Source organism: Nicotiana tabacum, chromosome 16 (genome assembly GCF_000715075.1).
Source record: "Nicotiana tabacum cultivar K326 chromosome 16, ASM71507v2, whole genome shotgun sequence".
Lineage (NCBI taxonomy): Eukaryota > Viridiplantae > Streptophyta > Magnoliopsida > Solanales > Solanaceae > Nicotiana > Nicotiana tabacum.
In genome coordinates this window covers 53,294,118-53,366,037 of record NC_134095.1, presented here as the reverse complement: position 1 = coordinate 53,366,037, position 71,920 = coordinate 53,294,118, and the positions used below count along the sequence as shown (strand labels likewise).

Sequence of the window (71,920 nt, the reverse complement as noted above, 5' to 3'; positions counted from 1 at the left end):
TCCTACTTGTTTTGGACAGATGCGTAGTAGTACATGTTGGTAGATATGACAAATCATGTTCTCATTTTGTTGTTTCTTATGGTTCCTCTTTTTTACTTGATCTTGTCAGCATGGCTGTGTGAGTTATCAACTTTAGCCATTTGTTCCAAATATACCCTGGTAGTAACACAACGAATTGCTATAAGCAGCACTCCAATCTCATTGAGGAGTTTTTGTCACTATTGCATTTGTTTTTTTAAAATATATTCACTGTAGACCCACTATTGATGATATGACCAACTTGACTGTGAGTCTATTATTTCGAAGAAGTAGTACCAAACAATAAAAATGTGTTGTTGAATGGTTTTGATCAAATTTTGGTTTTCTGGATATGTTCCGTAAGGAGCGGTAGGGCATCCCATATATATTCTTCCTTTTCTTTTTATGAGTGGCATAACATGTGACCTCTCTTCAGAGGAGTGCTTTTTGTGATTAAATGTATTATTCTAGAGGGCTGTTTATAATTATGATACATCATATCTGTTCTTTGGGATATTTTATGGACAAATTTGGGTAACCTACAAACATTCTTGTGGACCTTTTTCTGCAGATGCAAAGCAGGCTTTGAATGAACATTTGGAGCGGGAATGCCGAAGTTATAAACTTCAAGCCGCAATTTTTCATGAAGCTATGCTAAGCTCTTCATCTGTTGAAATTGGTAGGTCATGGTGTACCTGTACTTGAAAACTATTATAGACAATAACCTGCAGCACATTGCTAAGCTAATAGAAATTTCTTTTTTCTTGGTAAGTAAAATAAGCTGACTCTCGTTACGATCTCAAAACATAAGCTGATTGAGTTTTTCCATGTTAGACAACAATATATCAAGTGACCGTACTAAGAAGAAAGAAGCTTCCCACACTCCTCTACTATCTCGACCAACTGAGCGTGAGTTCTTCTTCCTCTGGTCTTTCCGGTCATTTGATAGAACTTGTTTAAATTTGGGAATTTTGACTGCTATAAACATCAATATCAACTTGCTCTTTAAAATGAACAATGCTTAACTAATAATTTGTGCCTCTGAACGAACTTTGTCCTAGTTTAGGGTCTTAAACTCTAATTGTTGACTTCTTGATTAAGAGTTGCGAGGGCGATTTAGTTAACCTTCGTCCGTGGTTATTTAAGCAGAAATGTTGAATAGTGTCCCTGGTTTTTACAAATGCTTTCTTGTTTCACTGATAGCATGCAATGCTAGCGGAAGGGATATGAAGCCTTCTCTAACTCTTCGTTCCGCTCCTTGAGAACAAGGACTCTAATTCATTAAAAACCATGAAAAGAGAAAGCTCTTTTTTTAAGGAAAAAGGAAAGAGTCTGTACACTGATGTCATCTGAACCATTTCCTAGAGGTTTTTGCTCAAAGTTTGTTTTCTTCTCATTTTAACAAATGTGAAGTGAAAGAGGCAGTTTTGATGAGAATCTTTATATCAACATGCTGGTTTGTTCGTTGCTGATGTGACACGGAGAGCCGCTGATAATAGACAACTAATGTCCTATGTAATGGGGTGGTGAGTGTTATAGGTGTGGAAACTATACAAAGTAGCCTCTTCTACTCTTTTATCCTTTGGAGAAGATATTTACATAAGACAAAGATCGTATTATAAAATCACAATAGAAAAAAGGATCAGAACAATTTTTCTACCTACGTGTTGCTCTTCACTGTTCATGTGCAGTTTCCTTTTGTGACTAACATATTCTTTTGACTTGTCAATTCCATGGATCATAAGTTTGTGTCAGCCTACTCCTTGTACCTACTTTTTTGTGTGCTTCATATCCAGATAGATGCATGGATACACAGCCAAATACGAACAAACTTATTTGTGTACACGTATTGATGATAAATCGTACATTTGATATCCACTAACATTAGAACACTTTCCTTCCAGCATCATACGAAGAGCGGCGTAAAAAGCTGGATGCAGGAGCTAGAACACGTAGATAGGAAGTGAATTTTGGGAGATGAAATAAATGAGGGTGTCGATGGTGTTTATTTCTTGTAATATTATCTTGTTGTAACCTTAATATGCTTTCGCAATTAGCCTGCCGTGTAAATGGGATTGTACTTCTATTGCCCTTCACCGTAAATCACCAATTCGTTTTGCTCCTGTTCTATTTACAACTTGCTACAAGCGTCAATGTTTTCTTATGAAATTGTTTGAAAAGATCTATAATTTCTTTAAATTCATATGACCTTAACAAATAAGATAACTCAGTGGAAACAAAAAAATTTATATTAGCATACCAACTAAGTTAGTATTATTAACTAGTTGGTATGCTAATATAAATTTCTATATGTTCCTTAATTCCTTCTAGATTTCAAGAAATAAAATGTAATTTTCAGAAAGAGTAGGACACTGGTGACTTGGGAAATGATTTTGTATATATTTCATTATGGCATTAGTTTTATTGTCATTATCTTTTGTAAATCTTGTTTTTACCTTCTAAAAACTTCGTCAAGGTATTTTTGCCGCCGGAGCATCTTGAACCTCGTCACGCTTTGAGTTTATAAGAAAATTCCTATGTCCTGTTGAATTATAGATAAAATTTTCATTTGTTAAACGACAAATCCAAATCCTACTTAGGTCAGAGGCAGATCCAAGATTTGATGTAAAAATAGCATGATATAGCCAGTTTTCGGACTGGTCATTCAAAACTGGCCAGTGTTTATCAAGTCAAACAAAAATAGCCACTATTTTGCTTCAACAGAGACCGATCCAGCATAATATACTGGAGTTCGATGCACTTGTGTATGAACTCCAGCATATTATGCTGGACCGGTATACTTTGCTGGCTCCAGTATAATATACTGGAGACTGGAGCACCGGTGCTCCAAACTCCAGTATATTATGCTGGATCGGTATACTTGCTGGAACTCCAGTATATTATGCTGGAGTTCTAGTGTACTTATGCTGGAACTCCATCATATTATGCTGAAGTTCCAGCATACTTATCCTGGAACTCCAGTATAATATGCTGGAGGTCAAGTATACTTATGCTGAAACTCCAGCATAATATACAGGCGCATTTTTCGAGTTTTGAACAAGGTTTTCGTTCAAATTTATCTTTACATGAAAAGTGGTTAAATTTCGATTACTTTTGAAACTGGGCTATTTTTGAACGACCAGTTGTAAATCTAGCTATTTTTGAATTTCTCCTGAATTTGATGGCTACGGGTGCCACTATATTTAATGCAAATCTACCACTAGTGAAGGAAATTGAATTAGAATATATATTTAGCCGGTTCGTCCTTTCTTGAATTAATTCAATTGGGGTCTATTTTAAATTATTTTTTCGTTCCACAAGATTTTGGGTGCATAATTAAATACACAATAACCTAATTGAACATGTTTGCTCCTTTATTTGAAATCAATGGAGAACTAACAATAGATGATAAAAAAGAAATATGATTAAAGTCATATTCAAATAAGAATTTTGAGGTCTAGAAAAAGAAAACGAAAGTAAATATAATTAAAGGTATAACAAAAATGGGGGTTGTACAGAGAGAGGAAATACAAAGAAGAAAATAAAAGATTAAGAAAAAGAAAAGTGGAAAAAATGGAAAAAGAAAAGTAGCCCAAGAGGAAAAACAAAGTTGTGCTCCTGACATGGCACCTGCAATTATTTAATTACTCGGGGTGCCACACCTTATATATATATTGGTCAAAATCTGACCACCTCGACCAGGTTGACCACGACCCTATTTTTGCAACCGGACAGTAGAAGTCAATAGAGTCAACTCCATTTCTCCTCTAAGACATCCGACACATTGAAGAGAGCAATGTCTAGCCACGACCAGAAAGCTCCACTGACCCAGACACGCCAAGTCATAGCAGGAGTAAGAGGGTTTCGCCTATATATATAAGCCCAGGTAAGCTTACGAAAGGGGGGCGGAAGAAGACTTTCTCACAGAAGAAAGAGAAGGAAAAAGCTCCATTCTTGTATCCCGAAAGGGAAAAACAATTGTAATCCTTCTTCCCCATCTACGGATGAAATAGGCAGTGTATAATCTTAATAAGATCAATGACATTCCTTTCGTCTTATGTTCAATCATTATTACTCAATCTTTCGATCTGGTATCAATTAAGTTTGACTACGATTTACCCCTTCATCATTGATTGATTTATTCAAAAGGTTTTAATATCTTTTGTCGTCTGTGGGGATTTCCTAGTGAAAACTCCTAATTTTTTCCAGATCGAAGCAAAGAAACACGAGAAGAGAACCCAACTCACGCGAGACATGGAAACACCGTGTTGAGGGAAGGGAAACCAAATGGATTCACGAGGTCTGGAATTCCCTGCCCTATCGGCTCCGAATATCCCAAACAAGGCGAAAGGTGCTACAATCCAGCTTCCCCCCTCCCCTCAAAACCGCCAGACAGAAGCAAGGAACATCTCATCCTCATCTCCTACACTTCGTCAAAACAGGTACATAAAATACACGCGAGCGAACGTATGCAGGGGTATCTAGATTGAGGAGCCAAAAATTATTTCGTCACAGCCGAAACACTCCCGGCCGGCAGTATATCCAAGCCGAAAAGCCGAAGTCAGGCGGGAAACTATAACATGCGTGTAACATGAGCCCGTGCAAAATATTGGCACCTCGTGTCTACAACGTTGAACCATCTGATGCGAACGATGCTAACCAAATTGGGACTTCCGCGAAAAGTACCCGACTCCGAAGAAAAAGAAAGGTTCGACCTCACTCGAACCACGGTGGGTTGTTATTTCGATAAGTTCGAAATAGAACCCTTTAAGGCCAAGGGCCTTCGCCATCATAGAAAAGAAAGGTTCGACTTCCCTCGAACCACAACGGGTTGTTATTTCGATAAGTTCGAAATAACACCCTTTAAGGCCAAGGGCCTTCGCCATCAAAGATAAAAAGAAAGGTTCGACCTCGCTCGAACTACGACGAGCTATTATTTTGATAAGTTCGAAATAACACCCTTTAACGCCAAGGGCCTTCGCCATCAAAGGGGAAAAGAGATGTTCGACCTTGCTCGAACCACGACAGGTTGTTATTTCGATAAGTTCGAAATAAGACCCTTTAAGGCCAAGGTCATTCACCATCAAAGAGGAAAAGAGAGGCCTGACCTTGCTCGAACCACGACGGGCTGTTATTTCGATAAGTTCGAAATAACACCCTTTAAGGCCAAGGGCCTTCGCCAAGAAAGAAAAAGAGAGGTTCGACCTCACTCGAACCACGACGGGTTGTTATTTTGATAAGTTCGAAATAACACCCTTTAAGGCCAAGGGCCTTCACTGTCAAAGAAAAAGAAGGGTTCGACCTCGCTCGAACCACGACGGGGTGTTATTTCGACAAGTTCAAAATAACACCCTTTAAGGTCAAAAGCCTTCGCCATCAAAGAAAAAGAATGGTTCAACCTCGCTCGAACCACGATGGGCTGTCATTTTGATAAGTTCAAAATAGCACCGTGAAACACCAAGGGCCTTCGCCAACAAAAAGAAGGGTTCAACCTCGATCGAACGACGACAGGCTGTTATTTCGACAAGTTCGAAATAACACCCTTTAAGGCCAAGGGCCTTCGCTAACAAAGAAAAGAGGGGTTCGACCTCGATCGAATGGCGACGGGCTGTTATTTCGATAAGTTTGAAATAGCACCCTTTAAGGCCAAGGGCCTTCGCCAAGAGAAGAGGTTCGACCTCGATCAAACCATGACGGGATGTTATTTCGATAAGTTCGAAATAACACCCTTTAAGGCCAAGGGCCTTCGCCAGCAAAGAAAAAGAGAGGTTCGACCTCACTCGAACCACAACGGATTGTTATTTCGATAAGTTCGAAATAACACCCTTTAAGGCCAAGGGCCTTCGCCGTCAAAGAAAAAGAAGGGTTCAACCTTGCTCGAACCACGACGGCTTGTTATTTCGACAAGTTCGAAATAATACCCTTTAAGGCTAAGGACTTTCGCCATCAAAGAAAAAGAAGGGTTCGACCTCGCTCTAACCACGACGGATTGTTATTTCGATAAGTTCGAAATAGCACCCTTTAAGGCCAATGGCCTTTGCCATTAGAGAAAAGAAAGGTTTACCTTCCTCGAACCACGAAGGGCTGTTATTTCGATATGTTCAAAATAACACCCATTACGGCCAAAGGCCTTCGCTATCAGAGAAAAGAAAGGTTCGACCTCGCTCGAACCACGACAGGCTGTTATTTCAATAAGTTCGAAATAACACCCTTTAAGACCAAGGGCCTTCGTCATCAGAGAAAAGAATGGTTTGACCTCACTCGAACTACGACGGGCTGCTATTTCAACAAGTGCGAAATAACACCCTTTAAGGCCAAGGGCCTTCGCTATCAAAGAAAAAGAAGGGTTCGACCTCGCTCGAACCACGACGGGCTGTTATTTTGATAAGTTCGAAGTAACACTCTTTTAGGCCAAGAGCCTTCACCGAAAAGGCGAAGAACGCAACCACCAGAGGAAAAGGAAAAATCGGGACTCGTTAGGCGAGCCCCCCATCTTGCGCCAAGGTCACAAACAATTAAAACAAAAATTGAAGTACAAGGAAAATAGCGAAGAAGAAAATTTTTTATTTATGCAAAGTCACAAGTGCGGCTACCGCCGCTTACATATGGCCCAGGCCAACAAATAAAAAAAACGGAACGAACAGACGCCAACCAACAAATGAAACAAAAATAAAAATGAAGTACAAATATTCTTTATACGGCGTCACTACCACCGTCATCATCACCATCTCCACAAGGTTCATCATCATCACCATCTGTGCCCCAATTAGCTTTGGGTGTCGCCGCGTCGTATCCACAGTTGATGCGAGTCTCACGAGCTTTCGCTCGCGCTTCCTCATAAGCAGCCTTAGTCACAGTGCCTACTTCCAACAAACTCTTATATATGTCCCGCTGGGCTTCGGCATAAACCCATAGCTCATGCGTTTGGCGGGGAACAACAGCAGAAGACAATTCAACCTAAGCCTTTAGTCACTCATTATCCACCTCTAGGGCCACGACTCGATCTCTCAGAACCGAAGCCTCCTGATCAATCGTGCTGATCCGTTCCTCGAGCCTCGCCTCCATAAGAGTAGTTGTTGCCCTCTCCGATTCTTGCTCAGACTGGAGCACGCGGATGGTATCCTCTAGGGCCGCCGCCCTTGCTAAAGCCTCAGACCAGGCCCTCTCAATATTCTCCAGGCCAACAACCTTACTCTCCATCGTGGTCAGCTTCCCTCTCCACTCTGCACTCATCGCCTCGACTCAGACTAAGTTTTGGTCCATCTCCGACTACATAGACCTCAACTTGCCCTACAAATACTCACACTCTGCAACAACCCCCTTACCCAATTCGAGCTCCTCATCCTTGATGCAGAGTTGCTCCTCAAGCTTGCTCTTACTACGGATCGTCTGCAGTAATTCCTGGTCCTTTCTCTCTAACTCCTCGCCTAGGGCCCGATTACGGGGATCCTTTATCAGTCGCTCGTGCAACTCGCGACATCTGTTGTGATAGCGACAATATTTCTCCAGCATCTGGAAGAAAATCCTCGACCGAGTATTGGCCCTATGAATGCTTTCCACCTCCACCATATACATATGAAAAATAGAAAGGCAATTAAACAAATGCTTTTGAACAAAGGGAAAGTTTAAAACAAGAGCCAAATGTATCATACCCTCAATCCCATAATGGCCACCTCGTCCCTCAACTCGGCTTTAGGGATATTCCGCAGGGACTCATTCTCAGCTTCCGAACATAGCAGGCTAAATTGAGGAACCAAGTTATCCCCTTGCTCCAAAAGGTTAACGTCGGAAGGGATCTGTAGAACATGAGTCGATCCCCCTGTGTGAACCACCGAATGAGTAAGGCCCTCCTCGAACATCCTGACGTCATCAGGATCCAAGTCTGACTCGGATTCATACTCGTCAATCACCACGCCTTTTCCCCTTTCTGCTACCGAAGAAGGAACGCGACCCGCTGTAGACGAAGAGGGCACATCTGAGGTCGCAATAGCGGCACCAGAGGTTTGGTTCTCTGCCCGACAGGGCGTTGATCATTAATAACAACGGGGACTTCTAGATGAGTCGTTACGGCAACCGGAGTTTCTGAGCACTGACCGCCGGAGCCAACTTCAACAACTTGCTCTGCCTCTACGGGAGATGCCGCAACAACGCCTTCCCCCGGGCCCGTCGGGGGAGAATCATCCAGGTTAATCACTATCGGAGGTGTCATATCAAACTCTACCTTTCGTCTCTTCGACGACCCTTCCTCCTCCCCAGTCGATGGTGATTCATTCGTAGGGCGGACGACACTGGACGGGACCTGTGAGCACGTGATTTTTGCTTCACGAAAACTACTCCAAAAGAAATCAAAAAATAAAACAAAATTTTCTTGGTGTACAATTTTTAGGATTTGCGTGGCATTTTTGGATAATATTGTTTTTGTCTGTGAATGTTTATCCTGTTATAATTAATTGAAATAATAAAAAATATGTGGCATGTGCACTTAGGATTTTTATTTCTTACAATTAGGAATTAATTAAACCATAATTTGGTTTTAAAAGAAGGAAAATCACAAAAAATATGTAATTGTTGTAATTTTGTCATTTAAATGTGCCATTGTGTGATTTTATTTTTAATTAAATGTTTTAACTTGTGTGTTGTTTGTTGTTAAGGGTTAATTAATATTTTTGTAGATCAATTTTGTTTTACAATTTATTTCTAGAGTTGTTGTTAATTGTTAATTAAAAGAAGGAAAAGAAAAGAGTTAAAATAATTAGCTGAGTCAGACTGGGCCAGGCCAAAATCAGGCCCAAAATGCAATGCAATGACCCAGTCCATTATGCCTGATCTCTCAGATAGCCTAAACGACGCCGTTTAGGCGTCTTCAATCTGAGCCGATGATCGAACAGATCAAACGGTCCAGTGCAACCCTGGATTGGTTTGAAATGACACCGTTTCAAGTGTTTAATCCGAGCCATCCATTTTCTTTGATCCAACGGCCTCAAGGCCTCCCCATGACCCGATCCACTTCACCCCGGGCCAACCCATTCCCCAACTTAAATCGAAAGACACCGTTCAGCTAAGTGAGTTGATCCAGGCCGTTGATCGTGCTTGATCCAATGGCCAAGATCAATCCCCCCTCCACTATATAAGCCTAATACCTACCCCAACCCCCCAAACCAAACACCCCCCTCCTTTTCTTCCCTGTTCATCGTCTCTCAACTCAGAGACGAACTAGGGCTAACTCTAGCCGCCACCTTACCCCGTCGCCTGAAACCCGGCGGCATCAATGCCGCCGGCCACCACCTTAACACCGTAAGACCATCTGACCACCCCCGTTCCAAATATGTTACTCGTTTGGTTCAAATCTTCCCCCATCTTCTCGAATCTTCATTTGAAGATTCGAGCCAAATGGAAACCTACACCAACCAACCCCAAATTCATACCAGGCAACCCCAAGACCTCCCTCATACCATAAATAACTTTGGTCCCGTTCGAATCTGGCTAGAAATACTCGAACCCCAAATCGAAACAAACAGAACCCTAGAAAAACCAAAACTGGTTTCTATCCGAATTTTTAAGAGGTTTTGAGTGTTTAACTGACCATAGTCTAAGTGTTCTCAGTTGAGAACACTCGATTAAGGTCCGTTTGACCTCAAAAGAATTTCAAATTCGAGTCGATTCAAGTCCGTCTGTTCTTTGTTCTATCTAAGGTATTTTTCCTTTATTCTATTTTTCTGATGTTTTAAGTGTCTTTTTATGTGTTTAGTATGGTTATATTAATTTTTCAGTTTTGTCAATTGTTATTTCCTTCTCCATCAGACCTTTTTATTTGGTCGATTTTGTTTCTATTCTTTGTTGTGAATAGTTATAGGCTGTGTAATCGATTCGAATAAGTTCGTCGATTAGTTGTTTTAAACCTCTGTTCTTGTCAATGCCGATTGAAATTGCCTGATTATCTATTTTCAGATTGATTGTTATCAATTGTTGTAGGTAATTGGTTAATTAGTTCTCGTCGATTAATTCTTTCTTGTTTGTAAACCAATAAGCTCGTCAAATGGTTGTTGCGTATGGACACTTAGCTTCAGGGCATTGTCAATAGGCTGACAATGAACCTGCATTCATGTTACCTGCATTCATGTGCATTTTGATTCAATTGTCAATTTCATTTTAACTGATTCTGTTGAGTTCTATGTGGTGATTTAAATTCAGTTCATTTGTTTCAAATGGAATTCAACCTTAGCTTCAATTTAGCTGTCAATAAGTTTGGTTATAGCTGTTAGTCAGGTTTAGTTTCAAATCTTTGTTAGCTGGAACAGATTTCAGAATTAAAGGTTTTAATACAGTTGAATAATTGTATTAGGGGCAGTAATATTAAGGGGTTTCAGGGGTAATTTGGGAATGAAACAGTTATGATAATATTTTAATGTTAGTGTTTTGTTAGTGGGATATTAGTATCTTTAAATTAATACACTAATGGCGAACAAAAGGGAATGGGGGGCTGAAAATAAGGAAAAGCTTTCCTTAGTGGGATTTAAAATGGAATAATTCAGATTTTTAGTGAAAAAGGGGGGCAAGGCAGTAAGGGGAAAGGAGGGCAGGTCTGTATAAGAGGGTAGAAGGAGGTCTGTAGGGGGGGACTGAATTCTGAAAGTTTGAAAAAATTGAAAAAAGAATAGCTATTTTCATTATTTGTCTGGTTTAGGATCTGAAATTAGGAAAAACTTTCTTCCTTTTACTTCTGCTCTATACTTGGGGAAGTATATAGTTGCTGGCTATTTGTGGCTACACTGCTGGTTGCCATTTTTGTTTGCTACTACTGCTGTTGCTGACTCTCTTCTTCTTCCTCTTCTTCTTCTTCTTCTTCTTCTTCTTGTGTTGATAATACCAGGTGCATGCTTCGAACTCCTTTGATGTAGTTCCTTGAGGTTCACAAAAAATGGAAATATTCATAGATTTGTGTTCATTAGTAGGCTGTCTGTTGTTTATAATTGGATGAATTGTTAGTCGATTATACCTAGTCAAGATTGGCTATGTGTTTTGTATTATGTGAACAATGGAGACATATGAATTGTAATTAACAGCTAACTAAACTGCTATGTTCATGTTGACATGCTTTTAATTTACAAATTTGAACTGCTAGGCTCATGTTGATATGCTATTAGTTTATAACTTTGAGCTACTAGGTTGTCAGTGTGCCTTACCTAAACATGATTTGAGCTAGAGTTTGTGGTTATAACTGCTGCATCAGTATTTTAGGAGTAAGCTTACTTAAAGGATGATTTTGTGATTGTTGGCACTAGAACGTATTCAGCCATTGGTTAGCGTATTTGTTTGTTGGTAGGCTTAAGGTAGAAATCAATTGTTATAAAGTTTTATTGGCCTTCTGGATTAGTTGGAAGTTTGATTCCTATTATGGCTCCACCTTGGTGACTGATTGAAATATGTTTGTGATTTATTGTTTACTGCTAATTGACAAAGGGTACACTCTATTATTTTTATTTTATGTCTATACCATATTCTTTCCAGGAGTCCGGGCAACAAAATTCATTAAAAGGAAATATAACAACCCATTTCTTCATGCTTGAATACTAGTTTGTTATTGTTATAAAAAAGGGCTTATGTCTAAAGTGACGAAAACAGAGGCGAACGAACTTGAGATTTTGAATGACGTCATATAATATTTGTTTGGTTGTGCTGATATTGGTTCTGAATTATTCTGTTAATGAGCCATTTCGATAATTGTTTAAGCCATAAGGCCATTATGAAATAAGGAAAGTATAGCCTTGCAACTCATTTGAGCCAGCTGCCAGCCCAATGCCATTTCAGCTGAACACTTAGCTTCAATTTAACACAAACCCAATAGTTATTAAGTTAGTATGAACATTAGCCTAAAAATAATTAGAATTCCTTTAAGCTCACCTTAATTAATCAGACTCTTTCAATTGGTTTGAGATGTTCCATATTAGCCAGGCCAACAATTATGGCCCTCCCTTAATTAACTTTAATCCTTTAGAAATCAAGGTGTATCATCTAGTGAATTTTCCATGGCTGCGCAAAGTTAAAAACGCGTAGTGGCTTTTTAGGGCGATGTTTTAATAAAGTTATTTTCATAAACTTGGGTGCACATTTATGTGATCCAAATCTCAACGGAGTCGAAATGTGTCGCTAATCACGGGTACATTGATTGTGACGTGGTTCGAGATGCATGTCCATGATGTTGTAAATTCCTTTAAAATAAATAATGAATGAGACGAGCCTCGACAAACAAGAATACACAAACTGTGGGGCCCTCAACGGACAGTTATTTCGAATGCTTAGATTTCGAGACAGGCCGCATAGCGAACTTTACGGTTTTTCTCAAAATAACAACGCGTTAGTATCTTTAGGCGTGTATTTAATAATGTTATCTTCCTAAACTCGGGTGCACATTTATGTGACCCAAATCCAAATCTCAACGAAGTTGGAACGCATCAAAAATTGCGGGTACATTTATGTGGCGCAATTCGAGATGCATTCTCACGGCGTTGCAATTCTTTGAATAAATAATAACAAAAGCGGTAAACAGATAAAATTTGCACATAGCTTCATAATTGTATAAAATCAGATAATCAAGCCGAATATGACAGTTGAGCGACCGTGCTAGAACCACGAAACTCGGGAATGCCTAACACCTTCTCCCGGGTTAACAGAATTCATTATCCGAATTTCTGGTGCGTAGACTATTAAACAGGGTCAATATTTTCCTCGATTCGGGATTCAACCGGTGACTTGGGACACCATAAATCTCCCAAGTGGCGACTCTGAATCTTTAAATAAAGTCCCGTTTCGATTGTCCTTTAATTGGAAAAACTCCCTCTGCGCCCATTTGTGGCGGCGCGGGTAAAAAGGATGTGTGAAAGCTCTGGCGACTCTGCTGGGGAAGGAACCCAGAATCTCAGGTTCAGGGTTCAGAATTCGAGCTTAGATAAATTGTTGTATTTGGCTTTATTCATTATCTGATTTTATGATATGTTTTGTCCTAATGTGCTAAATGTTGCTTTTACCGCTTTGATATTATCTGAACTGTATATATAAACTGCTACGAAATCCCTTTCTTCTCTCTCTTGAGGAGTGCACGCTGGTCGTGACTTCTTTCTATTAGTGTCACATCCCAAAATAGAATGAGGATTCAGAGGAGTTGCAAAATCGGATGATCTTTTGGTTACCGGTACGCAATTCCCATCCTTGGCTCGAGTTGTACGCTCGGGTAAGCCAGGTCTAGAACAAACACCCAGGATAAATCTAATATAACAAAACCTCATTCTGGATCCCTAGTAGGAACCCTTATTTGCATCATGTGCACTTGGCTTAGGGGACTCAACACAGGGGTTAGGTCCGTCTAGGACAAGTAGCCTGAAATGAAAAGACCATCCTGCTGCATCCTGTTTGTTTTACGCATTTATTTGCCGTGGACTTGCATGCTGACCAGCTTCTGACAATACTGGAATATCGAGAAGAAAAAAGGAAAAAAAGAGAAAAAAGGGGAAAAAATGAAAAATGAAAAAATGTTTTTTTAGTGTAATTTATTTAAACAAGTTTCGTTGTCAGAATTAGTTTATTGTCGTGGCCCGACCTACGCCGGTTTGATTCTCAAAGGATGTGAGATACGTAGGCAACCCTCATCGGGTCCAACCTCCTCTTTTGCAAAAATAGCCAAAAAACAAATGTCAAAATTTTAATCTTTCGTCATAAATAAATCGGGTGATTCCATTCTAGTAAAAATAGCCGAATGTCTCTAAAAAGACGCCGGAAGGCTGTTTTTGCGAAAATAGCCACTTTTGGTTATTTTCAAGGTTTTGTCCGGTTGGATAAACACAGCCTTTAAATCTTCTTCGAAGTACTGAAAGGCCGTATTGACAAGACCGGAGTTTTATTTAAATGTGTGTCAATTTTTGTTTATTCTTTCTTTGAGTCCAATGAGTGTTAATCACCCCAAACAAATATACAGAATGAGCCCGGGTCCAAGTTTGCCGGTAACAGTTAGGAGCAAGATCCCTTTAGAGTTGCGCTTGTGGTGGGAGGATTTGGAAAAGTCAGAGCGAGACAATATCAAACTACATCTGGGAGGTCTCACCAGTTTGTTGAACATCAGACCCAGATGTGACATCATAAAGGCTTTGGTTACATTTTGGGACCCGGCCCACAACGTATTCCACTTCTCGGATTTTGAACTCACCCCAACCTTAGAAGAGGTAGCAGGTTATATGGACATTACTGAGGGGCTAAGGCACAAATATCTGATTGCTCCAAGAGCCGTCAATTCGCACAAGTTCATGGATCTGCTGAAGATAAGCAAGGGAGTCCCGTACTCTAAATTGGATAGGGGGTTTTCTCAGTTCATATACCAGAGGTATGGGCATATAGGAGGGTTCGACGATCTGGAAAGCGGGGTTTGCAGCAGAGGGAATCGGGCAAAATGGGATGAACATAGGCGGTTCGCCTTCATGGTAGCATTCTTGAGCATTGTGGTATTTCCTCGGAAAGACAGAAATATTGATTTGAAGGTGGTTGGAGTCGTCAAGGTCCTAATTACCAACAACAAAAGCACGCTTGCCCCTATGATAGTGTCTGAGATATACCGAGCTCTCACAGCCTGTAAAGCCGGGGCAGATTTTTTCGAAGGATGCAATTTGTTATTGCAGATGTGGATGATCGAGCACTTGTGTCGTCATCCTCAGTATATGAGCTATAGATCTACAAACGAAGGTTGCATTGAAGGATATAACACGAGGGTTTCAGGGCTCAAATTTCCAGAAGGGTCTAAAGACTGGGTATCTTGCCTTCGCGCCATCACTGCAGCACAAATAGGGTGGACATTGGGTTGGCTTCCTGTTGAAGAAATTGTGTACATGCCCGCCACGGGTCATTACTTCCTCTTAATGGGACTCCGAGGCATTCAACCTTATGCGCCTTACCGGGTGATGAGACAGCTAGGGAGGTGTCAGGTGGTACACCCAGATGAAGATCTCAGTGTTTATGCAATTGAGGTTAGCATCAACAGCCAATTTCATGAAGAAGCCATTCGTTCTATATGGAATGAATGCCAGTATTTAACGGTAAACACTTGAGTGCGCGACCTATCCAGAGGTGAGACTATATCTCCTGGTACAGGAAGAGAGATGTTGTAAGAGATGAGCCAGAATGGCCAACCAAAAAACCTCACATTCAAGAGTTCGTTGAGGCGTCACAAGAACCGTGGGACTGGTTGGCCAAAGAGCGCGAATACCGGGCCGAAATAGGCAAGCTGAAACAACAGATTAAGGATCTGAAATTTGAGAACAAGGTGCAAGTTGCTGCCGATGAGGGAGATAAGAACAAATTAGCTCGGGAAAGCAAGATCCTCAAAGCTCAAATCCGGGAAATGAAAATAGCTTCCAGAAACCCGAAGAGAAGCCGGGCTGATGAAAAGCTCATAAACGGTCTGAAGAAGAAAGTCCTCGAGTATCAAGAAGACCTGGAAAAATCTAAAGCTGGTCTAGCGAGAATCCAGGTGAAATGGACAAAGAAGGCAGAACAGCGGGCACGGTCTACGCAACAAATGAAGAGGGACTACGAAAGGAGCATCGCTCTATTGAGAGAAACAATATCCACTCTCGAAGAACGGATCTTCAGACAAGCCCGAGATGCCAGAGCAGATAGGAAGCACTGCTATGATCTAATGGCCCGAATGGAGAAACAGATGAATGAGTTTCAGCATCAACTCCTTTACAACGCGCAAACGTTGGGGACGCGGAATCAACAAATAAAGCGATTGCTTATGGAAAGGGACAGAATCAGGGGAAGAATCAACGATATCGGGCACTACATCACCATAAAGTGCCTAGCTTGTGAGGATATGTCACGTACCACCTTATTTGCTTCAATAATGATTTATGTCCACCAAATTATGGAATATTTGAAAGATCTGCAAAGGGGCCTTACACCAAAACCCGCGGCGAGGCCAAACGACGCCCCGCGGGCGCCAAAATTCAAAAGTCTGAAACAGTCATAGTTTGAGTCTGTATTTTCCTTGTCTTCAGAGTCTGTTGTCCGTCGAAGTTTGTATTTCCCTTTTAGGCATAACAGTCTGTAGTCTATATTAAGTTTGTCAATTTCCTTTCAAAAATGTTTTGTCCTGTTATAAAATGTTTTGCTAAGTAAAGGTTGGAAAATCCAAAAATGGTGTCTTTATTTTCCGCACTTGTGGAAGAACTACGCCCGGTCTGATTCATGCGGGGACATGATATGTAGGCAATCCACATAAGATTCGACCATCACTAAAAAGAAAAAAGAAAAGGCATTGGTGGATAAAAGAAAGGAAAAAGGACATAAAAAAGAGGGTAAGCCGGGATGACGCATGCAATCAAAGCAAAAACATGTTAGAAATAGTTAAACTGCCTAGGAACATTGCATTCCCCCAACATGAAATTGCAATATGTGTTAAACTCTAACGCTAACAAGTTTGTTTTTTATCGAGAGAATGATTTCAAAATAGTTAGTTCGTTCTGGCAGATTACCATTACCACACAAGATCTAAAGGGCCCATTCTGAAAAGCATGTCTGGTTCGGACAAAAGTGTTGAGGAGGAAAAGACAGAGATGCAAATGATGAAGGAGGAAGTAGACAGGTTGAGACAAGAGATAGCTGGGATGCACTTAGCCTGGGCTAAGGGACAAACATCACCAATACTTCCCCCTACTCCTACCCTCTCACCGGCTCGGACTCCGGAACACCCTTCCACTGGTCCATCAACGAGCTTCCCCAATGCCCAATACTATCAGGGGGAAACTTCCTATAATCCCCAAGCTCCACCACCCAAACAAAATCCTTCACCACCAATTGTTCCTGTTTTTGTGGCACCTCCCCCCGCCACATTGCAAAAATCATCCGATGAACCAGTGTTTCAGGTTCACGACAACCAATACTATTCTCCCGAACTCACCTTCAAAGCACCCGAGCCATACACTTATGCCCCTCACGTTCAGCTCCCGGCGAAAACTGAGAGGTCGGCTAAGAATCCGGAGCAGGACGAAGTGCTTCGTAAAGTGAAAATCCTGGAGCAGTCCTTCAGGAATATGCATAGATTGGGCAGCCAAGTTAGCGTGGCCTACAAAGATCTGTGTCTCTTCCCCGATGTTCAATTGCCTGCAGGTTTTATGATGCCTAAGTTTGATCTATATGAGGGACATGGTGATCCCATGGCACATCTACGAGGTTTCTGTAGTAAGATGAGAGGGGCAGGAGGAAAGGATGAGCTGCTGATAGCTTATTTTGGTCAAAGTTTAAGCGGGTCCGCACTAGAATGGTACACGAGGCAGGATCCTAACAGGTGGTATACCTGGGACGATCTAGCACAAGCATTTGCAGGTCACTTCCAGTATAACCTTGAGATCGTCCCTGACCGTCTCACCCTGTTGAAACTTGATAAAAATCCTGGAGAGAGTTCAGGGAATTTGGATTCCGTTGGAGAGAACAAGCAGCAAGAGTCGATCCACCAATGAGGGAAGGTGAAATGGTGGACTACTTCTTACAAACTTTGGAGCCAACTTACTTTGGTCACCTGGTGACGTCAGTTGGTAAATCTTTCAACAAAGTAGTAAAAATGGGTGGTATGGTTGAAAAGGGACTCAGGTCCAACAAGATAATGAGTTATTCGGCAATCAAGGCCACAACTCAGGCTATCCAAAGTGGCACGGGAGGTGCGCTCGGGAAAAATAAGAGAGAGGAGGTCACAACAGTTGAAGCAGGTACTTGATGCAGATCAAGAGGTCCTTCCCCTCGCTACCAACCCAGACACCATCACCCAAATTACCCACACACTCCATACAACCCTCCACATCCCTATTATCCACCATAAGAAACATATTTCTCCGTCCATCATGCCCAAACTTACACCCAGCCTCCGGCTCGCCCACAATGGCGTGCGCCGTTTCCCCAGAATACATATCCACCTCCACAAAACACATACCCACCTACACAAAACACATATCCACCACCAAGAGCCTACAGGAATCCTATGGGGCCAGGCTTCCGTGGGAATCAGAATTTCAGGAACGAAAGGGTGCAGAGGTCGAGAACATTCACTCTGTTGGGAGAAACCTATACTACTCTGTTCCACAAATTGAGGCAGTTAGTCCTATTGAGTCCTGTTGAGCCCAAATTGCCAAATCCCCTGCCCAAAAATTTAGATCACTCGATAAGCTGTGAATATTGTTTAGGGGCTCCCGGGCATGATACTGAGAAGTGTTGGAAGTTGAAGACTGCCGTACAAGATCTTATTGACACAAATAGGATCAAGGTTCAGGCACCAGAGGCACCCAACATCAATGATAACCCGTTGCTGGTGCACCACGAGGCCCACATGATCGAACTAGCGCACGAAGGAGGGGAGCCCAAGAAACCCTCACAAACGGTAATGATGATTCGTGTCAGTCCAAACGAAAAGCTGACCAGTGGAAAGGCAGCGGTGCAGTTGCGAAGGGTAGATGACAAGCCAGTTGTGGTAATAGGGAAAGGTACGTCTGTTGTTGCAAAGAAGTCGGAGCCGGTCAAGGTAGTGCTGCAGGAAGTACCAAGCGCACCAGTGTTAGTTGTGAAGGCGGCCCACGTAGAACCAGTTGTTATCAGGCCAGTAATGCAGTTGCCGATAACAAGTGAGAAAGTTGTGCCATGAAGCTACAGTCAAGTGACGGTGATACATAAGGGGAAGGAGGTTGTGGAACAAGTATGCGAGGCCCAGGGATTAACTCGTTCGGGAAGGTGTTTTGCTCCCGCAGAATTGAGAAGGGTCAATCCAATAACAATAAAAAAGCCAGTGACGGAGGAAGAAGCAGAGGAGTTTTTGAAGAAGATGAAGGCGCAAGACTACTCCATTATGGAGCAGTTGAGGAAGACCCCGGCACAGATCTCATTGTTATCCTTGTTGATCCATTCAGATGAGCATCGCCAGGTATTGATGAAAATCCTGAACGAAGCCCACGTTCCGGATAAGATCTCTGTGAACCATCTGGAGAAAATAGCAAACAAAATTTTTGAGGTCAACAAGGTCACTTTTTCAGACGATGAGTTGCCCGTGGATGGTACAGAACATAATAGGGCCCTCTATTTGACAGTGAAGTGTGAAGACTCGGTAGTCACCCGAGTACTGATTGATAATGGCCTAGTGCCAATATCTGTCCTTTGGCCACATTGAACAAACTGAAGGTCGATGGTGACCAGATTCACAAGAACATCATCTGTGTTCGAGGGTTTGATGGTGGTGGTACAGACACAGTGGGTGACATCATACTTGAGTTAACAATTGGTCTAGTCGAGTTCACCATGGAGTTTCAAGTGTTAGACGTGGCGGTGTCATATAATCTTCTGTTGGGACGACCCTGGATCCACGCCGCCAAAGCAGTGCCTTCTACACTTCATCAGGTGGTCAAATTCGAATGGGATCGACAAGATATTGTGGTACACGGGGATGATGGTACAGGCACCGTTAGTAATGCCATTCTGCCTTTCATAGAAACCGACGATGACAAGGGCCCATGGGTTTACCAGGTTTTTGATGCAGTCTCAGTAGACAAAATTCCCGAGGGCGAGGGCCTTCCATTTCCCAAAATAGCAGCTGCAACCTTCATGATAGCCTCGGAAGTGTTAAACAGCGGGTTTGTACCAGGAAAAGGTTTGGGGATTGATCTGCAGGGAATTGTCCAGCCAATTTCTTTGCCCAAGAACTTGGATACTTTTGGGTTAGGATAAAGCGGGCTCGCAAGTTGAAAAAAAGAGGTTGGGTCCTTCCCAAGCCAATTCCACGCCTGTCCAGATCTTTTGTCAGGCCGAGCATCAAAAAGCAATTGATGTCCAAAGTTCTCGGACCACTGATTGGGCCGGATGGAGATTTGAATGAAGGCTTTGAAAGGTTGTTCGTTGATGTCAACATAATAGAAGCTGGAGAAGGTTCCAGTAAGGCAGACATACAGTTTGTGGGGCCTAGGGCCAATATCAACAATTGGATGGCTACTCCCCTTCCTGCTCGGAGGGAGTCTTGGTAGTGGGCTCTGATTTTTCTTTCTTGTCTTTGGATTATTTTAGGGTTGTAATCCAGATTTATTTTTATTGTGTTCATCAAAGTGTGAAACCTCGTTATCCCATAATTCAATAAAATAAAAAAGTTTCTTCTTCATTCCTTATTTTATTTTAATTATTGGTCTTCTTCTTTTCTTTTTCTGTACAGTTCTCTTCATACTGCTCTTAATGACATGGCGTGCATAAGGAATTCTCAGCCCAGTCTTAAAAATCAATCTGATTCTGAAATGATAGTTCAAGAAGTAGATTGCGATTATGAATCAGAGTATGATGATGAGGATGAAGCATTCGAAGAAATTAGTAAGGAGTTAATTTACATCGAAGAGAAACCCAAACCTAATCTGAATGAAACAGAAGCCGTCAATTTAGGGGACACAAACAATATCCGAGAGACTAAAATAAGTGTCCACCTCGAGCCAAAAATTCGGGAAGAGTTAATCAAAACACTCATTGAGTACAAAGATATTTTTGCGTGGTCATATGACGATATGCCAGGGTTAAGCACTGATTTAGTGGTCCACAAATTTCCCACTGATCCAGCGTTCCCCCCCCCCCCCGTCAAGAAAAAGTTGAGGAAATTCAAAACTCATATGAGTGTGAAGATTAAAGAAGAGGTTACCAAACAGTTGGATGCAAAGGTTATCCGGGTCACCCGATATCCTATTTGGTTGGCTAATGTCGTGCCTGTGCCGAAGAAGGATGGCAAGATCAGAGTATGCGTCGATTACTGCAATCTCAACAAAGCAAGTCCGAAGGATAACTTCCCACTGCCCAATATCCATATTTTGATCGATAATTACGCCAAGCGTGAGATCGGATCTTTTGTGGATTGCTATGTCGGGTATCATCAGGTTCTAATTGATGAAGAAGATACAGAAAAGACGGCATTCATCACACCCTGGGGAACTTATTGCTACCGGGTAATTCCATTTGGTTTAAAGAATGCTGGGGCAACCTATATGAGGGCAATGACTACTGTGTTTCACGATATGATACACAAGGAGATTGAGGTATATGTAGATGATGTGATCATAAAATCAAAGCATCAATCCGACCACGTCAGGGATTTGAGGAAATTCTTCCAGAAGCTTCGCAGGTACAACTTCAAGCTCAACCCCACCAAGTGTGCATTTGGTGTTCCATCCGGAAAACTGTTGGGATTCATAGTCAGTCGGCGAGGCATCGAGTTGGACCCATCAAAGATCAAAGCCATACAAGAATTACCCCCTCCCAGGAACAAGACTGAAGTGATGAGTCTGTTAGGAAGGCTGAACTACATCAGCAGGTTTATTGCTCAGCTCACGACAACTTGTGAGCCTATTTTCAAGTTGTTGAGGAAGGACGCTGCGATCAAGTGGACTGATGAGTGTCAAGAAGCATTTGACAAGATAAAAGGTTACTTGACAAACCCACCTGCCTTTGATTCTTTACTTGACAGTCTTGGAAAATTCATTTAGATATGTACTGGGGCAGCATGATGTCACCGGCAGGAAGGAGCAGGCCATCTAATATCTTAGCAAGAAGTTCACAGCTTATGAGGTTAAGTACACTCACCTGGAAAGGACATGTTGCGCCTTAACTTGGGTGGCACAGAAGTTGAACATTATTTGTCATCCTACACTACTTACCTCATTTCACGCTTGGATCCGTTGAAGTATATCTTTCAAAAGCCTATGCGGACAGACAGACTGGAAAAATGGCAGATTTTGCTCACAGAGTTTGACATAATCTATGTGACTCGGACTGCGATGAAAGCCCAGGCATTGGCTGATCATTTGGCCGAGAACCCGATCGATGAAGAGTATGAGCCACTGAGGACTAATTTTCCCGATGAAGAGGTGATGCACATTGATGAACTAGAACAAGCCGAAAAACCAAGTTGGAAGCTCTTCTTTGATGGAGCCGCGAATGCTAAAGGAGTTGGAATAGGAGTGGTACTTATTTCTGAAACAGGACACTATTATCCTGTTACGACTCAGCTACGTTTCTATTGTACCAATAACATGGCTGAATATGAGGCATGAATTTTGGGTTTAAGGTTAGCTGCAGACATGGATGTCCAGGACGTCTTGGTCTTGGGAGACTCGGACCTCCTGGTGCATCAGATTTAGGGTGAATGGGAAACACGGAATTTGAAGCTCATACCATATCGACAATGTTTGCACGATCTGAGCAAGCGATTTCGATCAGTGGAGTTCAGACACATCCCAAGAGTTCACAATGAGGTTGTCGATGCTTTGGCCACTTTAGCATCGATGTTGCACCACCCAGACAAAATTCATGTTGACCCATTGCATATCCAGGTTCGTGATCAGCATGCTTATTGCAACATGATAGAGGAAGAAATGGATGGCGATCCATGGTTCTATGATGTCAAGGAATACCTCAGGATGGGGATATACTCGGAGCAGGCCACCGGAGATCAAAAGAGAACCATTCGGCGATTGGCCAATGGATTTTTCCTCAGTGGAGGAGTGTTGTACAAAAGAACCCCAGATTTGGGATTGCTGAGATGTATAGATACTAGTCAAGCCACGACAGTTATGACACAGGTACATGTTGGAGTTTGTGGGCCACATATGAGCGGATATGTATTGGCAAAGAAGATTCTTCGAGCAGGGTACTATTGGCTCACTATGGAGCATGATTGTATCAATTTCATGCAAAAATGCCATTAGTGTCAGATACACGGAGATTTGATTCATTCTCCGCCGACAGAATTGAACACAATGTCAGCACCATGGCCATTTGTTGCCTGGGGCATGGATGTCATTGGACCTATTGAGCCGGCAGCTACCAACGGTCATAGGTTCATTCTGGTGACCATCGACTATTTCACTAAGTGGGTTGAAGCTAAAACTTTCAAGTCGGTAACCAAGAAGGCAGTGGTAGATTTTGTTCACTCCCATATCATCTGTAGATTCGGAATCCCAAAGGTGATCATCACGGATAATGGTGCTAATCTTAACAGCAATTTGATGAAAGAGGTATGTCAGCAGTTTAAGATTACACACCGTAATTCCACACCATATCGTCCCAAGGCGAATGGAGCAGTTGAGGCAGCCAACAAGAACATCAAGAAGATACTGAGGAAGATGGTAGAAGGATCCAGACAATGGCATGAAAAATTACCATTTGCATTGTTAGGTTATCTCACTACTGCTCGTACTTCAGTAGGGGCAACTCCTTATTTGTTGGTATATGGAACTGAAGCAGTAATACCGGCGGAAGTTGAAATTTCATCCCTTCGGATTGTCACTAAAGCTGAGATTGATGATGGCGAGTGGGTCAAAACCCGTTTGGAGCAGTTGAACTTGATTGATGAAAAGAGATTGGCAGCCGTGTGTCATGGCCAGTTATATCAAAAGAGAATGGCAAGAGCGTACAACAAAAAGGTGTGTCCCCGGAAGTTTGAAGTGGGCCAGCAAGTGCTGAAACGCATCCTCCCACATCAGGCTGAGGCAAAGGGCAAGTTCGCCCCGAATTGGCAAGGGCCATTCGTTGTAACCAGAGTGTTGTCCAATGGCGCTTTATGTTTAACAGATATCGAAGGGAAATGCTTCGACATGGCTATCAATTCTGATGCAGTTAAGAGATATTATGAATAATTTCTTTTAATTGTAATTGTCGTTTGTTTGTACTTGGCATTTATCGGAGAATGAAATGACGGAGGCAATTCTTTCTTCTATCCAAACACTTTAACCTTTGCTTCCCCTTTTGAGCCTTATTTATTCTTTTATACCCCTCTTTTGGAATCAGTAATGAAAATGAAAGAAAAAGAGAAGAAAAAATAACGATAATAAAGACAAAAGAAAAGTCACAAGAAAAACAAAGGAAGTGGGAACTACGTTCGACCTGATTCCTCAAAGAGGATACGTAGGCGCCTCACGGCTCGGTCATAGCATAACAAAAAAATAAAAATATCCAAGCAAGAAACTGGGGTAGAAGTTGTGTTTGTAATTTTGCGGAGGAAGTTTGATTCCAAGAGGTGTAATGTTTTACCCATCAAAATTATTTTGAACCTTTTGATACCCCTTTTCTTTTAGCCATATACAAAAACCCATATTGATATCCAAAAAAGACCTCCCGATCAGCCTCCGAGAAGTGCCCAGGCTGGCAAATTGAAGTCAGGAATAACACTCTGATCCCCAGCAGAGAGGAGGATCATAAATTGGAAATGAATTAATAGCCGGAAGAATCCCCAGCAGAGAGAGTCGTATCAACAACACTCCAATCCCCAGCTGAAAAATTAAAATAAAATGAGAGAGTCTTATCGGTGAAAACCTTCACAGGCACCATAAGGCGACGGGAGTTGAGAGAAATAAAATGAGAGAGTCTTATCGGTGAAAACCTTCACATGCACCATAAGGCAACGGGAGTTGAGAGAAATGAGAGAGTCTTATTAGTGAAAATCCCTCAAAGGGCACTATGAGGCGACAAGATAAGATTGGCGGAAAGGATCCGTCGAGGCATCAAGCAATGCAAAAGTGTCGATTTGGCAAAAAGAGTTGGGCGCCTACATATCCCCCAGCGAAATGAGGCCACCAGAAAGATTGATTGATACAAATAGACTGGGTTGATTAATCCGGAATACACGACATGATCGTTGGGATCGGTTATTTCATTAAGATAAGTCCTTTTCATTTTTCTTCTCCCCAACATTCATTCAGAAAGACTTCTTCTTTTTCTATCTTTTGAAATCATCACTTTTTCATTTCTTGGTTTAAAGACTTTACCTCCTCAGCAGTTTGTTTTGAAAAGGATTTTCAGAGCTTACTACCAGTTGCCAAAATGGTGCAAAGCAAAATGCGAATAGGACAGACCAAAGATAAGGCGACAAAGCGAAAAGAAGTTTGTCGCAAGACCAAATGATGAATGGGTCTAAATCTGTGGAGAAAAACAAAAAGCAACCGTTAAAAGGTTATGAGGATCCCCAGAAGATTTGCGAGATGCAGGAACAACTCCGACAGATTATCGACCAAGTTCCGCGATGGTCGGACAGCACAGAGCAGGGAAGGAGGAGAAAAGAAAAACCATCCCCAGCAGGAATATCATCCCCAGCGAATAATATCATCCCCAGCAAGTTTTGTAATAAAACGTAAAGCATTGAAAGGGAAAAGGAAAAACCATCCCCAGCAGGAGTGGCACGACCACTCACCACGTTTTAAACTAACAAATTTTTCTTTGATTTAAAGCAGGGAAATGAAATGTTATCGACAGCGGGAAGACATGGCCACAAAGAAGATTATCAAACTGGGGCAGAAAATTTTCTCTCATTGCGAAAATTTTCTTTAAATCAGATACCCACTTGGGAAAGATGGAAGATAACACAAGTTTTGAAGGAAGTGGAATCCCCAGCAGTTCACGGGAGAAGACAATACAAGTTTTAAAGAAAGCAATCTTGGAAAAAGCAAGATAACCCAAGTTTTAAGGGTAGTGGTCTTTGAATCAGTATCATCCCCACCATTGTTAAAAGGAGGAAAGTAACTAGTCTTAAAGAAGGAAGATAATTCCCCAGCAGTATTATCCCCGGCAGGTTTCAGAGAAGTGATAACACCAGTTTAAGGGAAGTAATTGCTGAAGAAGTCAGGAGCCCGCCTGGAGAATGGAGGTTGTTAAATTTAAGTCGGAGTCAGGAGCCCGCCTGTAGAACAGAGGTTGTTTATTTTAAAAGTTGAAGGAGTCAGGAGCCCTCCTGGAGAATGGAGGTTGTTAAATTTTAAGTTGGAGTCAGGAGCCCGCCTGGAGAATGGAGGTTGTTAAATTTTAAGTTGGAGTCAGGAGCCCGCCTGTAGAACGGAGGTTGTTTAATTTAAAAGTTGAAGGAGTCAGGAGCCCGCCTGTAGAACGGAGGTTGTTATATTTTAAGTTGGAGAAGTCAGGAGCCCGCCTGTAGAATGGAGGTTGATAAATTTTAAGTTGGAGTCAGGAGCCCGCTTGGAGAATGGAGGTTGTTAAATTTTAAGTTGGAGGCAGGAGCCCACCTGTAGAATGAAGGTTGTTATATTTTAAGTTGGAGAAGTCAGGAGCCCGCCTGTAGAATGGAGGTTGTTAAATTTTAAGTTGGAGTCAGGAGCCTGCCTGTAGAACGGAGGTTGTTTATTTTAAAAGTTGAAGGAGTCAGGAGCCCGCCTGGAGAATGGAGGTTGTTAAATTTTAAGTTGGAGTCAGGAGCCCGCCTGGAGAATGGAGGTTGTTAAATTTTAAGTTGGAGTCAGGAGCCCGCCTGTAGAACGGAGGTTGTTTATTTTAAAAGTTGAAGGAGTCAGGAGCCCGCCTGGAGAATGGAGGTTGTTAAATTTTAAGTTGGAGTCAGGAGCCCGCCTATAAAATGGAGGTTGTAAAATTTTAAGTTGAAGAAGTCAGGAGCCCGCCTGTAGAACGGAGGTTGTTATATTTTTAAATTGTTGAAGAAGTCAGGAGCCCGCCTGTAGAATGGAGGTTGTTATATTTTTGAATTACTGTTGAAGTCAGGAGCCCGCCTGGAGAATGGAGGTTGTGTCATCTTTCAAAAGTCAAGTTGGAGTCAGGAGCCCGCCTGCAGAACAGAGGAATACACTTCAAGATCAAATCAGAAGTCAGTAATGCGGAGGGTTACAACAAAAATCCCCAGCATAACAAGCTTTAATGTAGGAAGCACTGTCCCCAGCAGACAGAACGAAATGATAAAACTTGTGTTCAGAAAAGGAAAAGGCCAGTGTCATCCCCAGCAGTTTTCGGAAGAAAAGCACCAGAGGAAACACAAGCCGATAAGAAAGCAAGGCAACCAGAGCGAGTGGAAGATAGATAAGATTTTGTAATTCCTAGTTTATTCTAGCCTCTTGTTTTCTTTTGAGCACAGTGTAACAAGGAGATCGGTAAGCAGTAGTAACAACATGCAGCAGTAGTAACAACAAAATTGCAGTCCCATGGTAGTCCCAGCTACCAAAACTTCCCGAACTACATTAACCTGATTCCCTTTTAGCCAGAGATATGTAGGAAACCTTTGAAGCAAAGGTTCGGTTAAACCTTTTCAAAAAAATGCTTCACACGGAGTATTCCAACGGGCAAAAATTGCTCGTATCCGCTCACTTTATCTTTGCACGAAAACTCTTTGTGTTTTCGGACAAAGAGGGGCAGCTGTGAGCACGTGATTTTTGCTTCACGAAAACTACTCCAAAAGAAATCAAAAAATAAAATAAAATTTTCTTGGTGTACAATTTTTAGGATTTGCGTGGCATTTTTGGATAATTATTTGTGTTTTTGTCTGTGAATGTTTATCCTGTTATAATTAATTAAAATAATAAAAAATATGTGGCATGTGCACTTAGGATTTTTATTTCTTACAATTAGGAATTAATTAAACCATAATTTGATTTTAAAAGAAGGAAAATCACAAAAAATATGTAATTGTTGTAATTTTGTCATTTAAATGTGCCATTGTGTGATTTTATTTTTAATTAAATGTTTTAACTTGTGTGTTGTTTGTTGTTAAGGGTTAATTAATATTTTTGTAGATCAATTTTGTTTTACAATTTATTTCTAGAGTTGTTGTTAATTGTTAATTAAAAGAAGGAAAAGAAAAGAGTTAAAATAATTGGCTGAGTCGGACTGGGTCAGGCCAAAATCAGGCCCAAAATGCAATGCAATGACCCAGTCCATTATGCTTGATCTCTCAGATAGCCTAAACGACGCCGTTTAGGCGTCTTCAATCCGAGTCGCTGATCGAACAGATCAAACAGTCCAGTGCAGCCCTGGCTTGGTCTGAAACGACACCGTTTCAAGTGTTTAATCCGAGCCATCCATTTTCTTTGATCCAACGGCCTCAAGGCCTCCCCACGACCCGATCCACTTCACCCCGGGCCAACCCATTCCCCAACTTAAATCGAACGACATCATTCAGTTAAGTGAGTTTATCCAGGCCGTTGATCGTGCTTGATCCAACGGCCAAGATCAATCCCCCCTCCACTATATAAGCCTAATACCTACCCCAGCCCCCCAAACCAAACACCCCCCCTATTCTTCACTGTTCATCGTCTCAACTCAGAGACGAACTAGGGCTAACCCTAGCCGCCACCTTACCCCGTCGCCTGAAACCCGGCGGCATCAACGTCGTCGACCACCACCTTAACACCATAAGACCATCTGACCACCCCCATTCCAAATATGTTACTCGTTTGGTTCGAATCTTCCCCCATCTTCTCGAATCTTCATTTGAAGATTCGAGCCAAACGGAAACCTATACCAACCAACCCCAAATTCATACCAGGAAACCCCCAGACCTCCCTCATACCATAAATAACTTTGGTCCCGTTCGAATCTGGCTAGAAACACTCGAAGCCCAAATCGAAAGAAACAGAACCCTAGAAAAACCAAAACTGGTTTCTACCCGAATTTTTAAGAGGTTTTGAGTGTTTAACTGACCTTAGTCGAAGTGTTCTCAGTTGAGAACACTCGATTAAGGTCCGTTTGACCTCAAAAGAAGTTCAAATTCGAGTCGATCAAGTCCGTCTGTTCTTTGTTCTATCTAAGGTATTTTTCCTTTTTTCTTTTATTCTATTTTTCTGATATTTTAAGTGTCTGTTTATGTGTTTAGTATGGTTTTATTAATTTTTCAGTTTTGTCAATTGTTATTTCCTTCTCCATCAGACCTCTTTATTTGGTCGATTTTGTTTATGTTCTTTGTTGTGTATAGTTATAGGCTGTGTAATCGATTCGAATAAGTTCGTTGATTAGTTGTTTTAAACCTCTGTTCTTGTCAATGCCGATTGAAATTGCCTGATTATCTATTTTTAGATTGATTGTTATCAATTGTTGTAGGTAATCGGTTAATTAGTTCTCCTCGATTAATTCTTTCTTGTTTGTAAACCAATAAGCTCGTCAAATGGTTGTTGCGTATGGACACTTAGCTTCTGGGCATTGTCAATAGGCTGACAATGAACCTGCATTCATGTTACCTGCATTCATGTTACCTGCATTCATGTGCATTTTGATTCAATTGTCAATTTCATTTTAACTGATTCTGTTGAGTTCTGTGTGGTGATTTAAATTCAGTTCATTTGTTTCAAATGGAATTCAACCTTAGCTTCAATTTAGCTATCAATAAGTTTGGTTTTAGCTGTTAGTCAGGTTTAGTTTCAAATCTTTGTTAGTTGGAACAGATTTCAGAATTAAAGGTTTTAATACAGTTGAATAATTGTATTAGGGGCAGTAATATTAAGGGGTTTCAGGGGTAATTTGGGAATGAAACAGTTAGGATAATATTTTAATGTTAGTGTTTTGTTAGTGGGATATTAGTATCTTTAAATTAATACACTAATGGGGAACAAAAGAGAATGGGGGGCTGAAAATAAGGAAAAGTTTTCCTTAGTGGGATTTAAAGTGGAATAATTCAGATTTTTAGTGAAAAGGGGGGCAAGGCAGTAAGGGGAAAGGAGGGCAGGTCTGTATAAGAGGGTAGAAGGAGGTCTGTAGGAGGGGGACTGAATTCTGAAAGTTGGAAAAAATTGAAAAAAGAATAGCTATTTTCATTATTTGTCTGGTTTAGGATCTGAAATTAGGAAAAACTTTCTTCCTTTTACTTCTGCTCTATACTTGGGGAAGTATATAGTTGTTGGCTATTTGTGGCTACACTGCTTGTTGCCATTTCTGTTTGCTACTACTGCTGCTGCTGCTGACTCTCTTCTTCTTCTTCTTGTATTGACAATACCAGGTGCATGCTTCGAACTCCTTTGATGTAGTTCTTTGAGGTTCACAAAAAATGGAAATATTCATAGATTTGTGTTCATTAGTAGGCTGTCTGTTGTTTATAATTGGATGAATTGTTAGTTGGTTATACCTAGTCAAGATTGGCTATGTGTTTTGTATTATGTGAACAATGGAGACATACGGATTGTAATTAAGAGCTAACTAAACTGCTATGTTCATGTTGACATGCTTTTAATTTACAAATTTGAACTGCTAGGCTCATGTTGATATGCTATTAGTTTATAACTTTGAGCTACTAGGTTGTCAGTGTGCCTTACCTAAACATGATTTGAGCTAGAGTTTGTGGTTATAACTGTTGCACCAGTATTTTAGGAGTAAGCTTACTTAAAGGATGATTTTGTGATTGTTGGCACTAGAACGTATTCAGCCATTGGTTAGCGTATTTGTTTGTTGGTAGGCTTAAGGTAGAACTCAATTGTTATAAAGTTTTATTGGCCTTCTGGATTAGTTGGAAGTTTGATTCCTATTATGGCTCCACCTTGGTGACTGATTGAAATATGTTTGTGATTTATTGTTTACTGCTAATTGACAAAGGGTACACTCTATTATTTTTTTTATGTCTATACCATGTTCTTTCCAGGAGTCCGGGCAACAAAATTCATTAAAAGGAAATATAACAACTCATTTCTTCATGCTTGAATACTAGTTTGTTATTGTTATAAAAAAGGGCTTATGTCTAAAGCGACGAAAACAGAGGCGAACGAACTTGAGATTTTGAATGACGTCATATAATATTTGTTTGGTTGTGCTGATATTGGTTCTGAATTATTCTGTTAATGGACCATTTCGATAATTGTTTAAGCCATAAGGCCATTATGAAATAAGGAATGTATAGCCTTGCAACTCATTTGGGCCAGCTGCCAGCCCAATGCCATTTCAGCTGAACGCTTAGCTTCAATTTAACACAAACCCAATACTTATTAAGTTAGTATGAACATTAGCCTAAAAATAATTAGGATTCCTTTAAGCTCACCTTAATTAATCAGACTCTTTCAATTGGTTTGAGATGTGCCATATTAGCCAGGCCAACAATTATGGCTCTCCCTTAATTAACTTTAATCCTTTAGAAATCAAGGTGTATCATCTAGTGAATTTTCCATGGCTGCGCAAAGTTAAAAACGTGTAGTGGCTTTTTAGGGCGATGTTTTAATAAAGTTATTTTCATAAACTTGGGTGCACATTTATGTGACCCAAATCCAAATCTCAACGGAGTCGAAATGTGTTGCTAATCACGGGTACATTGATTGTGATGTGGTTCGAAATGCATGTCCATGACGTTGTAAATTCCTTTAAATAAAATATTGAATGAGACGAGCCTCGACAAACAAGAATACACAAACTGCGGGGCCCTCAACGAACAGTTATTTCGAATGCTTAGATTTCGAGACAGGCCGCATAGCAAACTTTACGATTTTTCTCAAAATAACAACGCGTTAGTATCTTTAGGCACGTATTTAATAATGTTATCTTCCTAAACTCGGGTGCACATTTATGTGACCCAAATCCAAATCTCAACGAAGTTGGAACGCATCGAAAATTGCGGGTACATTTATGTGGCGCAATTCGAGATGCATTCTCACGACGTTGCAATTCTTTGAATAAATAATAACAAAAACGGTAAACAGTTAAAATTTGCACATAGGTTCATAATTGTATAAAATCAGATAATCAAGCCGAATATGACAGTTGAGCGACCGTGCTAGAATCACGGAACTCGGGAATGCCTAACACCTTCTCCCGGGTTAACAAAATTCTTTATCCGGATTTTTGGTGCGCAGACTGTTAAACAGGGTCAATATTTTCCTCGATTCGGGATTCAACCGGTGACTTGGGACACCATAAATCTCTCAAGTGGCGACTCTGAATCTTTAAATAAAGTCCCGTTTCGATTGTCCTTTAATTGGAAAAACTCTCTCTGCGCCCCTTTGTAGTGGCGCAGGTAAAAAGGAGGTGTGACATGACCTCGTCCTGAGAGGCAGCCCTTGCTGGAGTAACCAAGGCCGCAGATTCGACCGAAGCAGCCCCCGACGAAGGGCGTGCAGCAGGTACCACGACAAGATGAGCGGATGCGGCCGGCTGGCGAAAGGCTAGTTGAGGGGCCCTGACTCTCTGCACCCTCCCTGACAACGACAAACAATGTATAAGAGGTGAAACAAAAAACGATGAAGAAAGGAAACAGTAAATAAGAACGTCACCTCACCTGCAAGAGGCATACGTCCAAACCTCTCATGAAAAGTCGACCAGGTACGAACCCCCACTGTGTGGGGAAGAATGGCCTCCACCCATTCACGAATCCCTTCAACAGGCGGCGGGGGCAATTTCTTAGCTACAATTCTCAGCAACATAACAATAAAGCAGTTTAGTATCCACAAAACAATAATCAAACACTCTATTAGTCAAAGACGCAAACTTACGTGCAAAATTCCATCTCTCGAGGAATCCCGTCGGGTCCGCCACAATATGCTCGGTCCGCATGTAGAAGAAATTTTCATAGAAACGACGATTGGTTCTATCATCCATCTTCACCACCAGACCTTTGATCCCCGAGGACGCGCGTGAATCATCGTACCTCGAATTAATTGAGGAGCAAAAAGGCTAAGTATATGGTCCAGAGTGACCTCACGACCGGCAAGCTCCGCATATTTGAGTAGCATGAGAAACAACTTGTATAAATAAGGAGAAAGCTAAGCAGGGCACATCTCATAGTAGCGGCAGAAGTCCACCACCAGCATGGGAAGGGGCAGGGTGTACCCTACAATGAAGGGTTAGGCGTAGAACACACAAAATACGGGACGGTCGAATTGAACTCTGTAGTTCCTCTCCGCCGGCCGTATCTCGACAAAACTAGGGATTCCCCACCGTTCCCTCAATCAATTCCCATCTCCCTTATAACAGAGGCAATGTCTTCCGGATCCGTTCCACCACCGATACTAAAGTCGGTCTCGTCCTTCCCTAGGCGAGGCAGAATTTATCTACCGAGGGAATCTCTTCATCCTCTACCGCATCCACTTCCCCGATGGCCTGAATGGGACTCTCGGTTATCGGATCAGCGGCAGGAATATTATCACGGGAAGAATCGCCGGCCATTTTTAGCAAAAAACTTTCCGAAAGAAGTGATACGAAGAAACGATTAAGGGTTGCAGTGAGCAAGAAAGTAAGCAAGAACTTGAAGTATCAAAAAAAGCGATATCTGGAGAACTCTCTCAAACAAATGATGAAGCGTATGAAGCAAATGACAAAGTTTCCCTATTTATAAGAGACACAAATTCCCCGACCACGAAACCCAAGAGTCGCCATTTGAATCCGATGGGATACGAAACTTTTCAGTTCCTCAGAAACATGTGTTATAATGATGGCGTGCACGAAGTAACGCTTCATTTGCCAATCGGCGTTTCGATTCTGAAACCATCGTAACGGTACATGAGTACCGAAAAAGCACCCCTACACCACCAAAAATGCGCAGAGCGCGACTAAGGAATAGAATGAGGGGTCAGATTCCTCTCGACCACGTTGCAAACGTGTTTCGTCCGTCGAGCCCGACAAAGGACGACCCCGTCGAACGGAGGGACTAACTGTATTGGTCAAAATCTGACCACCTCGACCAGGTTGACCACGACCCCATAATTTGCAACCGGGCAGTAGAAGTCAATAGAGTTAACTTCATTTCTCCTCTAAGACATCTGACACATTGAAGAGAGTAATGCCTAGCCACGACCAGAAATCTCCACTGACCCAGACACGCCAAGTCACGGCAGGATTAAAAGGGTTTCGACTATATATATAAGCTCAGGTAAGCTTACGAAAGGGGGGGTGGAAGAAGACTTTCTCATAGAAGAAAGAGTAGGAAAAAGCTCCATTCTTGTATCCCGAAAGGGAAAAACAATTGTAATCTTTCTTCCCCATCTACGGATGAAATAGGCAGTGTATAATCTTAATAAGATCAATGACATTCCTTTCGTCTATGTTCAATCATTATTACTCAATCTTTCGAACTGGTATCAATTAAGTTTGACTACGATTTACCCCTTCATCATTGATTGATTTGTTCAAAAAGGTTTTAATATCTTTTGAGTCAAACAATATATATGTCGTTTTTCATCAAGATAGTATTGTATACTTTGAAAAAAAAAAATCGAGCGTATAGTATTGTATTCCTGAAATTTTTATTCGAGCGTGCAAGTGGCATATCACCCTTTCTGCTCTATATAGATCCAGGGCCGGCTCTAATGCACAAGCCACTGAGGCAAGTGCTTTAGGCCTCCAATTTTTGAGGGCCTCATTTTTTAATAATAGTTACTAATTGAAGGACTTTTTCTTGCCGATGTAAATAGATTATACATTAACTATACATAATTATACATATATTTATATATAAATTTTATATATGTCCGCCAGCTAGTTTTAGTTTAAGAGATTAGGTTGGTGACTATTTGAGTTAATTCTTCTTTTTTTTTATTTATTTAAAAAAATATTGAATTAAGATAGAAATTATAAAAGAAGACCTCATATTAATATTTGACTTTAGGCCACAAAATATATCGAGCTGCCCCTATATAGATCCGCCCTAACTGTGGTCAAAATACTGTAGCTTGCTTTCTCCATCATAAGAAAACAATTCATCTTCTAGTTTGTCTACTCTTTCCTTTAATTAATCAGGAAATAAAGTTTAAAAATTAAACAAGATTTCATATAAATTTTAAGGTGGTGCTCCTTATAGAATGTAGAACTAGGTTATGTCATACTGGATAGTTTTCCAACTAAAAAATTAAAAGTAAAAAAGGGATGAAAAATCATTTCAGCCTATTTGTATGAAAGTTCAAATTGAAATGGCACTAAGAGCCGCTTTTAGTACTTCTATTTAAAACATATTGATTTCTGTCAACCTCAAAACTTGAGATTTTTTAGTTTAAGTTAGACTTTGCCAAAGACCAACGAATTTAAGCTTGTTGCGTTGAAATTTCTAATATAATGGTTTGAAATTTAATTTTAAGGCGGATAAAATATAGAAACTTACTAAATTTCAGGTATTTCTTGAATAGTAATCCTAAAAAGGGCTATTTGTGCAATTCGTCCAAATTTTGGCCGGCGAAGTAGAAAAACACAATAAACGGAGACCCGAAACACATTTCGAATAACCGCTGTTTCTCCGGCGACCTGCGTTCGAACATTCTCCGGCGAACTTGAGTTGTTAGTTTCCTTGTCGCACTCTCTTTTCGGTAGATATAAACCCTAATCCCTTTTCGAAATCGATTTTTAAGCTGAAATACTAATTGTGAACTGTGCTGCAATGCACTGTGTAATTATTCTCTCTGAATTTCTCATTATTTTCTGAAAACCTCTCCTATAGCATTTTCAGCACTTGTTATAATGTTGTGAGCTTGCAAATGTGTTCCTCTATTCTTATGGACTACCAATTTCAATTTCCAATCATCTCAAATCAATTAATATTAAATACCTTAAAAATTCTACTCAGTTCATATATCTAAGGTTTGTTTGTCAGAGAAACTTGTTATATTAATATCCATAAAATCCAACTTCCATCACTACAGTTTTTGAGTTAAAGGTTAGTATGCAAGGAAACTTCGATTTTGTTTGGTTATGTTAGAAATTAGTGGGTTCTATATAGCTGTCCGCTACTTGTTTCTGACCGAGGTTTAGTTGCTGTTGTACTAGCAGTTAGTTAGAAAACTAGATTATTACTAAGCCAAAATATCTTAAATTAAATTAAGAATGAGTTGCAGTAGTTAAAAACATAGTTCTTTGCACGCTTCTCTGTGGATTATTTTTTTTGGTCGCACATGTTTCAAATGTATGTAAGGTCAAATGGATGAGTTTAATGTTGAAATCGTTGCACTAGCTGCGATCACTGCTACTTTGAAGTTTGAACATGATTCTTTATTTATTAATTGGATAGAATCATGCAATTGGAGTAGTTTCTGGTTTCTGTTGTATACTTTAGTGGCAAATGTAGGTTTGTGGCTATCACACTCTATTCCTTATTTATTGGTATTTCTGGGTTTGCCTGTGCAGATTGTGGTATAGAGTGGTCTATTTTGATCGGTATATTTCCAGGATACGATGTCATAATTCTTTTATTCGTGATTTTCTGGATGGTGTTCCTTCATGGCATGCCCCTTGAGAAAAGCTATTGCAGTTTGCTCCATTTTCAGGAAAAGCTACTCTTCCTTTGTTGATGTGGCTTCAAATGCCTGTAGATTGACCTGCAACAGAAGGTGTACTGTCTTCTCGAGAACAAAGTCCTCGATTTCATATGAAAACTCTAAACCTAGAGGTGAGCTGTTTCCTCGGCAGTTCTGTTCAAGTAGAGAGCCAGAGACGTTATCTTGGGGTGTGTCATCTGACATTGTTTTGCTGGGAAAGCTTGAAAGTGCATTGAAGAATCACAACTTGGAGGAGGCTTGGGAAACCTATAAGGATTTTAAACGTCTTTATGGTTTTCCTGACCCCTCTCTTGTAGGTAGGCTGCTCACTGAGTTGTCGTACTCATCTGATTCTAGGTGGCTCCGAAAGGCATACAATATGGTAGATTCTATTTTGAAAGAGAAAAGGGAGTTACTACGTACAGAGTTAATGACCAAGCTCTGCCTATCGTTGGCTAGAGCTCAAATGCCCATTCGAGCATCATCAATTCTCAGGCTGATGTTGGATAAAAGAATTCTCCCACCAATTGACATGCTAGGGATGATAATATTTCACATGGTGAAGACCGAGGGTGGAATGATTCTGTCATCGAATATTTTGATCGAGATTTATGGTAGCTCTCAACAATTAACCACAAAGAAGTCAGCTTACTTAGAGATTAATAAGAATGATACACTTGTTTTTAATCTTGTTCTTGATGCTTGTGCAAGATTTGGATCATCCAGTAAAGGCCATCAGATTATTGAGTTAATGGCTCAAGTTGGAGTGGCAGCTGATGCTCATACTATTTCAGTTATTTCTTTGATTCATGAGATGAATGGTATGCGAGACGAATTGAAGAAATTTAAGGAGCATATAGATCAGGTTTCAGCAACATTGGTCCCCCACTATCGGCAATTCTATGAAAATCTCCTGAGTTTGCATTTCAAGTTTAATGATATAGATGCTGCTTCTGATCTTGTACTGGATATTTATAGATTTCAAGAGTCTCATCACATGCATGGAGATGAGGCACAACCACCTAAACCGTGCCTTGTTTCTATCGGCTCCGATAATCTAAGGATGGGATTCAAACTACGAATTTTTCCTCATTCATTATCAAGGGAGTCTGTTTTCAATGTGGGACATAATCAGGCGTTTGTTATGTATAAGAATGGGAAACTTATCCTTAGCAACAAAGCGTTGGCCAGGCTTATCGTACGGTACAAGAGGGATGGGAGAATTAATGAGCTGTCAAAGCTTCTCTGCAATATCCAGAGGAAAGGCTTATTTGAATCCAGCAGAATGTGCTCTGATGTGGTTGCTGCTTGCATTTGCATGGAGTGGCTCGAAACTGCTCATGATATTTTGGATGATTTGGATTCTGAAGGAAGTCGGCTAGGCACTAGTTCATACATGTCTCTGTTGACTGCATATCGCAGTAAAAATAAGCTAAGGGAGGCAGAGGCACTACTAAAGCAATTAAGAAAATCAGGTGTTGTCATAAATGCATCTGATCCGTTGTTAACTCCTGCATCTATGTGTAAACTGGAAGATAAAAACATCGCAAAGTTGAAAGAATTAGGCTCCATGGCTAAAGGGGAGTTGGCTTACCATATTGTTGAAGAAATGAGGGGAGAAGAAAACGAGGCTTCTTTTATGATGCATGAATTAAATTCTTCTATCTACTTCTTTATGAAGGCTCACATGGTCGAAGACGCCATAAGGGCTTACCGAAAAATGCAGGCAATGAAGATCCATCCTACAGAGTCAACTTTCATGAATCTACTTAATGGGTATTCTTCTTTAGGTATGTATCGTGAAATTACAATCTTATGGGGAGATATTAAAAGGATCATGGACAGTCGTAATAAGCTGAATACCAGGGATTTATACGAGTTCTTGCTGTTGAATTTTCTTCGAGGTGGTTATTTTCAAAGGATGATGGAGGTTATTGATTTTATGAAGGAGAATGGTATGTATTTGGACAAGTGGATGTATAGACGTGAGTTCTTGAAGTATCACAAGGGTCTTTACCGAAGGATGAAAGTATCTGATGCTACAAATGACGTACAAATTCAGAGGATTGAGCATGTGAGGCACTTTAGGAAGTGGGTTGGCCTGGATTAAATTGTTTTAGGTATCAAATAATATTCTTCTTGCACATTGGGGAACAAAAAAGAGCCGAGAAGATATTGAGTTATCATTTGCCAAATTTTGGCAGGCTTCTCTCCATTTCGTCTACCTGAGAAGTGATGTACCCTACCCCATGAGGTCAGAGTTGCATTGTAAATTATGTATTTCAGTTAAAGTCAAATTGCTTCCAGGAAAAGACATCTTCTTTTTCACTTGTACCATTGGCTATTGTATCTAATAGGTCAATGCTCTTTAGCATGTGGCGGATTGTTGAATTTGTGACTTCTGTAATTCAGTTTTGCTTTGTTAGGAATATCAAATTATGAACTTGTGAATATAGAAAGGTTTAGATTCCCTCTAATTGTATAATTAGAAGTAGGAGTTACTTTCTTTTCTTTTTCAGGACTACTTGATGCTTGAACAAATAATCAAGCAATTCATATCCAAATCCTTTATTTGCTTTAACCACTTAACCCCGCAGATAAGATCTCAAGGATAGGGAAACTGTGTTGTGGTTGGCACTCCAGATACAATTTCTGCTCCTTGTCAGTCTTGACCAACTCTTTGAGTCGGAACTGATATTCTAACATGCTCGACAATTGAAGATTATTCGTTGCTCCAGTGTCTAATCCAAGCTTAGCATATTCAAAACCTGCAAAAATGTAAATATATGTTCTATAAAGATAACAAAAAATTTTACCCAAGAGTATGGCTTAGTGGTCAATGAAGTGGGTACTTCATAAGAACCTTGAGGTTCAAATTCCAGCGAGGCAAAAAACATTAGGTGATTTTTTCATTGTTATGAAGTTCGTATGCCTTTTTTGTATCCCAAAGAATGAAAGTGTAATAAATAGCAAAGAATTATTCCGTCCGTTGATAAAATCATTTGATAGCTAATTAAAATAATTAGCTTATATAACTGAACTTTTAGAGCAATAATATCTATAAGCATTACCGTTAAAAAGCTTATTTTCTTCGATTCCACCTTATCAAAACCTTCTGATATAATTCAATCTTGCCAAAACCTTTCAGCTTCTTTTGGACTCGACCAAATTACTAGGAGATGAAGTTGGTGGGACACAACAATATTTCATAATTTTTGTTTTCTTCTATAGGAAAAGTTAAAAAGAAATAGTAACTTTATCTTCTTTTCATTTCTTGTAAGCGTCAAAGTTAGCATCCTTTTATCTTTAGCCAATTCTATGTAATATGGAGTAGGAATGTGAAATTATTCTTCATATTATCTTATGCAGTGATCTTATTCGAGAGAACAAATCGTGGCCATCTCCTTTACTTTTTTCCTTCTAATTAAGAATCGATTTCATGGATTGTCCACACTCACTACTTAGTGTTGTTGGAAAATTTCAGCATATTAAATTTATTCTTTTATTTTATTACCCAAACCTAAATTGCTTCACTATTCTAATATTATTTATACTGCCATTACAAAATATTTGTACTGATCAGTACGTATCCAAAAATTAATTGATCTTAAAATAGCTGTTTCATATTAAGATTTCTCTGCCAGAGGCACCAATTTTATTGTCCCGGGAAAGCATATAAGATAGGGTGGGATAAAAATTATTCCTAATGCTACTGAACCACTTCTGCCCTCATCCTAATAGACAGACAACAGATCTCGTAGTCCTCACCTACAAAATGCTACAATTTCTCGTATGAGAAAGTTGCTAGTTTTTCAGAATAGTGCAAGCTTCATTCTATGCGTACCTGTCACAAAATATTGTTGGACTTGTATTTTCTTATCCAACCAATTGTAAGCAGAACACACTATTTCTCTTTTCACGTGCTCATGAGATTTCACTGTTTTGAAAGAGAGGATAAAGAATTAAGACAAAAACAGGATACGCTGTGCTATGACCAAACTCATCAAAATTTAGTGTCCCCTACATCTAGCTCATTGTTTCCCACTATCACCTTCAGGCTTCAGCTGGAGTCAAGCTCCCAGTAGGGGTGACAAATGGACGATTTGGGTTGAATTTGGGCAAGTTGGGTTGAATGGGTTAGGTCAATAAATGGGTCATTGCCCAACCCAGTTCAAAGTGTATTTGGGTTAAGATGGGTTGGATCAAGATGCGCTAAACAATAGGTCATAACCCAACCCGCCCAACTTGACCCATGTTTTAGAATCATACTCATCTTGCATAAAAAAAAAATCTTTTACCTTAAAATATGTAAGTTGACAAATATTTTATGGGTGGGGGTGAGGGTTGGGGTGGGTGGATGGTATAGAAAAACGAAAAAATATAAAACAGAAAATAAAAAATTGAAGTTATAAAGAAAAGGTAAAAAAAATAAAAGGGGTTTTGCGCGCGCGGGGGAAGGGGGTGGGTGGTGCAGAAAAATAAAAAAAAAATTGAAAATAATAAAATAAAAATAAAAATAAATTCTTTTTGAGGGGCTTGCGCTGGGGGGTGAGAGGTAGGGGTAGGGTGGGTGAGTGATGCAGAAAAATAAAAAAACAGAAAATTGAAAATACAAAAAAAAGTAAATTTTTTTAGGATTTTTGCGCGGGGAAGGGGGGTTAGGGAGAGGGTAGGTGGCGCAGAAAAACAAAAGAACGGAAAATTAAAAATAGAAAAAAAAAAGTAAAATTTTTTGGGGGGTTTTGCGGGGGAGGGGGTAAGGGTAGGGTCGGTGGATGGGGTAGAAAAATAAAAGAACAGAAAATTTAAAATACAAAAATAAATAAATAAATAAAATTGGGGCAACTAAGTAAATTTCTAGATAAGTTGGGTTGAGATCCTTTGTTTTGGGTGAGTTTCATGGGTTATATTTGGGCTGTTAAATGGGTCAGAAACTCAGAATGAGCTATAAAAAATAATGGGTTAACTTGGGCGCAACCCAAATTGACTCATGAGCTAAAATATTTGTCACCCAACCCATTAATCTTTAGGCTAGTTGGACGGATTAAATGGTCAAATCGCCACCCCTACTCCCCAGTTCCCGTGTCAATCAAACAATCCAAATTTTTGCAAACATTTTTTTGCTAGTCATTCAATCGACTAATCACGTATACCATCAGCTCAATTTGGTACACCAGCGGATTGCTGAACTACTGTAGAAATTGAAATCGTAAGAACCAAGTAATCTAGTGCAATGTGATCAGTATGCTAAAGGACGTATTCTATGTTGCATTTGGGTACAAGCACTCTAAGCTTGGAATCGGATTGGAATAAAGTCGCCAAATGACCTGCAAATCATCCGGAATAAGCAAATCCTTAAGGCCATACATGCACAAAGATTCATTCAACTAGGGCATCTCAACCACAAATGATTTTCGCCTTGAAACAAAATCCTTCAGAAGACACACAGACAAGAAGATTGTAACCATCATCTGTAACCAAATAACAAGAGCTATATGATAACAAGTCAATAACAGGGAACACCTGATCTTTAAAATATAGCATAAACTGACATCAATTCCTGCACAACTGCTCTAGCCATAACTAACAGTACTACAGTAAAACTCAAGCAGCTAAAACGCTTTTCAGATATTACAAACGCATTAAGCTTTTGCTTCGGGTTCTGTGCTTGGAGGTACTGTTGCTTTAGGTTCATTATGTGCACTATTTTCTTCCTCCCTCACTTCTTCTTCCTCGGTGTCACTGTCATAGTCTCCTGCAGAAAAAAGTCTTACATTAGATAAGAACAAAACAAATTTTACAACTGACAAATCAAATCCAGAGCAGAAGATTTGAAGCTGAACATATCGGGATGGTACTGTTGCTGGGTAACCAAAGCTGACTTACCCTCAGGCACATCAGCATCAAAATCACTAGGACCGCCTCCCATGTTGAGTTTCTGAGAGAATAATAAAGGGGTCATGTTAAAACTTCAGCATAAATATAGACGAAAACAACCACTGCTGGCTATTAGTATCTCTAAAGCTGCTTACCGAGAAGTCAATGTCACCAAAATCCATATCTGTCCCAGCTGAAATATTAGTATCATGGTTAGCAAATATATATACCAAATAATTAATATCAACAGTAAAGCATGTTCCTAGTGACTTTATACTAACGTTTAGTGTCCTCTTCATCTTCATCAACCCATTTGTCCCAGTCAACTTTCAAAAACACTGGACGTACACCTTCCTGCTTTATCAGTCTGCTCCACCACTTGTCTTCTGCCTTCTTCACAAGATAAACGATACTTCTAGAAGTAGTACTAGTTTTGCTCTCCTGAATGAACATTTTTTAGTAAAATTAACATTATTAATTTTAGTTGTTACAGTAAAATTAACATTAATTCTCACACAAAAATTTGCAGATATGGACTGAGGGAGCTTCACTTACATCAACATTAATTTTATCAAAGAGATCGAGATCCACTTCATACGGTACATTATCAGCTCCTGCAGTTGCAGAAAAGAAGAATTTTCCTTCTGGTTCCAGTTTCAGCTTCACATTCTTGGCATCCGGCAACTCCACCGTGATAAACAGCTTGTCGGACCTCTGGGCCCACTTGACAGCAGGGTGACGGCTGAGATAGAGAAGCAGAAAACAAATGGATCTCAACCAAGTTAAATAAATGAGTCTGAGAACTCATTAACTCATAAATGATATTTCAAGACAAGAAATTTTGAGGAAGGTAAGTGAACAAATGATCCTATGTATAATTGTCTCCTTTGTCATTTTTATCTGATTATCCCACTATATGTAGGGAATAAGAACTTGGAGCATGGCACATAATGGTAGATCCCGAATTGCTATATTAATTACATGCAGAAGTAAAAAAAAATTCAAGCAAGCACCACATGAAGCTCTTCATATGCAATTACAAATAAATGAGGTGCAACAGTTCGATAAGAGACCAACTTGACATAGGGCCAAAGCTATGAGATGAAGGTGGAGACTCCACCGCATTTCATGTTTGAACAGCTACTGATGAGCATTGTGATGGGTGCACAAGAGAACCATGATAGATTACTGTGAAAGACAAACTAAGACACTCCATAGTCCATAGAGCAACTTCAACTTTGATATAGAAGGTAGAGAAACACCATACTCCATAGTGTCATGTTTTAACTTATATACGCTAATTTTGGAGCATAGTAGACAATATTGGACAAGTGAATTATGTACTACGGCCTACGCAGTTGAAGGAGGTAGAGAAACACAAAGAACGGAATGTTGCCGCCCAGATCCTCAGTGTGATCCTACGGAAGGACAGAAATAAGGGAGGTTTTGAAGGAATAGAGACTAACCATGAACATTTGAGGAATAATATCTCGTTTTTGGTTAACTTTTGGAGCACCCATGAGAACATTAGGTACCTTTGGAAAATGTGGCTCATACTTTTTGGTAGACCGCTCATAGATGGAAAGTTTCTCAAAATAAATAAAGATATTATCCTTATTTAAATTTTATAAAAGGCCGAAAGGTCTGTGGGATTACACTGGGTTTATTGTTGTTGATGGTGAAAGGTTGGCTTCTACTTCAGAAGTTGGTATCTAAAGGAATTAGAACATAGATACCAAAATAGTGTCTTGAGTAAAATAGGATTAGATTTATTTTGACGCTTAAGTTGGTTACTTTTAGTTCATAACTAACAAAAACTCAGATAAACATCATAAAAGAACACAACTAACAATAACGCTGACATCCTATGACAGGGAACAAAAAGAAAACAGAGAAAAGCTAAGCAAGTATTCCCTTGCAACCTCATTATAAAGCAATTGACCAGAACCTAAATAAATTTTGAAGGGATTCTTCAAAGCACTAATGGCCAGGAAATGTGTTGCTTTGGGATACATAGTGCATGGCTATAGTGCAGATGCCAAAGCATCAATACTCATTTATTGAATAGTGGAGACATTATTGAGCAAGAATGGCAGCAAGCACCCAAAAAGGCTATAGGTTTCAGTATTTTCTTATTTATTACATGTGTCCACTATTTAAGCAGAATATTTGACTTTTCACAGGCGGAGACGCACAGAGCATGTGTTCATTATCATATCTCTACAAGAATCAGTTGAACGCCTGCGCAATTACGTCTCCAGAAAATTCCCTATGCCATTTATGGTTCCTAAAGTGATCTCATCAATCAGTAAGATAGAAATTGTTCTCCAAAAACAAGAGCAGATATACCATATCTACATTGCATCCTATATTCAGTACTCACCACTCACCAGAGACCGTCCTTTCCCCTTCCTTCATCTCGGCCATCCCCAAAACGAAAAAAAAAAAAAAAAAAACAAAGAGATAGATAAATTGCTACATCTATATCATTTAAATTCAAAAAAAAAAGGAGAAAAACAGAATAGTTACCAATAGCAAGTGAATAGATTAGTTTCTAGTAAATCACAAGTTCAAGGGACGAGCAGACTAGATTATAAATGAAATATAGAAGGGAAAAAAAAAAGAGGAACATAAAATATTCAGATACAAATTCCTTTTCGTTAAAGTTCAAATACAAAACTCTAAATCCTAGGGTTTGATTTCGAGAGAAAACTTGAAAACACCCAAAACCTTATAGTATGTACGAGTCTTACGCAATGTGTGAATAAAAAGCTGTAAAAACACAGATTATTATAGTCCCCTACGAAGGAAGATAAATACATGTCGTAAAACGCAAAGGAAGAGTAGAAGATTGAAGAACATACCTCATGTTTATAGTATATTACAGAGGGGAAAATTAAGCGACTGATAGAGATATGCGTGTGTGTACAACTGCGTGAAGAAAGACAAATGGCAGTTGGTTTTGTTATATATAATGGTGGGGGAAAAGGAAGGCGCTACTGGAAATGTCTAGATGCTTCTGGGCCTGGATTTTGTGAAAGGCTATATTTCAGGCATTTATTCTTTTTTTTCGAAACTTTCAACCTTTTTCTTTCTTTTTTGAAAAATTAACAGGAATGCCATACAATAAGGTATACGACATTGTGATTCAATTATTTAACGGATGAACTTTGTAAGTAAATACATGTAGGTAATTTTTCTTGCGCCTCCTAAGTTGTCATGTAAAAGCCCTTTTATTGCAGAGAAAAAAAAAAAGGTTGGGTAGACCTCTTTTTTTCTCCTTATATCCCCTCCACTTTACTCCCTTGGTGATTCAAATTCGTAATTTTTAGGTCGAAAATGAAAGATATTTATCATTTTTTTCTGTTGACTATGCCTCATTTTTCATTTACAAGTCAAGCAGAAAATATACAATTTGAATGTTTATTTTTCTTGCATGAGTAAAATACAAATGAACCTACTTATGCTTGCACCTATTCAAATCTCTCCGCAAACAGTACTGGTAGTATGGTACCTCAAGATTCTTGCTAAAATTTGGAGTACATCCTCGTAGTAGGTTAGGCTCACGACTACTTATGTCCATTCCTGGCACCCATGACCAGGAAGGAAACAAAGTTACTTCGAAAGTTCGAATAATTAGTGCTTGGATTATATTGGACTAAATTATCCAAAGACGCTGACAAGGTGTGAAATTGTTTGATTTCGCATACTTTTATCTAAAATGCCTTACATTGACTTGATGTCAATCTAATATATGAATACGTGTAAAAAAAAAAAAAGGGTCAATTATATAAAGGAGAAAGAAAAAAAACTGAGTGTGGTATGGAGAAAGAAAAAAGGGTCAACTTAGGATTAAGCTTGCATTAAGAATACTTCATACTTTATATCTTATCAACTTTCAATATTAGACTATTTTCGCAAATGACATGATCTCTTCTCAAACTAAGTACCTCATTATCCTAATATTAGTCAATTTCTTTCTAATTTTATTCAAAAAAAAAAAAGGAGGAAAGAACCGCGAGTATTTCTAAAACTGTTCCCAAGCGACATTAGTGTGGTATGGCCTACGTCGATTCGTTACTGTCAAAATGCAGTTTTTTCTCCCAACTCAAACAACTCCAAGCCCATCTCGTAACCACTGGTATTTTTCAATTCTACACATGCCGCGCTAAATTCTTGGATTTCTGCGCCGTCTCTTCCGCCGGCAACCTCCCTTACGCCGCCCATATCTTCCGCCACATCACTTTCCCTGACAAGAATGAATGGAACGCCGTCATTCGCGGCCTTGCCCAAAGCCCCAAGCCCATTGATGCTGTCATCTTTTATGTCTCCATGTCTCGTTTGCCTTGTAAGCCCGACGCTCTTACTTGCTCCTTCACCCTCAAAGCATGTGCCCGTGCATTGGCGCGTTCTGAAACCCCACAGCTTCATACCCATGTGATTCGATTTGGGTTTGCATCAGATGTCTTGTTGCGCACAACTTTGCTCGATGCGTATTCCAAATGTGGTGAGTTGGATTATGCGTGCCAAGTGTTTGATGAAATGGGTGTTAGAGATATAGCAAGTTGGAACGCGTTAATTGCTGGGCTAGCTCAGGGGAACCGACCCACAGAAGCTTTGCAGATTTTTAAGAAAATGAGGGAGGAGAATATGGAACCAAATGAGGTCACTGTGCTTGGTGCTCTCTCTGCTTGTTCGCAGTTGGGGGCGAACAAAGAAGGCGAACATGTCCATGAATATATCAAAATTAAGAATCTTGATTGCAATGTGATTGTTTGTAATGCAGTTATTGATATGTATGCTAAATGTGGTCTTGTTAGAAGAGCTTATGAAGTGTTCAATGAGATGAAATGCTCGAGCACTCGTGTCACGTGGAATACCATGATTATGGCACTGGCAATGTATGGAGATGGAGAACAAGCGCTTGAGCTTTTCGAGACAATGGGCCAAACTGGAATTGAGCCAGACAGCGTTAGTTACTTAGCTGCAATCTGTGCTTGTAACCATGCGGGAATGGTGGACGAAGGAATGAAATTGTTTGATGCCATGGATAGATGTGGAGTGAGTAAGAATGTAAAGCATTATGGTAGTATGGTGGATTTGTTGGGAAGATCCGGGCGGTTAGATGAAGCTAATAAAATTGTAGAGTCGATGCCTACGGTTCCTGATGTGGTTCTATGGCAAACTCTATTAGGGGCTTCCAAGACTTACGGTAATGTGGAAATGGCAGAGAGAGCGTCCAAGAAGCTCGTTGAAATGGGATCAAATCATTGTGGGAATTTCGTGTTGCTCTCCAATCTTTATGCGGCACAGGAGAGGTGGCATGATGTGAGAAGAGTAAGAGAGGCCATGAAAGGCCAGGATGTAAAAAAAGTACCGGGTTTTAGCTATATTGAGGTTGGTGGAACGATATACAAGTTCATGAATGGTGATATAAACCATCCAAAGTGGAAGGAGATTTATTGGAAGCTTGATGAGATTTTGCTAAGGATTAGAGAATACGGGTATGTGGCAGAAACTAATTATGTGTTCCATGATATAGGACCGGAGGAGAAGGAGAATGCACTGTGTTATCATAGTGAGAAGCTTGCAGTGGCTTTTGGTTTGATCAGTACACAAGATGGCACTTGTATAAGCGTGAATAAGAATCTTAGAATATGTGGGGATTGTCATGTTGTGATTAAGCTCATTTCAAAGATATATGAGCGGGAGATTATTGTGAGAGACAGGACTCGTTTCCACAGATTCAAAGATGGGGCTTGTTCTTGTAAAGAATACTGGTGAGATTGATTCAAATTTTTATGTATAAAGCACATTAGTTTGATGTGGCGGAGGAAACCATATGTATGACTAAAAGGGCTCACCTTGTGCTGAAATTGCTCCCCGAGACTGAGAGATAGGGGAGAATGGGCGTATATTGAATGCAGTATCTTGGCATTTCCGCAAAAAGACTAGAACTCATGATCTACAAGTTACTAAAGGAGCAACTCTACCATTATACCAAGGCTCGCTCTCTCAAGAGATATGACTCATTTTCAAAAATCTGAAGAAATGAGATTCCTCTTGCAGAAATTTGTGATGAGGATTATGTTTGTGTAATGTCATGAAAAGAGGAGCTTCAGGGGCAATTACTTTAATGTAGATTCAATTTCAACATGTACGCAGCAGTCAATAAACAAGTCGAACCACCCTGTTCATTTTGGCTTTAAGCAAATGGATATTGTGGCAAAGCAGCTATGTTTAGATAGGTGCTAAGCCAAATGATAATTAAACAACGAATGATAAAACGGGCGATGCAAAAAACTCCAATGACCATGAGATTTTACACTACGAAGTTCTAACAATTTTAATTACATGATCTTGATTTTTCCCAACTCAACTCTTGAATGGCAATACAAAATCATCAACCTGCTAGAGTGTAAGCAAGTTGCAATAGTTAAACAAGTAATACTGCACAAAGTAAGAACTCAGAAACAATAGGCTTACAAATCATCAAGAGGTTAGATAAAAAATACGAATAAGCAGGGTCAACTGAAAAGAAAGGAATGAACAATTCTAATTTCTGCAGCACATTTTCAAGTCTTGATGAATGTAGACCTTCCAAGGCAGCTGCTAGAGTGAACAACCTCAATTGGTAGCTATCCCTACAAAAAGCATGTTGAATCATACAGAGACTAATGATTGAAATGCAACTAATCTTTCATCAGTCGTGCCTCGAAACCACCCTCAGGTCTTTTTACAAGTCTGTATGGCACGTACGTTCCAAGAAGTTTGTCCCATATGGAGAAGAATGGCTGAGAATAATTGAACTTGGTGCCTTGGAGCTGATGATGAATGTCATGGTAAGCAGTGTTATTTTGGAAAAACAAATGGAAGATATTACCAGGCAGCCAGAGTCCACAATGATCATCAACCGTTTTGACCACAGCAAAGCAGAAAAAGATTACAGCAGTACGTGCAGTCATTCCGGCAACAAGAAATGAAAGAGCACCACCAAAGGTATCCAGGAGGAGACCTTCAAGTGGATGGTTATAAAGGGCCCCAATCGCGTAAGGCACAACTAACCGATGATGCTGGGAGTGAATATGGCGGTATAAAAACTTGTTCTGATGCATGTAGCGATGCACAAAGTACTGCCATGTGTCCATGACCAGCATTGCGACAATTATCTGCACAATCTGAACAGGAATTGAGGGCTGAACTACATTTCCTGATGCAGTTACCTTCGAAGTTATCTGCCATAGAAAACCAGATACTTGAGTCAGTTATTGTCAAGAAATTGCCAAAGCTAAAACAATAGACTTCGTAATATCATATCTGGTTTGCCAAAACTAAATGACTCTATTCTTCCAAACTAATAATCGCTAGTTACTACTTTGCCATGGACATATGCAGCTGGTACAGGAAATTGATTTCCAGGATTTTCTGCAAGCCCTGAAACTTCCTCTTGGCATTGAATAGCTGTTAAGCACCAAATTCCATTACTGGGAGTGAAGTTGAACTTCAGATAACCTTTTAGACAACCTCATAATTTTCTTTTACTCAGCATTAGGAACCCATCCAACATTATTTTGTGCTAGCTAGCAGCTTTGCCCTTCTAACATAATGGAGAACCGGGTTAAGCTTCAAAGAGTAAAATAGCTTAGTACAAGCATTAAGCAGCATTATATACCCCCAACGGAAAAAACACAAAATAGTCTTGTTTCTGTAGACAAGACAGGATCATTTTCAACGACAGACATCTAACTCAGCAATACTTTTTGAACACTGGATGGATAGATTATAAGAATTGCAGTCGTGCAGACAAGTTACAGCTCTAACAATAAATTAGAAGTATCGGACAATTATCACAGAGTAACTAATGCCCGATTGAGAAGTTGAGGCAACAAAGATATGATTTGAATCACAAAAAACATTATGGCTGCCAATAAATATAGTAATTCCCCCCACCCCCAACTAACACAAAATAAAATCTAAGGAATTGACAGTCCATGAGCAAACTAAGCATTTTCATCACTCTCTAAAGTCCAACATGTAAGGATGAACATCAAGCACTATTCTGTTTATTTTGCTCCTGTTAAATCATTAACCATCTTTTACACAATTGCCCGTCACTTATCCGTGATAATCGCTCATAGAGACGTCAACATGTACATGACATCCTTGAAACTATATACATGCATAATTGTACCATAAAAACATCTTTGTTACCCAACACGTCATATAGGAGCCTAGGAGGTCACTGACCATTCCACGTCTCAACTCTCAACAATTGAGGTCCATACTTCATTTTATGGTTATAGGTGAAGATTTTAAATAGCTGTAAATTTTGCTAAAAGAAAAAAGATGACCACCTTTATCCTGTGACCCTTTCAACTAATGAAATTCCAATGTGAAGGCATTGATGATCACATTAAAAAAAAGGCTTTACCCAAATTTAAGAAGTATTCAAACAAATTGTTAGCACAGGGAATTACAAGTTTAAGAATGAAAGAGGAAAAAAATCTCAGAGATAGCCCATTAAGGTGCAATTCAGCCATCTTTGAGGGAGGAAAGAAATTAATGAGTTCTGTCTTTTAGTGATAATGATGGTGTCCGGTCCAACTTGCGCGCACTCGACTATTTCATCAAGTACCCGCTACCTCCCACTAGCACAAGTACTGGGAAACACTACCCACCAAGGCTTAAGCAAATAGGAAGAAATCATATAACATTTTCTGTCTCTACTGGGATTTGAACCCTGGTCTCCTTGGTTTTCACTCACTTCATTGACCTTCAGCCACGTGCTTGGATGCGAAAAGAAATTTGATGAATTGACGAACCCGTTGTGGAGAGTTTAGATTTCTTTCTTCCTCTGGCTCATTTATCGATCCATGTTACTTAGCATACATATGACCTAAAAACAGAATCTGCATGTATAAGCTGGAGAGCTCACAGCAATTTCTGACTAAGAAGCAACCAGGACTTTCACCATAAAGAAAGGATCACTTTTTAGGAGGAAACGAATCTCCCAAAGAATGTGTTTTCTTCACTATTACAGGTACACAAATCCTGTAAGACCAATATTGAAAGTTGCGGCTTAACAAAGGGTATGGAAAAATTCTCCACATGGCTAAATTTTATTGCTGTTATTCAATGGTTACAATGAGGAAATCCAGGCAATAGCTATTCATAAAATAAGCATTTCTTGTTATAATAGCTGTCAGGATGACAGTTTTGGCACCTCACATTCATTTTTTAGGTTGATCAGCTCGCTAGTGACTAAAATCTATCGAGACCTAAAGTCTCTACATCATAGGACACAGTGTCCATAACAGCCTTTAGAAATTACAAATTTCTGCAAGTTTTTCTTTAAAAGCAACAAGCAGTGTCCAGATTTATACAAGTATGGCATTTCAATACTGACTGGCTACAGATTCTACAACATCCTGATTGCAAGATAATACAGAATGCAAGTAACCCAGACACCATATCTCCTACTACTTTGACGATAATGGGAGAAAGTGATCCTTCAGATGGTTTTCCTTTAAATTTGCTATTAGCTTATGCAAGATGAAAAACTGCCCTTGATTGTCAAGTCTCCTTGAAGTTCTTCCTTAAGTAACGTATTTAGAGTGAAAACGAGGCACATAAAAGGCGTGCTGTTCAATAAGACCAGAAAAGCTACTTAGCCCTTCATTTCACTTCCTCATGCTTATAGGCTGGGTCCAAAACACAAGGTGATACACAACTTTATCTATAAAATGATTACAATCTAGGAAGTTGTCCTTACACAAGATAATCTGATGAAAAGAGGCCTCATCTTATGTTCTAGATGTTTTTTGTGTGGGGAAACAGCAGAAACAGTTAACCATCTCTTCCTCCGTTGTAAGATAACTTCTCACCTATGGAGAATTATTCTTAACCTCAAAGGCATCTCCGGGACCATGCCTGGGAAAGTTGTAGATACTCTTAAAAGTTGGGAGGAAGCAGGACTACATGCAAAGGATAGGACTAGATGGAAAATTATACCTGCTTGTGTTTGGTGGACAATTTGGAAAGAGAGAAACTCCAGATGTTTTGAGAATGTGGAGAATGGCGTGCAAAAGATCAAGTTAAACTTTATTTTGCTGTTAAGTTTTTGGTGTAATCAGATGTACACAAATGATACTAATACCATTATTGATGTTTTAGACTCAATATAGAAAGTGTTAATGATAGATAGAGTCTCTTGTATATATGGTTTCAGTACTACCTAAGTACTGTTTTTGCTACATATGAAATATAGAAAAGTTATCAGTTTCAAAAAAAAAATGAATATAATCTATGTAACATTTTTATCTAACTTTCTCATGCTTGGAGAACACGAATATTGAAACTCATCCATCCCCCTTTCGTTCATTAATATTTTAAGAAAATACCGCACCCACTCGTGAGATATAACATACTTGTTAGTTTCACCATGCTTTAGATGCTTTATTTCTAGACTTCTTTCCCTCTCTCCATCTTCTTTTCTATCAACTCCACGAGGAAAATGTTCTTACAAAGTCCATATAACATGGCAATGTAGTTAAACCTTTGAACGGTCAAAGTTTGTATTATTGCATGTGGAGACGGGGTAGGAGGGGACAAGCACATTTGTCAATGGGCACTATTAGAACATCTTTATAAACTTCAGCATGCTTCTACTGGGGGGGGGGGGGGAGGAATTGAAGCAACCATCCCTTCATTCATTAACTTGTTAACAAAATACTTTCATCACTTAAATGCTTCATTCGCTCATGAGAATATGACATAATCGTCAGTCTTACCATGCTTAGATACTTTTTCTACACTTCCTTTCCTCCTATCTGACTACATTTCTATCAATTTCATGAGGAACAATGTTCTTAGAAGGACCGTACCAAATATCCAATGTACTCAAGCGTTTGAAAACTAAGAGTGTAATATGGGAGGGGGTGGGGGAAAAGCACGCCTGTCGATGCAAAAAGTAATCACTTCATAAGCTAAGGCTGACTGGCACATTAAATAGAAGAATCTAGAATCTAAATCGAATAACTGTTGCACTAAATAGAGCGCAACACATGAAGAATCATTCCATACTTAGTTATCCTCATAACTATAAATGCAAACGACAAGTTAGTTATAATTGGAAGTCCGACATCAATACAATCAGAACAAGTTTGTTATAAAGGGGTTTACCCCGTGCACAAATTGTTTCCCAACTTTTTTTGAGACGTAGGAGGAGGGTGCATGTATATCATATGCAACCTTCTCTTTGCATTTCTACAAAAGGGCCGTTCGCATGCCTCAAGCTCTACCTATCCATTCCTAAAGAGGCAGAGCTAGGATTTAACTTTACTGGTTCTGGGTTCTAGAACGACTTCATGTGCTAATAACTGGGTTCTAAATCTAAATTTGGCATATTATTAATGAACTTTTATCATAAATACAATGTTGGAACAAAAGCTATTGGGTTTGGCCTAGCTCCGCCCCTGCCTTCAGGCCTAACCCACCAAGTCACACGGCTATCTAATTAATCAAGAACTCCAACCAAAACAGATAAGACAAATATCATGAAACAAGAACCATAAGTAGCTGAGGAATATACCAAGAATAGCAGTTGAGCAACAGTGGCCTGAACAAGCTGCTGAAGAAGAACCCCTTTAACAACAGCACCAAGTGGAACTAAATTCTTCTCATCTTCCTCTTTCCTTGTGTGAAGACGATAGTTATCCATGGGAGGCAATAGCTGATAAAACCCTGCATATATCCAATACACCACTATTGGGGCAAATGTCCCCATCACTTCATCACTCACATAACCCTCCCAAAAAACCATTCTTTTTATTTTTCTTTTTAAAATATACCCCCTTCCCTTTTCCCCTCAATTTGACACTCTAAATTCTCAAAATTCCAGCTCAAGATCTACATACACAAACACACATTATATATCCCCTGAAACAAAAAAAAATCAATAAACAAAAAACAACCCAATAAGTTCTTGATTAAAAAGATCAAATTTTTAGCCCCAAGAAGATCAAATGACACAAATGGGTATAGGCAAAACTTACATAAATAATGATTGGAAATGTCATTTCTTGGGAAAATAGATCTGGGGCATATGTATTATATTGTAGGAGAAGGTTGAGCTGGGGTTAATGCAAATGGTAGTGGTGACAGTTGTGAGATTCGGTGCCTATTTTTTGAATTATGAATGAGATTCGTTGGAAAAGGGAAAGGGGGATTTGATAAGGAAAGGGGCAAACTACAGAAATGGCTTGCTCTCCTTGTTTTCTTTCTTTTCTTCTTTTTTTTATAAAATATTTTCACATGAGATTTTTTTAATGGTAAGTGTAGTATTTGACTTTTGTCATAAAATAAAGACCATAAATTAAATACAAGTATAGAGAGACTGATATATTATTCGAATTCAACTGATATACATAATGAACTGAAATTTTTTCTATTTATATAAGAAAGGAAGCTGTTGTATAAGCTGCTACTACACCAGATATGGATAATCTTCTACTAAGAGCAATGTTTATCCATAACGGAGTATTGAAAGGATAAGTTTATTATACCCGGTATGGATAATCTTGTAACCATGGATAATGTTTATCCATAATCGAATACTGAAAGGATAAGCTTATTATACCCGGTATGGATAATCTTCTACCGGGGGTAATATTTATCCATAACCGGATACTGAAAGGAAAAGCTTATTATACCCGGTATGGATAATCTTCTACTGAGGTAATGTTTATCCATAACCGGATACTAAAATGATAAACTTATTATACCCGGTATGGATAATCTTCTACTGGGGGTAATGTTTATCCATAACCGGGTACCGAAGTGATAAGTTTCTTCAGAAGGCTTATTTCCAATAGAGTACTAAATAGATAAACATATTTACGGCGGAGTCCCATATGGATAAGCTTCTTTAGAAATCTTATTTACAACGGAGTACTAAATGAACATCCATAATATAATATATTTATAACACTCCCCCTTGGATGTTCATTAAAAGATAATGTGCTTCATTAAAACCTTACTAGGAAAAACCACGTGGGAAAAAATCCTAGTAAAGGAAAAAGAGTACACATATTTAGTAATACGCATTGCTATGTGCCTCATTAAAAACCTTATAAGGAAAAACTCATGGGAAAAAACCTTAGTAAGGGAAAAAGAGTGCATCGCGTATTTTACTCCCCCTGATGAAAACTTTGTTTCAAATATTTGAGTCTTCGCATTCCAATCTTGTATACCATCTTCTCAAAAGTTGAAGTTGGCAAAAGATTTAGTGAATAAATCTGTTGGATTATCACTTGAACGGATTTGTTGCACATCAATGTCACCATTTTTCTGAAGGTCGTGTGTGTAGAATAATTTTGGTGAAATGTGGTTCGTTCTATCTCCTTTTATAAATCCTCCCTTCAATTGGGCTATGCATGCAGCATTGTCTTCGTATAAAATTGTGGGTCTTTTCTCACATTCCAAACCACATTTTTCTCGAATAAAATGAATTATTGATCTCAACCATACGCACTCCCTACTTGCTTTATGAATAGCTATTATCTCAGCGTGATTTGAAGAAGTGGCAACAGTAGATTGCTTTGTGGAGCGCCATGATATGACAGTACCTCCATATGTAAATACGTACCCGGTTTGAGATCGAGCTTTATGGGGATCATATAAATAACCTGCATCTGCATAACCAACAAGATCTGCAATATCTTTGTTAGCATAAAACAAACCCATATCAAGAGTTCCCTTTAAATATCGCAATATATGCTTAATCCCGTTCCAATGTCTCCGAGTAGGAGAAGAACTATATCTTGCTGGTAAATTAACCGAAAATGCTATGTCGGGCCTTGTAGCATTAGCAAGATACATTAATGCACCAATTGCACTGAGATAGGGTACTTGGGGACCAAAGAGTTCCTGTCCTCTTCTGGAGGTCGGAACAAATCTTTATTTACTTTAAGTGATCGAACAATCATTGTTGTACCCAATGGGTGCGCTTTGTCTATGTAAAAGCATTTTAAGACCCTTTCTGTATAGGCAGATTGATGGATAAAGATTCGGTCTGCTAAATGTTCAATCTGCAGACCAAGATAAAGTTTTGTCTTTCCAAGATCTTTCATCTCAAATTCTTTCTTAAGATATTCAATTGCCTTTTGGAGCTTTTCTGGAATTCCAACAAGATTTATGACATCAACATAAACAGCAAGTATAACAAATTCTGATGCCATTTTCTTTATAAAAATACATGGAAAAATAACATCATTTATGAACCTTCTTTCAGCAAATATTCACTAAGGCGATTATACCACATGCGCCTGGATTGCTTTAAACCGTACAAAGATCTTTGTAATCTAATTGAATGAATTTCCTGAGATTTTGAATTCGCTTCAGGTATTTTAAATCCTTCAGGGATTTTCATATAAATTTCATTATCAAGTGAACCGTATAGATAAGTAACGTATCTTTCATATCATTCTATCATAGGTAAATGAGCCAGAGTAAAGCATGAGGGAATACAAACTTATACATATGAAGCAGGGGCCTATAAGACCGGCATGATTCTTTATATACTCGAAACATAGGCGGAAAAGGCCATACAAGTATTTGTATACATGACATCTGTCTACACGCCTCTAAGAATACATAATATCATAAAGGTAGGGGTAGGGTCCCACCATACCAATCAATACATGTACTAATTATACTGACCAAAGAAGCAACTCCGGAGCAAATGGAGCGCACCAACACCTTCCGCTGAGCTAATAGCCTACTTGGAGGACTCTCGACCTGTCTATCAGGACCTCCGGGCATGAAACGCATCGTCCCCAGGAAAAAGGGACGTCAGTACATAAAATGTACCGAGTATGTAAGGAATGAAAATTAGTAACTAGTAAACATGAGAGAAACCCAGAGTAAAATACTCAACATGTATATCTGAATAACTTTGTAAATTATTTAATATAATAATATCGTGTATATGCGTATAAATGTCATACCATGCAAGGGTATATGCATCAATAACATCATCAAGTCTCTGAGTGCATCCCATCATATCATCTCGGCCACTGTGGGCAAATCATCAACGTATACCAGTTGATCAGGTGGTGGTGCGTATATAATGCCATAACCTTTTTCCGTATCCCGTATACACATATATACGAATATATGGTGTCATCTGGTCATGGGTCAATGTACATGAATGCAATGCATGAGAAGTACGTCAATAAAATCTCTTGGAGTGTCATAAGACCATTATGCCTTCGAGTAATATCATGAAGTAAACTTTTTTTTCAACTTACGTATTTTTTTGAGACCCATGAAAAGATGATAGAATAATATGACATATGAAAATTCAAGAACATAGGCATCTCTAATTTAATAGAGTCATTTATGAAAGTTGTATATTCTCTCATTTCGTTGATGTCGTATAGATCATGCCAAAAGAAATAAGGGATAATCTTAATATACCTGAGTCAATTCTCTGGACAATCCTTCTAACATACGACAATTGCGACAAAACTCGTGACGGCAAGATCAAAGTAGGAAAAAATTCGTATAATCACTTGTGAATTGATCTCAACCTTGTGCGATGTCAAAGGTCGATATGCTACATGTACCTAATTAAGGGAGCTCATCGTCGAATTACTGAAATTCGCTATGATTGAGTCACTGGTCATTTTGATGGTTCTCCAATTCCGCTGATACAGAGCTCATTTTATCAGATAAGTTTTTTTGCTATCATTCTGCATGACACTATGATTTTTGTTTTATACACACTTTCTGCCAACTGCTAAATTACTAGCTTATCTATATTTGGGAAAAGGTTTATGTTGAAGATGGTATTGTAAGAAGATTGTGTTCATTTATAAGGTCGTACTGTTTACAAATAGATTATTGACTTGCACTTCACACATTTTGCACAAGCAATCATATAACATGGATGTGAGCAATTAGTAAGATATTTCTTTACGGATTGACACCTTGCAAAGTTATGCAAGAGTCACATAATGACTCATGTAGGGGCTGCCATGTTTTTTTCGGCTTTGTCTTTATCCAAAAACTTCAATTAATTAACCATTAATTATTAATTATTAATTAACTTGTTAATTCCCCCATTATCCAATAATTCACATGAATACAGATTATCTCAATTACTTAAAATACTTACTCACTTTTAACATACCTTATAAACCTTACTATCATGGTCATGTGGTACCTTGTATGACACTAGTCCATAAATATCAGGTATTTTAGCTCGGGTCATATTTTATCCCAAATTGTCAAAATCCGATGAAATTCACTTTCTTTGACTTGCTTACCCTCTCACCTTCACGAACTTACTCATCACTTGTTTGAAATATCATAATTCTTATAATCTCAAAAATAATCTCATTCCTGAACTTACGTCGATTAACTTATGTCGAAACTTTAACATACAAAAATGCAGTAGGTAACATCTCATTTCTGAGCTTCCATCAATTTATTTATGGCGTACTTTCGTGTATGAAAATATGGGGTGTAACATCATTACCCCTTTTGGAACATTCGTCCTCGAATGTTGACTAATGCACTTATTATTTTCATGACTTATACCTTTCGAATACTTTAGTACTCTCCTTGCCATCTAGGCAACTATTCTGTGAATAATTCCAAAGGTCAGGACATTTCCCCCTCTATGTCTCTTTCTCATACCATGGCTTATGGTTGGAATCCTTCCAATCTTGAAACTGTTGTTACCTTCTATCATGCAGCCTGAAAGACTCTGGCCTTGTAAGTGTGCCTATGCGACTCTTCTCTCATTTTTCCTCCAACTTCTAGCCCATATCTAGGCCTCACTTTGTAAATACCTATAGAGCTTGACAAGATGTCCCTCTAGGTATCTATAGGTATATTGAAGTTCTTTGCTCGGTGCTTAGTTGAACTTACGAATATTGTTATACCTTATTTCATAGATCCATTCATCCATCCGTATGACTTTACTGCCATAACTCTTGCTTTGATTTATCATTACCGAGGCCTGCTACCAAACTCCAGGTTACTCTCGTTGCTTATCCTATATGTATAAATCTATGTCCTTTAATGCTTCTTCATTACAGTTTATCTTAAGAATGACGACCTAAACTTGTGACTCTTGTCCAACCATTGTTAATTCACCTTAATATTGATCTATCATCTATCACTGATAATTTGATCTCTTATGTAGCACTGCCGCTAGGGCTCATGTCTCATCATGTAGCATTTGAAATGATTAGACTGATCCACCTGGGGCGATGCCATGCTTCCATAACCATATTTCATAGTAACCCAATGTGATTCACCTTACGTGGGTATTTAAATCCCGTACAATTCGTGAAATCCTCTTCAAGTCATTACTCAATCGAAGGCCCAAATGTCATGCTTTATTTATCACAATTACATCTTCATTCTACAACCAGGGCAACATTCCCTTTCTTCTAAATGCCATTAGTCTTAGACTCCTTTGAGTTCATTCAGGTTATACTGAGTTTTGTATAACTTAGAGAAACCATCAGCTCTTCTTGTTTTCATGGGCTTAATCCCGAGGACTTATCCATTCTCATCACCTTCTCACTTGTCTTTTCTTATCCTTACTCCTGTCTTCCTAAAACCGTGTCGCTTTACCATACTTTAGGTTGCAACCGATTTTCTTATGTTTTTATGGATCATCAAGCGAGACATCGCATAGTCTAACTCTTCTTTACTCTCTTAACTAGACCTCTTAATATCTATAAACCTTAGGCTGGAAGATAAGCCACTAACGATGCCGCTATCATTCCTGGACACTGAATCCCAACGCTTCTATCCTTTTGTTCGAAGTATGGACTATTCACAACCTTCTGCATTTGCATATTTCATATGTTGTTTACCTTTACCTTACTAACTTTACAGTCTCGCATCATGTCTTCTATCTCTTTCATGACCTCCTTTTCACATAGGTATAACTCACATCCACAACTTGAACTTCTATTATAATACTTGCACCTCTTTACATGATTCGGTGAAAGCTTCATACTAGCTCCTTATGAGGCTGGTACTCTTCTAACTAGATTTATTGTAGAGCCGTTATAGCATATGGTTGTTGTACTATCTCTCTTGTACCTCTGATATTAAGAGTAATTCTGTAATACTCTCAATCACGATTTCTATAATTTTCTGGGTCCAATAATCAAACTCCTGATTTACTTCGTTGATATAACTCTTTAGTCTCCTCCTCCTTCTGATCAGCCTTTATGTAGGCTTAAGATATATTATAATTTGCGGCTCATGGTATTAGTTATTACTTTAGCCTTTCATGGGTGTATGTCTATGTCCTGGGCTCAATTCTTTTTTTAACTTATACCGAAGTCTGCTATGTCTGTATGATTGTCAACATATATGCTGCATGTATAAAACTTTGATCTCTTAAGTGCGTTCATAATGTAACTAATTTTGGATTAGTAATCAAATGATTCTTTCCGTTCCTTCTCAGCTTTCTTTAAATGTAAGTATTTACTTTTCCTGGTCCTCCTGCCCCCTTGTTGCATGCATACTTAGCTTACCTTAGTGCCAACACATATTGAATTCCGTACAACTCATGTGACCTTGAATATCACTTTTGATTTTACTTCTCGTTCACTAGCCACGATAGGTGTCACTTTCTTATGGAGTGCATACAATGTTGTTGTGATACTTTTTTTACAAGATAATTTACTCTTTAGCTCACTATGCTTAGGTGGAAACCTTCTTCCTTATTTCCTCAGCTAGTCTTTCATTGTAGTACTTAGAGAGACCTTCTGGCTCTTGTAAAGTTGCGAGCTTGATATATCGTACACCCGAAGGTAATTTTCGTTATTCTTACTCGCCTATAATAATCCTTAGTTACATTACTTTCACGCTCATGTGCTCATACGGTTGCTTCTAAACTGAAGTTTTCACTATCTTCCCAGTGGGACTCTCTTTTATTTCCGTAACAGTTATACGGTACCTTTAATTACCCCAAATCCTATCTGAATATTTCTCAAGGATCACGATGTCATAACTATGAGGCCGAATTCCCCATATTGGTGTTCCCTATGTTTATCTTGCACGATATGTTGATTTGTCTATATCCTCTTGTCTTGCCACAACTAGGCTCTTCCTGAATCAACTACTAACTACTCGTTGGCCCATTTTCATATCAATATTCCATGTAATCTTTCTTGGTTTATTTTCTTTGTCTTAACTTATGTCTCGCACTGGTTCCTTACCTATCAATAACTTCTCGGGCAGGAACCCTAACCTCATCTACTTGACATTGTACTTGCATAATATTCTGGGATCGTAGCCTATCTGTAGGCTTTGAATAAGTGCAATCTCATCCCTTGCTTATTATTATTGCATTCTTCCTTTACCATTTCATAGCTACTAGAACCACTTAATTCTGACTTAATGCCACATCACTCCATATTCCCCTCTTTAGGGGAGTACTAAGAGTTGAAGTCATGAGGATCTACCTATAGATGTGTTATCTCTTCATCTTTTGCGTCTTTTCACATTATTGATGAACATTACTTGCCTTGCAGCAATCCTTCTGTACCAAGGATAACAAAATTCCTTACTCACGATGGTGACACCTAGTGTAATTGGCACACACAGTTCCTTAAGTTTAACTTTACTCACATTACTTGCTTTAGAGAAGTGTCTGCATGAATGACCATTCTCTGAATTTTTCATGAATCTTCTTCTGTTGTCCATTCTATTATTGCCAAAACAAAATTTGAAATTCTCATGATGCCAACTATTATCAAATCACTCAGTCCCTAATTCATGTTTAGCTTATCTTGTTCACCAATCTATACTAGTTTCTATTACTCTGAGGTATATCTTTTCCTTTTGGTAATCGTATCAGAGTTGCAAACTTATTTCTCAAATTGAGGATATGACTTTATGGCCTATACTCTTTTATTGTCTCAAGGCCTGTCACCTCTCGTCATTATCCTTCACTTGACAATAGACTCTGTAATAATGTCATCTTTTTGATCTACCGTTGTCATCCATGTACCACATTTTACTCATACTGCTTTATTAACTCTCTTCTTATTTTCCTGCTAACATTCCTGTCTATCACTTTATTCTAAAACTCGAATAAAATATTCTTTTGCTTTTAGCTCCCCTTTGTTCCATCCACTGGCTCTTCGGGTTGCCTAGCATTATCTCTCTACTAGGGACGGGAGTCATACTAAGATAATATTTATCCTTTTCAGGCTTCTAGTGCCTATCTTTGTAGCACTCATATCTAGCTGTACTATTTTAGAGTGCACCATCTAGGTGTCTCATAAGGAGATCCATTACCACGTTTGCACTATCCTTCGAAAATATCAACTAATTCTACCAATCCATCCACTAATTTGGGTTACTCTGACCCTAGCCGGATCCTGATAACCCGTCTTTCTATTAAACTATATATGTTAGCTCTCATAGGGCATAACTGAGATCGGTGTGGCCGATTGTAGATACATCTGGTACTGTTGAAGGTAACTCAAAATTCTTATATCTCCTTTCCTGAATGGTAAAAATGATAAGCTTTATTAACTGGGTATCTCGCACCCTTATTCACCTTGCTCCTTTTACTTGTTGAAAATTGTGTCTAACTTCCGATTCTGTTATTCCTTTTTATGTAAGAGTGGATAAATACTCTTTCCTTAAAGCTCCTTATCAAGAACCTTACACCTTTTAGTACACGCATGATTTGTTGAAGGCCTCACATTTACTCATCATAATCAAGATGCAAAATCGAGTTACTCTAACTCAACACTTCCACAACTATATCTTTTATCGACCATCTTTCTGAATGTAGGCATCGTCTTATTACGAATAAAATAGAAGTTCAGAATTCAAATTCTTATAAGTGAGCTCTACCAAATGATCTAGAGTAAGAAGAAAGAGTGACAGTCCTAAATGCCCTGTAGCCTCCTGCTTATAAGTGTGGTGCACGACACACCCATAAATAAGACTCTACTAGACACGACTTGTAGACTCCTTAGGAAAGAACTGCTCTGATACCATTTTTGTCACAATCCAAACCGATGGTCCGCGATGGGCACCCGGTACCTTACTCAAACGAGTACCAACATAATGTATCTTTCAAATCATTTTATCATAGGTAAATGAACCGGAGTAAAGCATGAGGGAATACAAACTTATACATATGAAGTACGGGCCTATAAGGCCAGCATGATTCTTTATATACTCGAAACATAGGCCGACAAGGCCATATAAGTATCCATCTGTCTACAAGCCTCTAAGAATACATAGTATCATAAAGGTCGGGACATGGTCCCGTCATACCAATCAATACATGTACTAATCATACTGACCAAAGAAGCAACTCCGGAGCAAATGAAGTGCGCCAATACCTTCCGTTGAGCTGATAGCCTACTTGGAGGACTCTCGACCTGTCTATCAGGACCTGTAGGCATGAAAAACAGCGTTCCCAGGCAAAAGGGATGTCAGTACATATAATGTACCGAGTATGTAAGGAATGAAAATCAGTAACTAGTAGATATGAGAGAAACCCAGGGTAAAAGACTCAACATGTATATCTGAATAACTTTGTGAATCATTTAATATTATAATGTTGTGCATATGCGTATAAATGGCATGTCATGCATGGGTATATGATTAACATCATCAAGCCTCTAAAGGTATCCCATCATATCATCTCGGCCACTGTGGGCAAATCATCAACGTACACTGGCTGATCAGGTGGTGGTGAATATATAACACCATAACCTTTTTCCGTATCCTATATACAGATATATACATATATACACATATATAACTCCATCTGGTCATGGGTCAATACACATGAATACAATGCATGGGAAGTACATCAAAAAAAATCTCTTTGAGTGTCATAAGACCGTTATGCCTTCAAGTAATATCATGAAGTAAACTTTTTATTTCAACTTACATATTTTTTTGAGACCCATGAAAAGATGTTAGAATAATATGACACATGAAAATTCAAGAACATATGCACCTCTAATACTTCTATTAATAGAGTCATTTATGGAAGTTGTGCATTCTCTCGTTTCGTTGGTGTCATATAGATCATGCCAAAAGAAAGAAGTGATAGCCTTAACATACCTGAGCCGGTTCTCTAGACAATCCTTCTAACATACGACAATTGTGACAAAACTCGTGAAGGCAAGATCGGAGTAGGAAAAAATCCGTACAATCACTTGTGAATTGATCTCAACCTTGTGCGCTGTCAATGGTTGATACGCTACATGTTACTAATTAAGGAAGCTCATCATCGAATTACTGAAATTTGTTATGATTGAGTAATTGGTCATTTTGATGGTTCTCCAATTCTGCTGATACATAACTCATTTTGTTCAGATAAGTTTTTTTGTTATCATTCTGCATGACATTATGATTTTTGTTTTATACACACTTTCTGCCAACTGCTAAATTACTAGCCTATCTACCTTTGGGAAAAGGTTTATGTTGAAGATGGTATTGTAAGAAGATTGTGTTCATTTATAAGGTCGTACTGTTTACAAATAGATTATTGACTTGCACTTCACACATTTTGCACGAGCAATCATATAACATGGATGTGAGCAATTAGTAAGATATTTTTTAAGGGTTGACACCTTGCAAAGTTATGTAAGAGTCACATAATGACTCATGTAGGGGCTGCCATGTTTTTTTTGGCTTTGTCTTTATCCAAAGACTTCAATTAATCAACCACTAATTATTAATTAACTTGTTAATTTCCCCATTATCCAAAATTCACATGATTATAGATTATCTCAAATTACTTAAAATATTTACTCACTTTTAACATACCGTATACACCTTACTATCATGGTCATGTGGTACCTTGTATGACACTAATCCATAAATACCAGGTATTTTAACTCGGGCCATATTTTATCCCAAATTGTCAAACTCTAACTAAACTCACTTTCTTCGACTTACTTACCCTCTCACCTTCACGAACTTACTCATCACTACTCTAAAATAGCATAATGCTTATAATCTCAAAATAATCTCATTCCCGAACTTACGTCGATTAACTTATGATAAAACTTTAACATACGAAAATGCGGTAGGTAACATCTCATTTCTGATCTTCCATCAATTTATTTATGGTGTATTTTCAAGTATGAAAATATGGGGTGTAACACCCTTGTCTCTCAAGATCCGTTTTCTAGTTCAATTCCCTTTAGTCTCGTTGATGAGCCAGAGAATGTCCCTTTGGAAATTTCTGATGAAGACGTTGGTAACAACCTCTCTCAAGTCTTGTTGAAAGGTTATTCGCCCATGTCTTTGAGGGTGGAGAAGGACTTGGGCCTGTTTCCGAAGAGCTGAAACTTCCTTCTCTTCCAGTGTTGTCAGTTACACCCAATGTTAACTCTCATGTTTCTTTGCCTAAAGTAACTCCAATGATTACCCCTGCTGCTGCCTCGTGTAAAAGCTGAGCCTTCTAGCAGTAGGCGGGGTATGAAAAAAGTTTTAATTAAAGTCCCCGGCAGTGGGAATTTATTAAAAATATCTAATCAAGCTGATATGTGGCTAACACCGTTGATAGGACCCGTGGAAAAGAAGAAGTTAGAGAGTTGACTCTTATGAACGACATCGTTCCATATTCTCTCAAGGTACATCTTGTCTTACTTATTTCTATATCCTTCCTTTCTCATTCATAACTTCTCTTCTTTTGTCTTTTCAAAGATTAATTTGACAGGTACAGAGCTTATAAAAAGGATGTCTTGGACTGATCATCAAGTAGTTGAGTTGCGCATTGAGGCTAACAACGGGAAAGAACAACTTGAAAGCCTTCAACTGGAGAAATATGTTCTCGCTGAGGAGAAAGGAGCTTTGGAACAATAACTGAGGATGGTCCCCGCTGAACTAGCAGTTTTTAAAGCTTCTTCCAGTCAAGTTGAGAAAGATAAGGACATAATGGAATCCTCCTTTGCTGAACAACATTCCAAGGCTACTGAAGAAATAGGAAGTTTGAAAAAACTTCTTAATCAGAAAGAGTTTTATGCGAGTGATATGGTACAAATGCTTACTAAACTCAAGAAAACCTTCGTGCCTTCACATATAAGATTCAGTCCCTTGAAAGTTCTCTTGATCCTTTGAAGGCAGCTTATGAAGCCTCAGAAATAGAAAAAGAAGAGATGAAAGTTAATATCGAGCAGTGGGAGAAGGATTACGAAGTCCTTGAAGACAAGTCAACACTTGATATTAGCTGGGATTTTGTGAACACTCGCTTTGAAACTTTAACTGAAGCTAGCCAAGAAGGTTTTGGCTTTATTTCTGAGATTGCGAAGGCTAGAGAAATAATTGAACAGACTCAATAGCGTCAAGATTCTCGATACCCGAGGACAAAGGTTCCAAGGGTGATGGAGATGGACTTACTCCCAGTGAAGCCGATGTTCAACCCTCTTCTTCTCAAGTTCATCCTTCTTCTCCTGTAGATGATGCTCCCTAGTTTTCCACTTTCCCGACTTTTTGTTGAAAGTATTTGGTTTTTGGTTTTTGGTTGAAATTCACTTGTGTTTTTGGATAATTTTGGGAAGGTTTACTGCCCCTATTTTTGGGGTAATGATATAAACTTCTTTTTTTCTTTTACTGCATACTATGCTTTTTGCTCTTTTATTTTTTGATCTTATTCTTGCACTTAAAATGCTTTAGTAGATCATGACTTTAATATGCATGAGTTTTATAAAAGAGGCCCTTTTTATTTTAACAACACTAATGAAGATGACGTCTCATCTTCATATTGGTGCAAAGATATGAAACATGAAGTAGATATGAAACATGAAGTAATTTGAGGAAGTTTTATTTGTTGAACTTTCAAATAATTAAGTTTGTACACTATTTTCATACTTGTTCGTTGTGATGACCCGGCAAGTCGTCTCATGAGTTATCGCTCTATTTCCTCCATTTTTGCTTCTTATTGCTTTGTCTATATTTCTATATATGATCGGGTTGGCTGGCTAGGGTTCGGAAAGGATTTGGTAAGGTTTGAGACACTTAGACTCTTTTGAGGAAGCTTAAGTTGGAAAAGTCAACCGGGTGTTGACTTAGGTGTTATAGGGCTCGAATGTGAGTTCCGATGGTTCGGATAGCTTCGAGAGGTGACTTGGGACTTAGGAACACGATCGGAATGAGTTTTGGAGGTTCAGAGTAGATTTAGGCTTGAATTGGCGAAGTTGATATTTTGGCGATTTCCGGTTGGTAGGCGAGATTTTGATATAGGGGTCGGAATAGAATTTTGAGATTTGCAATAGTTCCGTTGTATCATTTGGGAGGTTTGTGAAAAATTTCAAGTCATTCGAACGTGGTTTGGTTGGGTTTTTTATCAAAAGCGGAATTCGAAAGATTTTGGAAACTTAGGCTTGAATCCGATGTGTTTTAGTTGATTCAGTGTTGTTCGAGGTATTTTGAAGATTGGTATAAGTTTGAATAAGGTTTTGGGATATGTTGGTGCTTTTGATTGAGGTCTCGGGGGCCTCAGAGTGATTTCGGATGGTTGACGGAGAGTTTGAGATTTTGTTGAAGCTGCAGATTTTTCTGCTTCTAGTATTTCTGCACCTACGGATTGGAGACCGCAGGTTCAATCTCGTAGATACGTAGAAGGGAGCCACAGATGCAGAATGGATCTAGGGAGGCAGGAAACTGTAGAAGCGGTTAGTGGACCGCACTTGCGATGGCGCAGGTGCGGCTGGTGCATTGCAGATGCCGATCGAGGTAGAATAAGTGAAAAACGCAGAAGCGGTTCTTTGGCCGCAAATGTGGTACCGCAAAAGCAGGTATATGGATGCAGATGCGGATATGTGGCCGTAAATGCAAAATGCCTGGGCCAGAAGGTATAAATTGTTCCTTCGCGATTTTTGAGCTATTTCACCATTTCTAAGTCGGCTTTGGAGCTTTTTGGACGATTTTGAAGAGGGATTTCAAGGGAACTTTATCGAGGTAAGGACTTTGGACCTAAAACTCGTTCCTATGGTATTTTTTCACGGATTAAAGCTATAATTAATGGAATTTAAGGGTTAAAATTGGGGAAATTAGGGCTTGGTATTGAAGACCTAGAGTTGAGGATTTGAGGGACCTATTGTGGTCGGATTTTGGTACTTTTGATATGTATGAACTCGTAGGGAGATAAGGAATCCATTGATGTAAATTTTATCGAATTCCGAGATGTGGTCCCGGGGGTCGGATTTTGGTAATTTCGGGATTTGTATCATATATTGATTATTTTCGCTTGGGCTTCATTCCCTTAGCATATTTTGACACTATGATTCTGATTTTAGATAGATTCGGTTCAAGTGGAGGCCGATTCGAGGGGCAAAGGTGTCACGGGCTAGAGATTTGACCGGATTGAGGTGAGTAATGATTGTAAATGATGTTCTAAGGGTATGACACCCTGGATTGCACATCGTTGTGCTATATTGAGGTGACGCTCACGCTTGATGACGAGCGTGGGGTCGTGCACTATTGGGGATTGTGACTTAGTCCATCTCGAATGATTGTTTTACCGCATATTTGACCGAAATCTATTTGCTATCATCATTATTTTGGCTGAATGTCATATTTGGGCCTCGTGCCAACTATTTGAACCCTTCGAGGATTTTTATTAATATTTCTTCATTGTTTTAACTTTATACTTGAACTCAATCATGTTATATTCCACTGTTTTCATACTCAGCCATGTTTTCTATGCTTTAACACTTAAATGATCTTTTAAATGATAATTGGGCTTAGAATCATGTTTTACTACTGTCGAGTGGCTTGTGAGGATTTTTGACTGAGTAAGGTCGATGGCCTATGTTGTGAGGAAACATTGATCATGATTTGAGGCTGAGGGCCTGAGATATGTACGTCACGAGGTGTCTTGTTGATATGAGGTCGAGAGCCTAGTGATGACGCCACGAGATAGCTTGATATTGCGCTTGGGCCGTAAGGGGCCCCTCCAGGAGTCTGCACACCCCCAGTGAGTGCGGGTACCCATTGTGACGTGAGATGTAGCCCGTGGGCCTGGTATTGTTCTAAGATATTGCCCCTAGGGGCGGATTTGTTGTTACTATGCCCGAGGGGCGAACCTTTGTGTGTTTATCTTTCTTATTTGTCTGTCATTATCTGTTTAATTGTTGAAAAGGTATTTTCTGAAGTTTAAACTTAACTTAAATGATTATTTGTATCTTTACCGATTCACTATTTTTAATGGTTTTACTGCTTCATTATAGCATGTAATGTGCCTTACGTGATTTCCTGCTTTCAGTCTTTATTTATGATTATTACTCACTGAGTTGGAGTACTCACTTTACTCCCTGCACTCTGTGTGCAGATTCAGGCATTGCTGATCCTGTCAGTGCGAGTTGAGAGCTCCCGGCAGACTTCAGAGTCCACGAGGTAGCTGCTTGGCATCTGCAGTCCCGTGTTTCTCCCCCTTTGTCATTTCTATCTCTTATCAGACATTTTGTAATAGCTTATAGACTTTTCAGACTTGTATTAGGATTGATAGATGTTCATGACTAGTGACACCCCGGTATCGGGCTGTGTTGGGTTGTATTCAGCAAATTATGCTATTATCTGCTACTTTGAGATTTTATTTATTATGCCTTAGACTTATTTCTTATGATTTAAATGTTTAAAAATTGAAATGGGAAGAGTCGTCTGGCATTGTCTTCACGAGATGCGCGGCCACGACCGGGTCCGGGTGACATTTGTACAACATTTTCATAACTGCTTTCATTGCAGCAGGTTTACGAATTCGGGTATATCTTCCTGTTACTAAATTTACGGACTTAACCTAGAAGCTCGTGGGAATATCTTGCATCCTTTTTGCAGGTTTGAACGCTTTTAAAAAATTTTGATTGAAAATCTTCAAGGGTTTCTTCAAGGTTTTAATTCGGGCTGAGCTATGCTCTTGGTATACCTCTTTTTTCCTTGTGTAACCTTCTATATGCATAGTCCCCCTAGTGTTGAGCACTGAAGCATGAAATCTCTGACACTGGATTAACTCCTTTCTTTTGGCCCTTTTCCTGAAAAGGAAAATAGAAACGGGACTCGGATATAATTTTTCAGATGATGATTGCATAACCCTTTTTTCATTAGAAAGGTTGTAACCTAGACCGGGAATAATTAAGTATTTTGGCGTGTCTTTCAGGTTTAATATCATCATTTTGTATGGGGAAACTTTTTGCCTATCATCTAAAATGGTTAGTATAATTCAAATGAACAAAATAAAATTGAATTTGCGTGGTACGTGGCCGTAGGTATTAACCTCATTTACAAATAATACTTCTTCAAATGCACTATATTCCAATTTGACAATAACACCTTGCCATCCATGATTTCCAACTCATACGCTCTTTTTCCAGCAATGCCTCTAACACTATATGGGCCTTCCCAATTTGGACTCAACTTTCTTGCGTTTGCCGTTTTTGTTGATCGGAACACCTTTTTGAGGACGAAGTCCCCAATTTTGAAGTACCTCAAGTTGGTTTTTCTGTTATAACATCGTTCAATCATATGCTTTTGAGCTTCCATTCAAATTAGTGTTGCTTCCCTCCTTTCTTCTATCAAATACAAATTTACCCGTTACTCTTTCTCATTTGTTGCTTCAGTGGTATGTGTGTACCTTGTGTTTGGTTCGCTATCTCCACCGGAATTAAAGTTTCTGTTTCGTACACATGTGAGAATGGGGTCTCGGTCGTACTAGTTTTTGTTGTTGTTCAGTAAGCCCATAGCACCCCTGGTAGTACTTCTGGACATTTGCTTTTGATTTTTCCTATCATTTTTTTAAGTTATGGATGATAACCTTATTTGTCAACTCAGCTTGCCCGTTAGCCGTTAAGTGATAAGGTATGGAAGTAATTCGTTTAATTTGCCAGCTTTGGAAGAATTAGGTGACTTTCGCGCCTATGAATTGTGGGCCTTTGTCACAAACGATCTCCTTTGGAACTCTAAATCGACATATAATATATCTCCAAATGAAATCCGTAACTTCCTTTTCTCGCACCTATTTAAATGCACCTAGTTCTACCCATTTTGAGAAATAATCCATTAAAATTAATAGAAATCACACCTTTCTCTTAGCTTGAGGCAAATTCCCTACGATGTCCATCCTCCATTTCATGAAGGGTCATAGTGATATAACTGAATGCAACAGTTCCGCTGGTCGATATATGTTATTGGCATATCATTGGCATTTATGACACCTGGGTATGAAGTTTTCTGCTCCTTCTTTCATTTTTGGTCAATAATATCCTGCCCTTATTAATGTCTTTACCAATGATCTTCCCCCGATGTGATTGCCATAATGCCCGTCATGTACTTCTCTCATTACATATTCTGTTTGAGATGGTCCGAGGCACCGTGGTAAAGGTCCACTAAACATTTTTCTATATTAAATTTCGCGAATTAAGCAATAATGGGCAACTTTTAACTGTAACAATTGGGATCTCTTCTTATCCTTAGGCAAGATACATTACTACAAAAGTTTATAAATTTATTTCTCCAATCCCAAGTTAAATTATTGAAATTTACCTCACTCTTGGTTTGATCGAGTGCTGAATGAAAATAATGCACCACAACAACATTTTCTACGTTTGTTGCATCTACGACATATGCGAGATTTTGTCAACGCGCATGCTTATGCATTTTCCTCCATGTGTATTTGCACGGCTTTCCATTTATGAAATTGTCTAAGAAATTCTCATACCTTTTTGAGGTATTGTTGCATTCAGATCTCTCTCACCATGTAAATCCCCTAAATTTGATTAACTACCAGCTACGAGACGTTTTTTATAATGATTTTTCGATACCAAGTTCTCGTGCCAGTTCCAAGCTTGCAATCACAACTTCATACTCTGCCTCATTGTTAGTGATTGAGTAACATTTTATTTCATGTCTTATGACTTCCCCCGAGGCTGGAAGTTGAACAATACCCAAACATGTCCCCTTAGCATTTGAGAAACTATTAGTAAATAGGGTCCAACTCCCCGGATTAGCTCCGATAAATACTTTTAGCTCTT

At 39.2% G+C, this 71,920-nt stretch overlaps 5 protein-coding genes across 7 annotated transcripts in view; 3 read left to right on the top strand and 2 right to left on the bottom strand.

Moving 5' to 3' along the window:
- Positions 1-2,136, top strand: part of LOC107821638 (uncharacterized) — a 7,794-nt gene extending 5,658 nt beyond the window's left edge. Inside the window, exons 13-15 of the mRNA XM_016648074.2 lie at positions 590-697; positions 853-927; positions 1,923-2,136. Coding sequence (XP_016503560.2) covers positions 590-697; positions 853-927; positions 1,923-1,978 — 239 coding nt within the window. The 3' untranslated portion in view covers positions 1,979-2,136. The remainder of the gene's footprint in view (positions 1-589; positions 698-852; positions 928-1,922) is intronic.
- Positions 2,137-34,803: 32,667 nt separating this feature from the next.
- On the top strand, positions 34,804-38,476 carry LOC107821637 (pentatricopeptide repeat-containing protein At4g17616). 2 transcript variants are annotated; one of them, XM_075232812.1, is made up of 2 exons: positions 34,804-35,025; positions 35,869-38,476. In XM_075232812.1, exon 2 carries the CDS (start codon positions 35,962-35,964, stop codon positions 38,107-38,109), a length of 2,148 nt encoding a protein of 715 aa, XP_075088913.1. In that variant the 5' UTR covers positions 34,804-35,025; positions 35,869-35,961; the 3' UTR covers positions 38,110-38,476. The 2 variants fall into 2 exon arrangements, with proteins under 2 accessions (XP_075088913.1, XP_016503559.2); XM_016648073.2 differs by having other exon boundaries at positions 34,855-35,054.
- Positions 38,477-41,471: 2,995 nt separating this feature from the next.
- LOC107767457 (co-chaperone protein p23-1) lies at positions 41,472-44,899 on the bottom strand. Of its 2 annotated transcripts, none has more exons than XM_016586462.2 (6): positions 44,741-44,899; positions 42,432-42,618; positions 42,158-42,317; positions 42,032-42,069; positions 41,886-41,937; positions 41,472-41,754 (listed from the first exon to the last, which is right to left on the bottom strand). In XM_016586462.2, the coding sequence occupies exons 1-6, from the start codon at positions 44,743-44,745 to the stop codon at positions 41,642-41,644; spliced, it is 555 nt and encodes a 184-aa protein (XP_016441948.1). In that variant the 5' UTR covers positions 44,746-44,899; the 3' UTR covers positions 41,472-41,641. The 2 variants fall into 2 exon arrangements, with proteins under 2 accessions (XP_016441948.1, XP_075088914.1); XM_075232813.1 differs by lacking the exon at positions 44,741-44,899 and adding an exon at positions 44,260-44,723.
- A 907-nt stretch (positions 44,900-45,806) lies between these two features.
- LOC107767459 (pentatricopeptide repeat-containing protein At1g34160-like) lies at positions 45,807-47,809 on the top strand. Its single transcript, XM_016586465.2, has one exon. The coding sequence runs from the start codon at positions 45,936-45,938 to the stop codon at positions 47,658-47,660; it is 1,725 nt and encodes a 574-aa protein (XP_016441951.1). The 5' UTR covers positions 45,807-45,935; the 3' UTR covers positions 47,661-47,809.
- A 515-nt stretch (positions 47,810-48,324) lies between these two features.
- LOC107767458 (very-long-chain aldehyde decarbonylase GL1-9) lies at positions 48,325-54,080 on the bottom strand. The gene is made up of 3 exons (XM_016586464.2): positions 53,930-54,080; positions 53,467-53,813; positions 48,325-49,111 (listed from the first exon to the last, which is right to left on the bottom strand). The coding sequence occupies exons 2-3, from the start codon at positions 53,695-53,697 to the stop codon at positions 48,569-48,571; spliced, it is 774 nt and encodes a 257-aa protein (XP_016441950.1). The 5' UTR covers positions 53,698-53,813; positions 53,930-54,080; the 3' UTR covers positions 48,325-48,568.
- Between the last annotated feature and the right edge of the window lie 17,840 nt (positions 54,081-71,920).

What these genes read in the sequence shown, in the direction of transcription:
- LOC107821637 (XM_075232812.1), top strand. Translation starts at nt 35,962, where the DNA reads ATGGCATGCCCCTTGAGAAAAGCTATTGCAGTTTGCTCCATTTTCAGG.
- LOC107767458 (XM_016586464.2), bottom strand. Translation starts at nt 53,697, where the DNA reads ATGGTTTTTTGGGAGGGTTATGTGAGTGATGAAGTGATGGGGACATTT. An exon ending in TTGCTCAACTGCTATTCTTG is followed by an intron (nt 49,112 to 53,466) that starts GTATATTCCTCA and finishes TTTCTATGGCAG; the next exon opens with ATAACTTCGAAGGTAACTGC.
- LOC107767459 (XM_016586465.2), top strand. Translation starts at nt 45,936, where the DNA reads ATGGCCTACGTCGATTCGTTACTGTCAAAATGCAGTTTTTTCTCCCAA.
- LOC107767457 (XM_075232813.1), bottom strand. Translation starts at nt 44,303, where the DNA reads ATGGCCGAGATGAAGGAAGGGGAAAGGACGGTCTCTGGTGAGTG. An exon ending in AGGACGGTCTCTGGTGAGTG is followed by an intron (nt 42,619 to 44,259) that starts GTGAGTACTGAA and finishes TCTCTATCTCAG; the next exon opens with CCGTCACCCTGCTGTCAAGT. An exon ending in TTGATAAAATTAATGTTGAT is followed by an intron (nt 42,318 to 42,431) that starts GTAAGTGAAGCT and finishes ATGTTCATTCAG; the next exon opens with GAGAGCAAAACTAGTACTAC.